The sequence below is a fragment of the Eschrichtius robustus genome, chromosome 3, assembly GCF_028021215.1.
Source record: "Eschrichtius robustus isolate mEscRob2 chromosome 3, mEscRob2.pri, whole genome shotgun sequence".
Lineage (NCBI taxonomy): Eukaryota > Metazoa > Chordata > Mammalia > Artiodactyla > Eschrichtiidae > Eschrichtius > Eschrichtius robustus.
Genome location: NC_090826.1, coordinates 116128788 through 116199922, shown reverse-complemented (window position 1 = coordinate 116199922; position 71135 = coordinate 116128788). Strand labels below are relative to the sequence as shown.

At 45.9% G+C, this 71135-nt stretch overlaps 2 protein-coding genes across 4 annotated transcripts; both read right to left on the bottom strand.

Annotated features, from left to right (window-relative positions):
- Positions 1–14696: 14696 nt before the first annotated feature.
- Positions 14697–16409, bottom strand: ACKR1 (atypical chemokine receptor 1 (Duffy blood group)). The gene is made up of 2 exons (XM_068538286.1): positions 16338–16409; positions 14697–15698 (listed from the first exon to the last, which is right to left on the bottom strand). The coding sequence occupies exons 1-2, from the start codon at positions 16356–16358 to the stop codon at positions 14727–14729; spliced, it is 993 nt and encodes a 330-aa protein (XP_068394387.1). The 5' UTR covers positions 16359–16409; the 3' UTR covers positions 14697–14726.
- A 3700-nt stretch (positions 16410–20109) lies between these two features.
- Positions 20110–49529, bottom strand: CADM3 (cell adhesion molecule 3). Of its 3 annotated transcripts, XM_068538285.1 has the most exons (10): positions 49323–49529; positions 31337–31438; positions 29142–29282; positions 28469–28621; positions 27646–27783; positions 27111–27281; positions 24755–24845; positions 24144–24313; positions 21364–21489; positions 20110–20450 (listed from the first exon to the last, which is right to left on the bottom strand). In XM_068538285.1, exons 1-10 carry the CDS (start codon positions 49402–49404, stop codon positions 20332–20334), a joined length of 1293 nt encoding a protein of 430 aa, XP_068394386.1. In that variant the 5' UTR covers positions 49405–49529; the 3' UTR covers positions 20110–20331. The 3 variants fall into 3 exon arrangements, with proteins under 3 accessions (XP_068394386.1, XP_068394383.1, XP_068394384.1); XM_068538282.1 differs by lacking the exon at positions 31337–31438; XM_068538283.1 differs by lacking the exon at positions 49323–49529 and having other exon boundaries at positions 31337–31384.
- Between the last annotated feature and the right edge of the window lie 21606 nt (positions 49530–71135).

Below are 71135 nucleotides of genomic sequence, written 5' to 3'. Positions count from 1 at the left end.
CTTCTTTCAAAGCAGCTCCATGTCGAGGAAAAATCCTAAAGTCTGGAGAAGAGCTGATGAAAAAAAAATAAATAAATCTAGCAGAGTCTTAGGAATGCATGAAGGGTGCTTAGAATAGGAAGTCTTCTGGGAACTTTCATTCTTACAGAGGAGATGAGGCAGGTCCTTGTGCAATTGGCATATAGATATCTTTCTAACCTCTTTTCTCCAAATTGCAAAAATTGGCAGAGAAGCAAGATCTAGTGGTGATGAGGGACTTCAGCTAGCAGGACATCTGCTGGAGGTCTCATGCAGAATAGCTGATGAATTCTTGCCTTGCCTTGCTGACAACTTAATCTCTCAGTAGGTAGAAAAAGCAATGAGGGGAAACTGCTACTCAGGACTTAATTATGACCAGTAAGAAAGACCTGGATCATGAGGTATATGTTGTAGGAAACTGGGGGAAAGTGACTATGGCATTTCTGAAAACTAATAATAAATGATAGGGTATCCTCTTATTATAATAAAATATGCAACCATCTCAATACCTTTTGGGCAGCATTATATGAACACATTAGTTAAAATATTCAGATCAGTGTACCCCAGACACCAGGAGAGCAGATTTCTGAAAGTTCAGAGCAAAGGATTATAATCTTGTGACCCATGATGCAAAATAATAATGGAGCTCCACTCTCTAATGGGATGGGCACTTCTAAGAAATGAAATTCAAGTAACATAACCATGAGTCATCCTGATAAAAAAAGGAGAAGGCAGCTAACAAAACCCATGGGGCTTCATAAAGAGTTCTTTGATGAGCTCAGATTGAATAAAGCCCTGCACAAAAGATATAAGGAGGAAAGTGTAACTCATAACAAATCCAAAAGTTCACATGGTCCTATAAAGACAGTAATAATATTAATGCCCAATATTTACTGAGGATTTGCTGTTGTGCCAGGTATTGTTCTCAGCACTTTACATATATTAACTCATGGATTCCTTGGAAGAACATTATGAAGTAGGTGTAAAATTTATCTTGCTTTTACAGAGGAAGGTTCTAAGAAAACAAAGTGATTAAATTACTGACCCAGGGTCAAAAGACCAAAAAGTTGGGATTTGAATCCAAGCAAGCTGGCTCCAGAGTCGGCACTCTTCACCACTATGCTCTACTTTTATCTACTTCACAACTCTTCTCAGGCCATTGTAGGCAGGTTAAAGAGCAGAATGCATAGGTCTTTGGCAAAATAATAATTTGATATGGCTTTTAAAGGGGATATTCTTGTAACAGGAAGAAGAAGGAAATACAGACTTAATGGAGGAGACAAAATGGGAACAGATGTCAAAGGAAAAGCAGTCCTATTAAACTCTTATTTTGTTGCCATTTTCTTTGAAGCGAGGATTTTTAAGTTGGAAAAGGTAGATTAAACATGGTTGTAATACGGAAGCCAAAAGAAAAAGGAAAATGTTTCTTGTTGCTTCAAAATAATAGCTGTCCTGGATTCTGGGGATTTTAGCTGGCCAGAAAGGAAACAAGACCCATTTGTGCTGTGATGGCATACAGGGTTCCCCTGTCAGGAGGGGTAAAGGGGTGATAGGCATGGAACCCGGGACCCTAAAGACCACCCAATTCAGCTCTTTGTCTCATTTCACTCCATATAGTTGACTAGATTTTGCTCAGTTCTGGGCAGACTATGTTGTGGGAAGCATTCATCAACCATTCCATCCATGTCCAGAGGAGGAAAAGCTGATGGTATAGAGTAGATGCTGTGCTGTACGAAGATCTCCCGATGGAAATGGGGCCCCCTGTGACTACAGATGTAACGTTTGCATGGTACATCACCACTCGGAGAGTGCTTTCAGGTACATCACCTTCCTTGATCCGCACAATATTCTTCAGCAGTAGATGCTCCTGGCCTATTTGATAAGAAGGTTAGAGGAGGAACCCAACACTCTTGCAGAACTGGAAATTAGTTTACACCAAAAACTCTGCCCACTATCCCAGGCTCCCTCGTGGTTGCTGTCTTCAATCATCTGAAGGGCAGTTGTGTAGTACAGGGGTTATATTTGTTCTCTTAGCTCTATCTGGGATCCAAAGGGAAAGGAATTTCCCAGCAGGGTGGCACCCTGATCCTGGAAGTGTTCAAGTGGAACCCAGAGATTAGCTTATAAGGTTATGCTACTGATTGGAGTTTGGTCTGATACCATAGTGGTCCTCAGACTTAAATTTCATGAACAAAACAGCGACAACAACAACAATAATGATAATAAATGGAGGACCGACGTAGGATTAACACTCTTACCATCTGCCTTTTATCAGCTCGTTAAAAAAAGGAAACTGAACACCGAGAGAATAGTCTACTGCTACATTGCTTTTTTTGTTTTCACATTTTGCTGTAGACTGGTAAAAAATTTGTCACAAACTGGCAACATTCCACAGCCCATTATTTGGGAAACGTTGGATTAGAGGGTTTTTAAGGTTCTTTCTAATTCCAAAAATTGTACTCCTCTAAATCATACATTTTGTTACCTAATTATGCCTTTCTTATATTTTAGCTAACATCCTGAAAGCATTCTCAGTGCCAAGCAATGTGTTAAGTTCTTTACATGTTAGGCAACTTAATCCTCTAAATAACCCTATGTCATTGGTAGTTGCTGGTCCACTTTCAATGGAGACAGACTCAGAGAAGTTCTATGACTTATCTCAGGCCACACAGCTGCGAATTCAAGTTTGGTCTCTGCCTTCAATGCCTCTGCTCTCAACGACAGTATCACATGTTTTATTATTAAATACAAACAAAGTATTTCAAATATCTTCCTAGACTCTGAGTTCCTAGATGGCAGGGTGTGTACATTTTAGCTTCCAAATCCCACGACTGATGTTAGCACAGTACCTCTACTGCATTCAACAAAATTAGAAGGTATTTATTAAATACCTACTCTAGTTCAGCTCAGGGCTTCCTGAGGCACACAGAAGATATTTGTTGATTAGCTGATCAACAAATTAGTATAGGAGAATGTTGAATCTATGAAATTGGTAAAACAGTTCTCTTATTTCACTTATATGCTGTCTGAGTATTCAATTTCACAGGAATCACCAGCAAGGAGAGTCTTTTCTCTGACTTACTAACTCAAAGGAGGAAAGTCCTGATGTTCTACTGTTTCTCAGACTCCCCTCCCATGCCAAGGAGAACAGCAAGGACCCTGTCCTTTATTTCCTGTGTTCTCCAAGCAGCACCAGCTACCTGCCTTGCAGCCTGAAAGACCAAATAGACTCCCCTCTGGGTCTTTTTGAGCCTCTGCACTGTTAAAAGGCTGTTGGGAAGAACCCACTGTGAGCCAAATAGCGGGAAAAACTGGTTCTCTGAGAAAAGGGGAGAGGACTTGGGATAATATGGTGAAGAGGAAAGATTCTAAAGGGACCAAGAGCCCGGTGGTTGACTTCACAGTTTATATTCATATAATGTTCATGATGTACCCACTGTCCTGTGTGCAGAAGGGGTTTTATTGTATTGCACTGCCACCAGAACAGTGAGAAACCATGTAACTTGCCAAGAACGTCCAATCAGCATAGTTGTTATCTTAGTCTGAGCACAGCAGATGTGACTGAGCAGCCTCCCCCAGCTTGTCCTGAGGACAGGGACTCAGACGAGGCTGCTGGAGCTGCCCTTGCTGCCCCCCCTCTCTGCCACCAAGCTGGAGCTGGGTGTTCCTGTCCCCCTGTCAGCACTGCCCTTCCCACAACACCTGTGCACAATCATCCAGTGTCAAGGCTCCGGGATTGTGGGCAGATGAGAAGGAAAGTGAGAAGAGCAAAATCTATCCATGACAACCTGAAGGTGGCAATAATCACATTTACTTGAAAATTGCCTAAGAATGAACTATGCACTCTTGGGTGGGTATGCAAATGTATGCAAATGAACCCAAATGAGAGACCCTTTTAACTAGTTTCTGCATCTGGATGTGGCCCTTGTGGTGAGGCCAGAAGGAAATGGGCTCTAAGTGATGGATTCTGCCCAGTTCTCCCTTTGGGCTGGGAGGTCAGGGGTGGCTGGATAAACATATTCTTTGTTCTCTAGGCCACCTTTTTCCCGTAGCTGGGATTTGGGATTTGAGATTTGGGCACGTAGCTCTTGATCAATCAATATATATTGCTTTGCTTCAGTGTGATCTGATCTGGAGAAGATGGGCTTTGTGTTCTCTGGCCCCTTCCTCATTCCCCAGCCGCTCTCATCAGAACCTGGCCCAGACCATGATGTGATAATATGACAACATTATCATGTTGCTCTCAGTACCACAATAAAAAGGGAACATTCTATACCCCTGAGCCTCAACCATTAGCTAGAAAACAAGAAGGCAGAAACTGATTCACTTTAAGGTCCCTCCCAGAAGGTCAGATCTGAATGTCTGGAATCGCTGATGGAAAATATAGCAACAGGGCTGTGCTGTGATGACTCTTCACCAGCTGGATGCAAGAGAGGAAGAAGCAAGGGCTTTAAAGTTGAAGTCTTTCTGGAACACAGACCCGGGTTCAAATCTTAGATTTTTCTGGTTCCTAACCATTTATGCTTGAACAAGTTGCATACTTTCTGATTAGATATTCCCTTTTGGTACTTAACCTCTGTCCTCCATACATGCGTTAATACACACAACAGACATTTAACATTTAGAATGCATACTTTGTGTCCGGTACTGGGCTGGGTTATAGACATTGAAAGATAAGGAAGCCATAGACTCTGTTCTTAAGACACCTAGTCTAGTGAGAGCAACACACAGGGACAGAGACTAAATGACACAGGGTAAAGTAACTATTGTGCCCAAGATGCTTTGGGAGCACAGAACAGGTGCACCTAATTCACCAACCCAGCCTATGAGGATACAGAGGATGGTTACGGGTTAGGCGACACTTGAGTCGAATCTTGAAAGACAAGTTTAGGCATTGATCAGACAAAGGGGAGGTGTAGAGAGCTTTTCAGTCCAATGGAGCGTCCCCATGCAAAGGCATGGGGCCCTGAGAGAAGGTGATTTGATTTTGGGGAGTTGTGCATCATGTCTGGAACTCAGGATGTTTGGCGAGGCTGGAGAGGTGGGTTAGGGGAAGCTTAGGGAGGACTGTAGGTGCCATGCTAAAGCTTGGCTTTCCTCTAGGATGATGGGCCCATCAGGAGGCTGGAAATGCTAGTTCCTCCACTTGCCCCAAGAAGCTGGATCTGTGTAATCCCAGCCCACATCCTACACTGTGGACCAGAGCTACTCCTTGGCACAATTGTGAGGCTGGGGGAGTCTATCTGGGCTCCCCTACCTCTGCTCCTCCTTCCATTTGGCTCTTTGTTCCTCCTCAGCTGCCTGATTTTCTCCTGTTGCCCTGGACCCTCCTTGCAGCAACATTTCTGATAAATTCACTTGCACTTAGTGTCTGTTTCTTAATTCATTTCCCCTCTTAAGGGAATATCTATAAGGAGGAACCCAGTTGAGGGCAATGTTTACCAATGAGAGAGAGCTTTCTAACAGCAGTCATTTCAGGAATCAGCAGAGTGGACATGGGTGGCAGGTATTGGACTATGGGGCCTTCCCCACCATCCCGTCTCCTCCCCTTCCCATCCCCGACACTCTCAGACCACACAGTAGATCCCAGACAGCCTGCTGGAGTTACGTCTGTGCCACCAAATGCAGACAAGCCCTGGCCCGTGAGGATGGGGCAGCACGGTCTTTGCCTAAAGGACACGGTGCCCAGACAGCATCTGGAAGGGGAATGTGATGTGTGGCTGTGCCCACAGGCAAGCGTGAGTGTGCCTGCCTGCCTCTGTGTATGGTGTGACCCTGTGCGGTCCCCTCGCTACCTAGAGGGAGTGATCCTTTTCCATTCTGTGGCTGGCAACCCCTCAACACCTGGTCACTTCTTATCCTCTCTTACCTCATATCTGACTTACTGACAATTTCCCACAGTTGCCCTCCCTAGAGATCCCGCTCACCCAGAGTAAGAGGAGAAAAGAAAGGTAGAAAGACTATATTCCCCATTGCTCCACAGCCCTCAAACCTGTGCCGTTTGGGGCAAGACTTGAGGAAGGTCTATCCTTCTGGGGCAGAGGGAGCCTGGGAAGGAACCTGGGTGTGGTTTTTATCTCACTTTGTCTAAAGCATGGAAACTGTGCAGGGCCTCCCCCCCTGCATGGTAATTCCTGAATTTTGAAGTGGAGTCTGGAAGGCAGGGAGACTGGAGAAGGGAAAGGTTCAGGGAACCAGGTCTCCTACCTGCTGGGGGTGGGGTGGTAGATGGGGGACGCTGGATGAAAACAGAGCCCAGGTTGAATATCCAGCAAAGTGTGCGGTGCTCCCCAAACTTCCATGAGCCAACAAATCACCTGGGATCTTGTTAAAGTGCAGATTCTGATTCAGCCGTGGGTCTGGGGTGGAGCCTGAGAGTCTGTATTTACTACAAGCTCCCAGGTCTTGCCAATATTGGGATCCATGACCCCCACTTTGAGTGGCAAGGGTGTAGAATATGTAGCATTAATCTTTCCCAAAGAGTTGGGGGAAGCTCACCGGCTGCTGAGCAGGCAAGTTCTCCCACAATAAGGAGCCTCCAAAAGATACCATATTCCAAGGGACAGAAACTCTAGGAGAGAACATGTGAGAAGAACTGGAATGTGGTCGTTTTAGGGTCCCTGGGGAAAGGTTAGGTATCATAAACAGCATTTAGGTGATATCACTTTTTGGCATTCCAGGAACACTTTGTGCTCTGCCCTAAATAATACTGTAATGCAGCAAAAGCCAGCCCAAATGCCAGCAAGATGCCTGCAACAGTCCCTATTATTACCACCACCATCACCCCCACTGGGTCAGCCTCTCTTTTAAAGGCACACTTCCTGGGAGCTTCCTATTAAACTGTCTCAGACAGATTCTGTTAGCCCTTTGGTCACAAGGTTAAGTGGAGACACAAGGACAGAGGTGAAGGTGAGTCTCAGCAGTCCAGCTCATTCTATGTACTATTGCCTTTGTAAAAACGTTTCAGTGGAATGGCCCAGAAGGTAATGGACAATTTTCCCAATTGCCTGCCCGGCAAATTTTAATACTAATTGCATTGTATTTCCTCCTAGCTGTAACTCATTTTACAGCTTCCACATCTGTGAGTTCATTTAATCTTTATGTCAGATCTGTAAGCTAGGCAGGCCAATGTCATTACCTGCTTTTTCTCAGGTGGGAAAACTAAACCTCAAAAAGCTTGTAAATGACACATTTCAGAATGCCATGATCCCTGTCTCCCAACTCAACCCAATGCTCTATCCAAATACCCATTGCTCATATATTTTGTATTTTCCCAGGGAATTGAAATGACCCGTGGAGTCCCTAATTGATGGTCTGGTGTCCTGGGGAGTTGTCAACTCTGGTTTTTAGAAGTTACCTAAATTGAGATCATCTAAGACATGGAAAGGGGCAGGAGGAATTTGGTAAGCAATTTCTTAGTTTTACCATTTCTATTTATTAACATTAATTCTAGTGAATAACTTCCTAAAATATGTATTTAGACTTCTCTGCTTTGTTTTCATAAGGCCCCTCATCTTCATAGAGCCTGTGTCAGAAAATAAGTCTGGCTAAACGGGGGTCTGGAGACGTGGAGCTGAAGTGATAATTTCTGACCACTAGAGGGACCCCAGGCACCAGCTACAATTTTTCTGCAGCAGCTGGTGCCTGGAATGGTACCCACCAGCCTGGAAAAATTCAGGTCAGGTGCATATCTGGCTAAGAATCCCTTTATTGTTCTACAAACCAGGTCTGGAAGAGACCAAAGCATCCCAGCTCTGAACCAGAGGACTTTAATTCGAGGATCCAAGCAAAGGGATTAAAATCGTCACAAGTGAGACCGAGACACCAGAATCAAAGAATATGCATTTTAGTCTAGCTCTTTCATTTAACATATCACCTTAGGGTTTTCAGAGTCTTCTAGTCCCAACTATTCGGGTTCAGAATATCCTGAACTGAGTCAAGGACTGTTGAAAAAATCTCTCCCCGGGAGATTCTGATGCACTGCCAATTTGGGAAAAAGCTGCTGGACTGGTCCTGGCTCTATCCCAAAGCATGGGATATCCCTCGACTATATTTTGATGATTTGTTAACTGTCCAGCCTCAGCTTGAGTCCTTTCTGTTACTGTGAAATCCTGACTCAAATCAGTTCTATCCTCTTATTCTTTTCCATGGCACCAGTTCTTTTCTCTTATAACAGCATTTGTAATTTATCTGTGTGTTTAGTCTCTAATCTCTGCCTCTCTTATTGTCTCTAAACTTGACAAAAGCAAGGCCCTCATTCGATATGCTCATTGCTGTGAAACAAGAACACAGAGCAGTATACAGCACGTAGTGTGTGTGTGTGTACGTGTATGTGCATGTGTGTGTGTATTATTGTTTTACATTATCAAGAATGCCACAGCCCATCCCTGTAATCTGCAATCCTGTTGAGGAAAGCCTTTCCTAACATTCAGTCAAAATCAATCTCTGTCATTTCTCCGCATCCCGTGTTTCTAGTTCTAAGGCTCCAGCTACATATATGTTTAATGCTTCTTTCAAGGACAACTCTTCAGTTATACAAAGATAGCTATGTATTTTTCTATTTTTCCAGTATCAATGCCCCACCCGCACTCAACCCTGCTCTTTCAGCCCCTGCTTATAGAAGAGGCATGGTCTCTGGAGTGGTATCATTTTGGCAACCCCCCTTGGAAGAGCTCTGATTTGTTAGTGTCCCTTTCAACATTTGGTACCCAGAGTTGAGCCGTTTATTCCCCAAATGACCTGTCCTGGGCAGGAGAGGATGGTGTAGGGATGGTGCCCTCTCTTGTCCCGTACACTGCATCTCTTAATGCAGCTGGAGTCTGCATTAGCTTTTTTGGCTACTACACACACTATTGAATCATCTTTAGCCTGTGCCCAAGCGAAACCTCTAAATTTTTTTTTTTTTTTTTCATAAGAACTTTTGTTGAGCCAGGCCTCTTCCATCCTGCTTTTGTGCAACTGATTTTTTAAAACACAGGTTTTGCATTAATCTCTCAAACTTTATTTAATTTCTGCAAAATTTTTTTCTATCTCAGTGACCTTCCCTCCAACTTACTCCTTTCACACTTCCAGAGCTTTCCATAGATCTCCCTCTGTCAATCAATCAAGAATGTGAAGTGAGCAGCCCTCTTCTGGGGGCTGAAGGAGTGGGTGTAGAGGAGGAGAAACATGGTCATATTTTTGGAAGCTTCCAGGCTGATAGTCAAGAGAGTCCACTTCTTCCTCACCTCTCTCTCAGGTCACAGACAGAAAAGGGCCAACTGATTTGCAAACAACTTTCTTTTCCAATGCTCCACACCCATCCCCTCTTTTCTGGGTAATTGGCCTTCATTGCACTGGCTTCCAGAATCCACCACATCTACCTTATAAGAGTGTGAAAGGAAAAATGTCCTTTATTCTTGTAACTTCTCTGTATCTGTATATAAAGAACATTCTGGATGTGACAGTGAGACCAGACTACCCATTGGCCGGGGGCTTTATGGTTTGCTAAGGGTCTGTAGCTGTGAAACAGAGGCCTGGACGTAGCGGTCTATGTGACGGAGGGCCTTGTGGATTTCCAGTGTGTCCTGGGATCCGGATATGTTCAGGGTTATTAGGGAGAGGGCTGGGAAAGCCTGCGAACCAAGGAAGGAAGGGGACAGGAGGGGACCAGATGAGTCCAGAGAGATGCTGATGTCCAGAACTGTGTCTGATTCACTTCTGTGTCTTCTGGGACCTCTCACAGTGTCTTGAACTTAGAAGGCACTCAATACATCCTTTAAATGAAATGAATTATACACCCCTAAGTGCCTTAAAGGGTTAACCCGACCAAGTACCTAGAACTGCAGAGAGATAAATGCCACATTCTGGCTACAGAGGCCAGAATGGGAAAGAAGGAACCAGAGTTCAGAGGTTGGGAAAGGCTAGGGGGCAGGGGCACTAACCTGGAACTAAAGAAGAGGAGGAGGGAGAACAGAGAAGAAAAAAATCAGCAAGGAGACGGAAATGACTTTTAGATCCAAGGAGGGTGTGGGCTCTCCCGCTGAGTGTGATGAAATGTGAGGAGGTGGCTAGGCTCCAAATTTGGTTCTGAGCCAATGGAAAACTGTCTCCCAGAACTCTGGTGAGTCTCCTGGGACTCACTTTTCCACAAGTAAAGACGAAGAATGACAGCGCTTCCCAGCTTTCCCCTGCTGTCCAAAGCTCGCAGCTTTGTCCCAAAGGAAAGCACGCATTATTCCTCCAACGTGGCTGGGGAACTGTGGTGAAGTGGTGAAGTCCCCCAGCTCCAGCCACCTGAAAGTTGATCCAGAAAACAGGTTCTCAGAAATTGTGTGCTGACAGCCCTCCAATCTCTTCAGCCACCAAATGCTTGCATGGTGTGGGAGAGATGGCCTATAGGACTTATGGAGAGGAGCTCTGTTTTCTGGCAGTTCTTCTGTGCTAATTATTTGCTTACTTGTTCCTCTTCCCCACGGGACCGTAAACCCTCCAGGGTGGGGACCATGCTTTCTTCATATAAAATTAATTAATTCCCATATTTAGCACATGTTTACTGAGCTCTGATTATGCTCCAGTCACAAAAGGGGAAAAGTTCTTGCACTCTTGGTGCTTGTTTTCTAGTGGTGGGAGGAAGGGTAGATTAGCAATAAGTTGGTAAGCAAACAAATGAAGAAAGAGACGATTTCAATGTGTGATACATGGTACACTGGAAACGTCCCAGGTGAATTGGTGGGGAATCAGTAGGTGCGTGAGGTGGCTGGGGGCTATAGCCCATTGGATGTCAGGGAAGGTCATTCTTGGAGGAGGCGAGATTTGCATTGAGATCTCAAGTATGGGAAGGTGTCAGTCATGGAAAAAGCACAGGAAAGAGCGTTCTGGGTAAAAGAGATGTCAAGGGCAGAGACTCTTATAGTGGAAACAGGACTTGCCCATTCAAAGAACAGAAAGTCCCCTAGGCCACTGGGCCTCTGGCTTACTGAGCAGGGAGGAGACTTATGGAAGTCCCAATAGGCAGTGGGAAAGCATGTGAGTTTAGCTCTGGGTACAGCAGGGGAGAACTAAATACCAAATTTGGGGTGTAATATTATATTTTCCTGAAAAGAGACTTCACAACTTTCATCAGATTTTCCAAGAGAGCTGTGATCTCCCCTCCCCCATACGCTAATGATACCTGATGTAGAGGGAGAAGAGAAGGCCCAGGCCCTTCAGAAACATCCAGTTTGGAGTCACATGCAGTGTATTCTTCCAGGATGCAGAGAATTACCCAGGAAGAAAAGTACAAAGAATGATCCTTGAGGAGGTCAAGGGTGGAACTTGGGACATTATCTGTGAAATCTTAGGGAGTAAACAACTTCTAAGTGTCCCCCAAATATGGTAGGAACATACCCAAAAATATGGGGAGAAATGGCAGGGTTGGGACTGTTGGGGATCTCATGGAAGACATCAAATTTGCAAGCAACTGGACAATGAATCAGAGATATTTGAGCATTACAAGGACCTCTTCCTCTTGTTTCTACAACTGTGTCTAAAAGGTTTCTAAAAGTCTAAGGGTGATGTAAAGATGCCTAAAATCCCCCTAATACTATGCCCCTAGATTTCCCTAAATCAGTTTTTTCAAGGACCCCTTTCTCCTGGAGATTCCCCCTTCCCTTCACCAGATAGTTATAGGGAAGATGAAAGCTGACACGCATTTTGGCTGAATGGACTTCTAACCTCCCCCCACACCCTGCGTGCCCCACGCCCCTCCTGCCCAAATCACGAGAAGATGTGCAGCGATGATCTGGAAGGGCTTGGACTTGTTTATTAACCTAAACAGTCACATTCGTCTGCAAGGTGCGTTATTGTTAATTAAAACTGCGATTCTCCTTGTGCCCAGAGAATAATTGGATAGCATACAATGGTTTTCATGCAAATCCCTGGCAATTAGAGTTGGCGATGAATTGGGTTTGAAACCCCAGTGAAGTTTTCAATCAGAATTCTCTGAGGGTGGTTTCTGGAGGAAGGTGATGATGGGGCTGGGGGTTTACACAAATAGGAGTAGATAAAAGGGTGTGAGGACCAGGTATTTGCTTCCTAAATCCTTTGGGAGGGGTTGCAGTTTGAAATCAATGAACTATGGGCGTCAATGTGATCTTCCATCTTCCCTTAGGGAATAAGTCTCTCTCCATAAAGAAGCAATGCAGACTGACCCCTCCCCAGGGTGTGGAGTGTTCCCAAGAGCTTGCTCCCTGGCTGTCATCTTTCTGAGAGGATTTTTTCTTTAGGCCCAATAACTCATACACAGCTAAAGTCTTTGCCTTCCCTGAGATTAAATTCTTAAGGGTTCAAAGGAAATAGGATTTGTATTCCTGAAGGGTTGCAGAAAAGATGCCAGAGTTAGACTAGTTTGGGAGTGGCTGGTGGCATTTAGTGGGTTAAATGGACTGGGGTGACAGGACCCCAGGAAAGCCTTAAAGAAATGACTGAGGCCAGGGTTAGACTTACAGAAGAACTATCCAAATTCAGTGTAGATAACACAGGGAAAGGCCAGCCCCCTAGGGGACTGGGGCAAAGCTGTAGAGGTGGAATGGGGAGGAGATAGCCATGGGGAGGCGTCTCCAACCCATCCTGACCTCTTATCAGCTGCAGGCTTCTGCCTCTGCCTTTCTTTTGTGAAAGATGTGAGAGCTGCAGAGCTATCTGAGGGTCTCTCTAACAGGACTGAGCAAAGAGGGATTTCTATCTGGAGGCATGGCTTGGGGTGTAGATAAGACAACCCCAGTGGTCTTAAATTAAGCCTCCCTTGCATCAGGTTGACACTGGAAGATTCAACAAGCAAGTCGAAAATGCCCTCTCCTCCCCCCTTAACTAGGTCAGCCTCTGAATCCAGTAGCTTGTAAGGGAGTTGGCCAATGTCTGAAGGATTGAGAGTGGTCAGGTGCTGCACGGGGGCAAACTATGAGACTAGGCGGGAAAGGGAGTAAGAAAAAAGAGAACACTGGGACACATGCATAAACTGTGGTTGGAGACCTTAGCATAATTTAGGTTTGTAAATTATGTCTTTTTTCATTTTCTCTGTCTTCCTTTCTGTTTCAGAATGTCTCCCACCTCTCAATAGGTCCCTAAATCCCACCTTTCAATTTAGGATACACCAATCGGCAGCTAATCTGGTGGTTGCTAGGAGACAGGAGGTGGGGGACTGAGAGGATTTGTCACTGCACCCACCAAGGAAAATTCCCCGAGCCTAGGATGCTCTAACTCATCTCTGCTCCTCTCCTGCACTCTCCTACTTATCTCCAAAGTCCAGAGTCAAGCAGAAACGGTTTAGGGGAGAAACCAGTTATAGCACATCTTTGAAAAATGAAAGACCATACCTAGATTCAGACAGATGTAAGGTACCTCTCAAGTCTCCCCAGCTTTTTAACTGGGTTGGAGGGAGAAACTCATTTGTGTGTGTGTGGTATCTTGGGTAGACGGTGAATTTGTTGGTGCCAGTAGAAGTTGTTCCCCTTATGAAGTGGGGCTTATTCATGGTCCTTACCATCATCACCCGAACTTGGCTGAGAAAAAGCCCTCAGGATCATGACTAAGCATCCCGAGAAAGGGGCGGTGGGGGGGGGGGGGCGCCCAGGGTGAAAGGGTACAGCGTGGAAAGCGGAAGGATATATTTGTGTGGCAAACAAAAAAGGTTTATTTTGAGAGCTGAAAGGTGTTTGAAAGGGAAATTTGGGGGATTCCAAGAAGATGACCCAGCCAGATCAGGCCCTTTCCCATTAAGTATCTCAGGCTTCACAACATCTTGGTTATTTTAGTTCCCTCTACACAGCCTTCCACGGAGAAGACTAGATACAGAAACCGGAGTAAGGAAAACTCATTTGGTAAGGAGTGAGTTACAAATCCTGATTCCATATCCTGAGAACAAGGAAGGAGAACAGAATGAGGTGGAGGGAGAGGCCTGAGAGAGATCAGAGCATACACAAATGCAAATCAGACACTGATGGAGAGGCAAGTATACACGTAGACATCTGTTATTACATGCATGCATCAAACGTGGATATGGGTTCTAACAGATTGAGGACAGACAGATGCACACATGCACACACACACACACACACACACACACACAGGCATTTGGATTATGCTGAGGAGTAAACCTCGGAGAGATGACTCCTGGGAAGTGGCTTTAGAATTATCTTGATATGCTCCCTGGACTAAGTAAGGTCCCCCAGGATGCTTCTCTCCACCTTCCCCACCACCACCCTGATCTCTAAGCAAAGCCAACAGGGAGACAGAAGGCAGGGAGGAAGGCTGGACAGGCTGAGCAGAGAGGAGGAGTCATGCTCTGGCCTCATCTTCAGTTTTCTCTGTTTTTCTCTCTCTGGCTTCTATTCCGATTTCATTTGCTTTCTGCAACAGCTTCTCTTCTTTCTTTACTAGCTAAGCCATCTCTTCTAGTTTAGGTTTAGCTGCTCTCCTCATATTCTGGTCCCCCTGCTCTCCCCCCTTGAGATGGCAGTAACCCCACACCTCAAGAGAACATCTGTGTGCCCCGAGGATGTTTGCACATCATTCATTTTCTCCCCAGGCCAGCCAGAGAAGCAGACGCTGCCAGGAAAGTCTGGTGTGAAATCTCTCTCTCTCTCTCTCCATTCTCCTCCCTCTCCTCTACATCCCCAGACAAAACAAGAAACCACCAGCTTCATAAAAACAGCATAGACTTTAATTCAGGTTGACAGGTGGGAAGAGAGCTAGGATTTGCATCCAAGGATGTCCAGATGAGAAGACTGTGCTGCCGAGAGAGGCAAGGAGGGCAGAGAAGTTTGAATGGCCTGGTAGCAGACCTGGGCAAGGAGCAGGGGTGTAGCCACACAGTGCAATATTGCCAGGGCTTCTGCCAGGTCCAGCAGCACGTCCAGGGTCTGCTGGGCCAGACATGTTGACACCACCATGGCCCTGGACCTCACCAGGGAGTCCAATCCCAGAACCATGCCCTGAGGCCACCAGAAAATGAACCAGACGCACAGGATATCAACCCAGGGACATGGCCCCCTGCCCAATGCCTTCTTCAGCCCCTTGGCTCCCAACAAACCCAGTGGCAACAAGATGAAGATGGCAAAACAGGCTGCAGCATGTATGTACCGCAGAATTTCCCATTCCCCGCTGAAGGTCACTGTGCAGAGTCCATGGGAAGTGTCACTGCCCAGCGTGATTGGCAGTGATAATAGGGCAGCCACTCCCCAAAGTCCCACACTGATCCCCAGCCTGAGGCCTGGGACGTGACCTATACCCAGTTTGGGGCCCAGGCAGGCATGGCACCCTATCAGCAGAGCTTGGGCAAAGGCTGAGCCATACGAGACCAAGTGAGCTAGGTGGCACAGGGAGGTGATGAGGGCCCCACTTAGCCCCCGTGCCAGGATGGGCACCATAATGCTGAAGAGAGCACTGCCCACAGCCAACTGCACCAGGATAGACCGGTTCTGGTAGACCCGACGGGGGAACAGAGGTCTGAGAAACGCGTAGAGGACGGCTCCACTCATCAGGATGCCCAGGACACTGGCGAGGATGAAGAAGGGCAGTGAGGAGTCGTCGAGCAGGATACAGGAGTGGCAGGGCGCAGCTGCTTCCACATCGGTGAAGTTATAGTCTGCGTCGTACAACTCAAGAAATTCACTCCAATTCTTGTCTTCAACGGCCAACTTAGTACAGTTGTCATCAGCCACCTGGAGGACATTCTCAGAAGGGGCAATCAGAGCATCTAGTTACCCCACTGAAGGGTATCCTGGGAACCGAGGGCAAGAGGTGGGGAGAGAAAGACAGTGGGGAAGTGGGGGCTGGAAGAGCTGGATGGAGTGGGGATGGTGGGAGAGGACAAGGCAGGGCGACTCAGGAGGAGCCAAGAGTCATAAGAAAGCAAAGGAAGGGACTTCCCTGGTGGTCCAGTGCTGGGGGATGCGGGTTTGATCCCTGGTCGGGGAGCTAAAATCCCACATGCCTCGCGGCCAAAAAACCAAAACATAAAACAGAAGCAATATTGTAACAAATTCAATAAAGACTTAAAAAAATGGTCCATGGCAAAAAAAAAAAATCTTAAAAAAAAAAAAAAAAGAAAAGAAAAACAAGGGAAGGGGAGTGGACAGGACTGGGAGAGCGGGGAGGGGGGAGGTCTGGATGGAACTGACAAAGATGAATGAGGAGGCAAATAATGGGGGACCTAGGACACTGAGGTAACAAGGGGAGAAGGAAAACGAGGGAAGGGACAAGAAATGAGAGAAGGAGAGAGGTATACAGACCCGAGGGGCAGACAGAAGGAGGGGTGGGGGGCAGAGAGGGAGGGGCTGTGGGCTCAGCCCCACACTCACCGGGTGCAGACAGTTCCCCATGACACTGCTGGGCTCAGGGCAGGCAGAGAGATGGGCTGGGATAGTTCTGTCAGTGGCTGTGGTTCCCAGATAAGTGCCAGGGACTAATGAAGGCCATTGGCTCTGGGCAGGGCTATGGGGCGGGCAGTGCAGGATGGGGATGCATTCAGGAAGTCTTTACCCCACGCCCACTGCCTGCCTGAGCCTCAGGACCACTTGAGGCCCTGGCCCGGGGCTTCCTGTTTTGAGGGTGGATTCCGCTGGTGGGGACCTGCACTCAGGAAAGGAAAAAGGTGGGGACCAGAAGGTGGGTATTTTCCCGAAGGTGGAAAGGGAGGCTTTCCAAAGGTGGAGAAGCCAGGGGGTTCCCAGCATAAAGGGATTCTTCAAGCACAAGGAAGGAAGAGGGGGCCAGAGGTGAAGTGTGAGACAGAGATAAGAGATGTGCTGGGAAGTTGGAGGGAAAGGGCAGCTGATGGCTCTCGCTGCTTCTCTGTCCCCTTGAACTTGATCCAAGGAAAGATAGTTCAAAAGGGACGTGTTTGTGGGAGGGGGTATTAGTGCTGCTTGTGGCTGGATCCATGTGATGTTGACAGCCTGAGCCACATGTGTGCGAGCAGGGGCTCTTTGTGTATCAGTCTGGGTGTAGGAATGTACTTACTTATCTGTACTTGTCTGTGTGTGTGGCTGTGTATTGTGTATCCTGTGTATCATATCTTAGTGCTAGGTTTTAGGCACGTGTCTTGGTGTGTGTACTGCTATCTCCAGGTCTGGGTGTTTCAGTGTGAGAGGAGGGAGGGCTTGGGGGCAGCTGTCAAGGTTGCATAATGAAGCTACTTCAGGGAGCGATTGGGCACTTGCCCAGCCACCTATGGGCACAGCGAATGCATCTTCTATACCAAGCAGAACACATGACGTGACAAGTTAAAGCAGGCTCCGGGGGACAATGGGACAGCATATTTTAAAATGGGACTGTTGCCTATGGGGTAATCTCTATTCATATTTCTGTTGGGGGACATAAAAGCTCTGGAAATGCTACACTGGCCTGGCACCTTAGCAAGATGTAAAGTTTCTTGTGGTGGGGGAGAGCTATTTCTCTCCAGTTGGCACAGGGAGAAAAGGCGTGTACCCTGAAGAAGGATGCCTCTAAACCGACACCTCTGCTCCTTGGTACCCCCTCTCCCCACCATCCCACTGCTTTCACGTGATCTCTGCTCTTTTGTTCCCTCCACCCCTACCCTGCATTTTATTTCCTCACTTGGGGACACTTAGCCTGGACATTGGGAAGGGTGAGTCATGGAGTGTCCGAGTTGGAACAATGAGATAAACAGAGTTGGTTAGGCGACACTGTTTCATTTGTCCAGGAAAGCGCGGGATGTGGTAGCGTCAGGTCTGACGAGTGGTCTTTCCCACTCACATAGCGCCGCCTGGAGGCGGAAGTCAAGGTGCAGAGGGATGGCCATCTTGCTAAGATGGTCCCCTTTCTCCCAGGACTCTAGCTTCAGTTTCAGGTTCAACATGAGGTGGGCTAGAAAGGGAGTTTGGTGAGGGGGGCTCTGTTGAAGTGGTCCTGGCATGGTGTTGGGGGGGGGGGTGTCTCCTCCTTCTCCAGCACAGCCTGGCAGAGGGCATGGGGAGCAGTCAGGTGCTGTGGAATGAAAGGACCTGGCCAAAGGGGATGAACGCACTTCTCTCCCTTGGAGAGTTATATCCATTCCATACAAGATGCCCTGGGGGGAGCAGCACGGCAAGGCACACACCACCCCTGGAGGCGCCACGTGCAGGGGGACCAGCAGAACAGCCCTTACACACACGCATCCCAACAGGAGCAAGAGCGGCAAGAAGGAGGCAGCCGAAGGACACGGATAATCCGGATATATTGAGGGTGGCCCCTCTGAGATTAGCACAGGAGAGTTAGAAAGATTATAAAGATACACGATGCCCTCGCTGCTCCCTGCCCCGCCCCCCCCCCCAAGACGGACACACACACAGCACAACGGCCCCTCTCCCCCTCCCCCCGCCCCCGTACAAATATGGCTTCTGTGTAATATGGACAGAGTGGTTCAGCTCAAAGAGGAAAAGTCATTTTCCCAAAAGCGGGTGCTGGGAGGCAGGGAGCCCACAGGCCTGGGGCCCTAGGCTGCCTTGCTGCTGTAAGAGGAGGGGACCCCGGGCTCTAACCAGCGGCTGGAAGATTCACAACGGTATTACCTGAACTGAAAAGGGTGGCAGATCTGCTGCCTGCAGCTGCCCCCACTTTGCACGCCCCTGGGTTGTCAGGGCAGGAGTACATGCTGGAGGAGGGGGAGAGCAGTGCCAAGGGGCACCCTGGGTCTGAGGCAGGGCGGCCGGCTGGCGGGGAGGGGCGAGCAGTCTCGTCTCCACGGCAACCGGCTCGGCCACAAGGAAGACAGAAAATCAAAAGCAGGGGTGGAGATGGGAAGGAGACAGGCAGCATCACTCCCAGCCCTCAACGCGCCGGGTACAGACTATGGGAACAAGAAGTGACAGTGGTCATTCCAGGGGTCAGCGCCAGGGAGAGGCCGAGGGATGCATAGCAAAGGCTGTGGCACTGACTCCGTGGCTCTGAGAGGGGAGATGGAGGCGGGGGTTGAATGCCCTGTGTTTTAGGGAGAGATGAGGCGGACGTGAGCAAAAACACACCCTGGGACTGTTTTCTCCATGACAGATGGGCGCTGGGGACGGCATGGAAAATACCAGGATGGGGCGACATCCCAGGTGAGGTACACAGCCTGCCTAGGGACCGTCAGCTCCCAAAGCCCTCCTTTACAGGAGCCCTCCTCCCACAGCCCGCCCACAAGCCCAGGAGCCCCTCTGCCTCTCACTCACACACATATATGTGCACAGACACACACAGACATGCACTCACATTATTCCCTTCGTTTGGGCAGGAAACAGCTCAGTGCAGTGAAGCTCCTTTTAGTATTTTTGTTGTTATGTCTGCCTGGCTGCTGAGGGAGGGAGGGAGGACTAAGGGACAGCTTCGGGAACAAGAAGGGGCACAGGGCAGCACAAGACAGGGAGGAGGAGTTGCCGAGCAATGCCATAAGATGAGTGGTTGCCACAGTCCAGGGCTCGGGTGAGAGTGAAGGGCCCCTCGGCGGGGAAGCGGATGCAGTTTAGGGCCCAGAGCAGTGTCTCTCCCACAGCTGCTGGAGCAAGGAGGGCAGCCTTGCTCTGCTATCATCCCCACCGAGGGCAGTTCCTGGGAAAAGGGCCTGGCTTCATTCATCGTGGGGGGCCATCTCTGCCATCCTTCCTCTCCAAGTCTGCCCCTCCTGCAAGGACCGGTGTCCTCCCCCACGGGGAAGCCCTGGGCCCCCGCGCACGTGGCTGCATGCCACCTGCAGGTCACATCCCCTCGGGGACCCCCATTCACTCCTTTCCTGTTGGGGTGGAGAAGGGGGTGTCAGATGGTACCTGCTCCTCTGTCCAGAGCTCAAGGTGTGCGACTAACAGAGGAAAAGCCACCTCCAGCTCCTGCTCACAACCTCCCCGTCCCTGGAGAAGTCCAGGAAGAGCTCCTGCTGTAGAAGATGGAGGGCTGGTGAGAGCCCCCCACCAAACTGACCCCGCTTCTTTCCTGCCCTTACCCTCTCCTCATTCTCCTCCTAACACTCTGGGTTTTTTAAATTTTGTTTCTGTTTTCTTTTTTGTTTTTTGCTTTCCTCACCCCAGGACCCCTGCCCCTCCAGCCTGGAGACGGATTTGATTTGGGATTGTTACAAAAATAATAATAACCCAAACGCAGAGAAGCCACGGAAAGGGCTGAGGGCAACCTTCCCTCCCCCCGCCCTCCTCCCTCCCCATTCCAAACCGAGTACAAAACCGCACCCAAAGCAGACATTCTGTACAGGGGGGTGGGGGGGGGGGGCTGGGGAGCAAGCGGGAGGGGTGGCCCTGGGGTCGCTCTGTACAAGTCCAGGTTGGTGATGGCCCCAGCAGTCCCCACGGGGTCCCTGGGGGGCTGCCCCTAGATGAAATATTCCTTCTTGTCGTCCCCGCCCGACTGCCCGCCTTCTGCGTTGATGATGGCTGTGTCCGCATCTGGGGCGTCATCAGAGCCTTTCGCCTCGTGTGTCAGGTAGGTTCCTGGGGAGAGAGAGAGGCTCCTTCTTTTAGGAGCAGTTTCCAAACCTCTGAAGCCCCTCTGTCCACTTTTCCACCACCCACCCACACCTTGCTTCTGTAATTTTTCTCCTGCCTAGAGCTTTCTTCCTCCCCGCCTGCCCTAATTTGCATCTTGCTGCCAACATCCATCACCTGACCACACCTCCAAGAATTAATGACTCCTGCCTTTAATTAGAGTCTGATCTATAATACAGGCCAAAAAAAAAAAAAAAATGGTGTGTGTATGTGTGTGTATATGTGTGTGTATGTGTGTATATATGCGTGTGTGCATGTAAGGTGGTGATAGGGAAACTGCTAGGTCAGCTCCATGACAACGAACCTGAGATCTGGCTAGCATTTGCGCAGTCCACCTAAGTCCAGCTGCTGGCTAGAAGGAATAACAGAGGGGGAGGTCTGAGAGGAAGGCGTGTGAGAAAAGGGGAGGGAGAGATGGCAGGGATACAGGAGAGGAGAGAAAAGTAAAGGGGTGGTGTGAGGACAAGGCACAGGGAGACCAAAGGACAAAAAACACGAGGCTAAACAGAAAGGAGGAAAGTGCAGGAAGGAATGGGAAGAAGATGCAGAGTTTTCGGCAGTCCTCTGTCTTAAAGGCAGGAGACCCTGGAGGCAGAGCAGCAGGGGGGAAGCAGCTGCTGACTGGGTGGGAAGGTTTGATTTTACTTGGCTGATCACCAAGTGATCACGCTCTGCTGTGGGGTTGGAGGTGCTCAGTTTATCACAGGGTTGGCTGTGTTCTTTCCTCCTCAAACTCTCCAAGGGGCCGACTGAGTCTCCAAAGGCCCTTCCTGCAGCCTGCTCCTACCGGCCTGCCCTTCACTCACTGATCTCCCTACCCACGCCCACGTCCTCCTGATGCTTCCCTCACGCCTCTGACCTTTGTGCCGGATCAAGTAGTGGCCAAGGAAGATGAGCAGGATGAGCAGCAGGAAGACGATGAAAGCTACAATCCCGCCAATGATGGCGTGGTAGGTGCTGGAGGATGAGGGCACCGGACTGGGATCTGGAGGGAGGTGGGATGCACAACAGTCAGGTCTGGGAGGAACCCTTTATCGTACAGCATTTCTGACCTGGCCATGAATCATCTTGCACGGCACAGAACATGGACTAACATCAGGAGAATGGAGTGGCATCATCCAGCAAAAAGGGATACGTCTTATTTTGTACCTAGTTTCTTACAGAGTATCTGGAACAGAGTAATTGTTTTAAAATAATGTAATCATGAATACATAGATACCTCTGCTCACACTGAACCTTTTGAGTTCGTGAACCTGAAGCTTGACCTTGGTCAAAGATCATCACTTTCATGTCTAAATCATCTCTTGTTCTCTCTCTCTCCTCTCTCTCTCTCTCTCTCTCTGTGTGTGTGTGTGTGTGTGTGTGTGTATGTGTGTGTGGTGTGCCTGTCTGTCTCTCTCTTTCTTTCAATTTCTGGTCATCAGAGTATTTCTTCCCTATCCCCCATGCCCTCTTATCCTCCCGTCTGCTTTATATTCTGAGCTGGCCTTTCTAGGGGGGGCTTCTCACCATATCCACCCATTGTCCTGATATCAGATAGGGAAGGAGAAGTGAAAAACTGATGGAGCCAGGAAGAGGCACTTTGAGAGCACCTTACAAAAGACGATGGAATGTGACTCCCTGCATAAAGAATAGTGTTCCTTCTTGGTAGGGGAGCTTAGAGTTCCAGCAACACCCAATCCTCCAGCAGGTCTCATTAGAGAGGTCTGGGACTCCATCTTCACTTCCCCACCAACCAAAGGTTTGTGGGAAGGACAAAGACTGAACTGCTTCCTCCCATGATGGCAAGGTCTCGGGCCACTGGATATAGAGAATCTGTCCTCCATAGCAGCATCTATAGAGGACAGATTCCCAAGCACAGGTTTGGCCAGGCATGCGAAGGAGAGCCACAGCCTTAGTCAGAGTTCCGCAGATCTGAGGAGACAGTGCACAGGCCCAGGACACAGTTCTGATGTGTCCCAAATTACATGAGCTGTAGTTGCGGCTCTCCCACCCATGGGAGAGCTACTGTTTTTTTTATAGACTCAGCTTGAGCCTTGATGCCTCATTGACTCCTCATACATTTTGTCTCTCCTGCCTTATGTCTCCTCAGGCTTGACTGGACCAGCTTTTTAGTTCCTTGCCTGTCTCTGCCTTATTTGGAAAAAAAAATCTTATGCTCTGGTTTTTATGCTCTGCTTGGGAGGGAGGGAGAAGAAGGTCCCTGGGGCTCTATGATAGGAGGGGTGGGTGTGATGGTGTAATCTGGAGGAAGCACAGTGAGGTTATCCACTGTTCTTCCTCTTCTCTCCCCTCTCCCCCCGCCCCTGGGAGAATGTGAGACACAATCCACATTAAAAATCAGTCCTGGATAATTATCCCAGAGGCTGTGGGAATGTAAATTCCCTAGAAGAGCATAGATCTGCACGACCAAAATGACCTCTGGGGTCATCAATTACATGTCACTGTCTCTAGGTAGAGCTCCATTTAATTTCACTCCAGGTAGTTGGGAGTCAACACGGTTTAGGATTATTTCTGGAAGGAGATGCAGTAACTCCTGCTACCACCAGGCGTCAGCACTGGCAGCAGATGCCGTCAAACAGGACCGCGCTTTCTAGCACAGGGTCGGGGGAGATCAGCAAGAGACCAACCACAAGGGCACAGGAATTTTCTCTCACTGCCAATCATCGTCAGAGATCTGGGGGCAGACACAGGACCTCAGTGCATTGTCCTTGCTCCTGGCACCCTACAATAGCTTTGTTTGTTGTGCTGAGGCAGCTCCCACATGCTGAGGTCTGCTCCTGGAGTTGGAATCACCCCATCTAGACACTTTGGTCCCAAGATCTCTGATCTCTTATCCCTGGGAGGCCTGGCTTCTATCCCTACACTGCTTTAATGGGCATTTCACATACGTGAGTCTCTCATGTTCCCCTGCCGATGCATTTCCCCTATTCTGAGGAAAGGCTTATTAAGGCTTTCTGGCAGGACCCCACTGCTGTTGGGGTCTTCAAAAAACCTCCTGCCACCTCTGCATAAAGAGGCCTCTGTCCTAGCCTATCACTTCTCCTGAAGCTGGATTGTGTGGTCACACCTTTGGGAAGAACTTCAGAGAAGGAGCATCATGTAGTCTCTCTAGAAAATATGGCATCTGAGAAAAGATTCTGACTGTCTCTCAGCATAGTACGAACTTATCTCTATCTTCCACCTGGATTCTATATAGTGTGTCCAAGGTCTGCGGAAAAAGGAGATGACAGCAGCAGCATGCATCCTGTACTAGTCACAGGAGAAGCAACTCTGAGGACAGCCTGTTGCAAAGGGAGATGCATCTGCACCCACACTTGAGCGGCTCTGGGGCCTCTACACACAGAATTCTTATTCTTGTTGCCAGGTGAGTGCAGGGGCTGGAGGATGGTGTTGCCTGGGTCACCACTGCTAAACAAAGGCAGATGAAAGTCCACCAATCCACTGATTTTTCCTTATTCCACATTCTAGAATGGACCTAGAGCCTAAGTCCTCAGGCCCTCTGGTGGTGGGCTGTTGCCCTACTAGCCCACTCCCAACTATGGTCTGGGGATGCTATCAGGAGACGGAAAGACCAGGGTACCAGATGGCAGAGGAGAGGAGAAGGGGTTTGCTGGAGGAGAGCTGCGGAGGGCTCACCGTTCACATTGAGAGTGTAGTAAGCCTTGTAGCTGCCCATGTTGCTGGTGGCTGTGCAGCCGTAGGTGCCGCTGTCACTCTTGTTGAGGAAGGGGAAGATCAGGGCGCTCTCCTGGGTCATCTTTAGCGGTGGCACACTGCCCTCCTTCTCCCATAGGTACTGCTGGGGGCTGTTGAGGCAGAGAAATCGAAGTGTTCAGAAAAGAATAGGGCAGGGAGCTAAAGAAGGACAAAACAAAACAACACAAAACTGGGAGCAAGGAAGTCAAGGACAGTTTGATGAAGGCTCGAGCAGTTATAGGGGCCAGAGACACTGAGCTGCTCAGAGGCAGGCGGAGAGTGACTCCTTGGGGTTCAGTCTGGGGACGAGGAAGATTGCCTAGCTTGTATCTAACTGTGACTTGGTTCCTTACAGGAACCTCAGGGGCTCAGCCAGGGGGCGGCCCCTCCCCACTTCTGCTGCTCTGCAGGAGAAGCAGTCAGAGGATGGGCGTTGTTGGACAGTGTCAGGGAAAATGAGAGGCTCAGACAGGACGAAGGAGATGGGAAGACTTTAGGCAAAGTCTTAGTCTGTAGAGGTGTATTACAATCCAGGAAATGGATCTCCTTACGCGGGATTGCCACGCCCCTCGCAGTGGAGCAACAGCTTCTGGCCCTCGCGGGGATGCGGAGGGTCTGGCCTAATCTTCGCTGTTGGTGTGTCTGTGGAGAAGGAAATGGGGTCAACGTGAAACTCAAGGTCACCTCGATCTCAGAATCATCCAGTTATGCGTTTCAGCCGCCACCCCTAAAGGCCCAGGAGCCCGAGAGGCTGTGAACAAAGACCACCCCCCAACCTCTGTGAGCAAAGACCACTACTGCTGTTGGATGTGTGAGGGAGTCATATGGCAACCTTGCAGAGGTAGGATTATGGAAGGTCTGTCCTTGCTGGGGACCCAAGGGATGTCTTAACAGCTGAGAAGGGGGAATCACTGGATCATCTGTGCCTAGCACATAAATGGGACTTAATACATGTTTCTGACGGAACAAATAAACTTGAATTTGATCACTGATTGAGTTCACAACCTCTCCGTCCTCTCTGCAAGGGAGCTTAAACGGGAAGCAATGCTTTAATGCAGAACATCATTTTTAGTGGCTGGTCCAAAAATGAAGTGAGAGCTTTGAAACAGCAAGAGATGGAGGTCATATTTTGGCTGCAAAAAGGCCCTGACACAATATAGATGGGTTCTGGGAAGGAATGATGGCATCTGCCACCGATGCCGAAGGGCTGCTTAGGAGGCTGGGTCCAGATGGCCGCATAGAACAATACAACCAGATGCCGGTTTAGAACAACAGATAAAGAGGCCGAGCTTCCCTTAAGGATAGAGCCAAACTTAACATCCGGTTAATGAACGTGTTTCAGTCCAATCAAACGGGACAAAGAGAATCAGGCCAGGTGAGAGAACAGGTGTTCCAGGGGCCCACAGCCAGAGAAGCCTCTAGTGCAGCACCTGGAGGATAGCATTTGTTGACTGACTGCTGATCACAGTTGGGCCAAAATGATCCCTGGAGAGTAACTGCCAGATGGTCCAGTACCCAACAGAGAAGTCTCTGGGGCTCAGACAGGGGATGGCCTTCTTTAGCCCTGGCCAGGGACCAGGCCCTGGACAAGGAACCCAAGGCCAGGGGCTTTACATTCAGAACTAGTAATCAGAGAAGCACCTTATAGCAATAGAGAACTTTGAAGTTTACAAAGTTCTTTCATTATATAGCGTTTCATTTATCCTCATGAAAATTCACTGAAGTAAGAAGGGGCCACTACGAGATTAAATGCTTTGGTGAAAGTGACCTAGCTAGTAAGCAGTGGCTCTGCGGCTAGAATCCAGGTTGTCTGTTTCCAGATTGAGAGTCTGCTAAACGGACAGTGACACCACCCCAAACCTACCTCATGGTCAAGTTTCAGCAATGGGTCTAGCAATTGATTTAAAGAGCACTGAAGTCAGGCCTGGATCGTCCATAAGGAAGAGATGAAAGGTTTGAGTTATTTTAGAAAAACACCCAGCCTTTAGATAAGTTAGGACGAGAAGTGCATTCTTTTATAACTCATTATCTTCTGCCTTTCTACTTCATTTTTTTTTCCCCTTGACTTTTCTACTCAGAAAAGTTCTTTTTGAAAATTTGTAAATTTCCTCAGGTGAGTGGGTCGTTTCCCACCCATATTCAAGGCAGATTCCACAGAGGGATGAGGATCCTTGGAAAGGTTGGGAGTAGTGGTTTTGACAGTGGCCATTTCAGGTCAGAATCCCAAGAAAAATCACAGACCTGGGGCAGACTAGTGGGGGTACTATAGGGAAAAATCTGGGAATCATGATGCCAGAGAGAGCATGTTTTCCTACCACCTCTTTCCTTGAACTCATAGTATGTTAGACCAAGAAGAAGGCTTTGTGATTCCATGTCCATCTTCTCATTTAGCAAATAAAGAATCAAGCTCAGTGGGGTAATTTCCTTAACATCACTCAGCTAGTAAGCGGTGGAGGGCAGACTAGAATCTGTCTTCTAATTCTTGATTTGCTACAGTTACTGCTACAATTTACAATCTAGATGCATAACACTGGCCTAGCCTAGGAGATGGTAAATTTACCTGTCGGGCCAAATCCTGCCAGCTACATGTTTCTGTAAATAAAGTCTTATTGGAACATAGCTACGTTCATTTGTTTACCTATGATCTATGGCTACATTCCTGCAGCAACAGCAGAGTTAAGCAGTTAAGACAGAGACCACATGGCCCTCAAAACCTAAAGTGTTGACTATTGGGCCATTCATAGAAAAAGTTTGCTGACCCTTGGCCTAACCCTGGCAACTCTTGTCTTATTTTTTTTTTAACCTATTTACTTATCTGTGCCTGGTGCTTCATATACAGTAACCCGCACGTTTCTTTTCCCCACTCCCTCATACCGGATACTCTTCACTCACGAGCCCATGACATACATAAAACTTCAATGCGTTGAGCGGTGGATCTGTCAGCTCCCTTTAGAGATTCATGGTTCACAGAGCATACAATGTCTGCCCCATCGTCCTCCCGGGTGACCTGGAAGGTGACTGAGCTGCTCACGGTGAAGGTTTTGCCATTGGGATCTTCCTGTATTCGGGTTGGTTCCCCTAGAGAGCAGAAACAGACACACACTCACACACACACATAGACACAGAGTGAGCCCTAACATGCAGAGATTGTGTGGGCCCCACTGTAGACATACAGATGGTGCGTCTCAACTTAGGCAGGCTTAGGAAGTTGTGAAATGGATATGTACACACAAGGAGGATGGAGTCCCCAACGCGCGCGCGCGCACACACACACACACACACACGACTGTACACAGAATATCTGTCATTCCCCTTTCTTCTTCTACACCATGCCTTATGTGCACATACACAGGCATATAGACATGTACCCCTCACTCCCTCTCTCCTCCCCGCTGTCCCAGCACCACCTCCTCCTGTCACCCCCAAGGCAGGAGGGACTTACCATGAAGCTCTTGGTCACCCTTCCTCCAGGTGAGCTGGGCTGCAGGTTTGCTCCCAGAAGACTGACAGTTTAGGGTAGTTGTATCCTTTTCCCGTAACGATGACTTGTAGCCAGTGATTATGGGCTTCTGTGGGATTCCTGCCATGGATAGGGAATGGCCAGGATAGGAAAGAAAAGCACCCTGAGGTCACACCTCATCTCTCCCTGCCGAGATAGACTCTCTGAGGGTTAGGATATCTGAGTTCTATTTTGGTTTATGATGGGTAGAAGGCTAGAGAAATTATCTTTCTCTTATCAAAGAGAAAGACCACCCCAGGGGGAGGAGATATGGTGGTGGGAGATTTACCATATCTGAGATGATACATGACCCAACAACCCAAAAGCACAACTGGGTGGCCACAGACATAGTGTGAGGCTCAGGGGAGCAAAGAAGGAAATTGAAAGGTAGGATCAAGATGAGAGCATGCAAACAACTGGGGTACTCATCTTGGAAATTATAATCATACACTGCACATACTTCTCATGTTTCCCTTACACAATCTTGGGAGGTAAGTGGAACAGACACTATCATCCTTTTGTTACAGGTTAGGAAAGTCAGGCTCAAAGAGAGTAAGAGATTTGTCCCAGAGCAAACAGTAAGTAAAGGAGAAAAGCTTAGACCCCACCACTCTTTGCATTTCATTCCATTGCAACGGAAACACGCGCTGAACTTTCCCAAAATGCTTGGAGACTTGCTTGGCTCTAGGCTGCTTCAGGGTCCCACCCAGGGAGATTTGTTTGCAAGGAAGCACGCTGTGGAGACACTGGGGTTTGGGAGCCTCACCGAGCACGGTGACGAGGGACTTGGCAGTTCTCACGGGCATAGTGAAGATGGAGCAAGTGTATTCACCCTCGTCTGCCAGGGCCACGTTGCTGATGCTGATGCTGAGCTCATGGGGCGTAGATCTAACCAGCTGAATCCGATTATCTCGAAGGGCTGGGGGAAATTGGGAGAATTGGAAGCAAGGCTTTTACTGGTGACTTTCATCTTTATCTTCCAATCCCAGGCCAGCTTTTTTTTCAAGAAAGGGTCTAGTGTGGTTTGGGGCAGGGGAAAAAAAAAAAAAAAAAAAAAAAAAAACTGCTCCTGAGTTTGAGTAGTCTTTAGTTTATTCAGTTACTTTCCTGGGCCATTGGGCTCAGTAGCCTCAGAGATACTCAGAAAAGTAGGTTGGATCTGTGGGCCACATTGGGGTAACACTGACATCAGCTGTCTCTTAGGGGTCCTTTGGGGTGAGTCACTCCAGGACCCTATAAGGCCATGCATGGCCTAGGTCAGAGTCATAATTATGAAGTTTCTCTGGAACCAGCTGAGGAGCCCATGGCCTGCTGCTTCCCCAAACAGCATCCCTTCATGTTTCTCAGCCTCTGGACTACAGGGACATTTCCTCTCAGCTCTGCAGCCCCCTTCTCCAGCCCAGGTTTCCCATGGAGGCAGATAACTCATGGGACAATACCTCTCTTCTCCCCAAAGTAGAGAGTCTGCTGCGCAGGGTTAGACCATTGCAGGGATGAATCCTCATGATCTTTGACTTGGCACTTGAGCACCACGGTGCCACCAGCCACCACTGTCTCATCAGATGTCCAGGGCTGACTGTCTGCAGGGGTAGAATTGGGTTAGTTTCCTAAGGCAGCACTAGCCCCTCCACCCATTTCTGGGCCACAGTCCGCCTCATCTAATTCAGACCATCCAAGGCCCACGTCTCTGTATTCTCTTAACGCATCATGGGGGAAGGAATAGAGGTGGTGGTGAGGCAGGGGAAGACAGACCTTACTTCCTCTTGCTTTGAATGCACAGAAAAACAGTCACTTGTTGAATATTTGCTGAATGAACTGACAGGGCCACAAACATTTATAGGGATAAAGGCACCCCAGATCTACACATACCACTCCCCATGTATCTTTTCTGATAGAGTTCTACCATTCACCTTTGAAAACACACATACGAGTCTGTCATTCTGTTTCACCTTCCTGCCACCACCTGCATATAAGAGCAAGAACAGAAATGGTTGTAATAATGCCCAAACTATAAAAGCGAAGAAAAGGCCAACCCCCAAGAATGTGGGTTGCACATTCATTTACACAAGAGGTAGCTAATAAAACTGCAAAATAAACAAAAAAGATTTTTAAAAAAACCTAAAACGTTTTGACACAGACTTTTCAATTCCTCCAACAATAACTTCCCTTCAATCATCAGCTCCCTTAACATATTCCTTTCAGTATCAGTACTACCCGCCTCCCAAATCAACACACAAACCCAAATCACTATCCTGACGTTATTTTAAAGAATAATGGATTAAAGTTTTCCCTTCGATGTGATAGAAATATGGTTTCTAATTCCTCTCTACTTAGTCAAGTTAAACAAAAGAAGGACTAGTAAGATATCGTGAGGATGAGTCATTTGAATCCCAAATATGCCTTCTAATCAGGCCTAGCTGTGAGCCCCTCCTCAGTCTGTGTGATACTTGCTTCCTCCACCCAGTATTCTCCCATGTTCCCCAAAGCATGGATTCTGATTCCTAATATTGATTCCCTCATCTTCAGGTCTGACTTCCTGTGACCCAATGGCACTGACCTCTGCAGAGCTAAAATAACACCTTCTAGCTCTGATTCCTGAAACATCCACACAATTTCTTCTATGGTACTAAATTACTTAACCAGCATTGTCGCCTCTGAATCAGAAACCAAGAAACGTACTTCCTACATTCCCTAATTGAGCAATTTAAAACAATCCCCATACTCCCTATGGCACCAACCTTACCCCTGCCCTATCTGCTTATTCCTGCCTTTCCTGGTCACCAGAGCTCCATTTCCAAGGAATATTCAATGAGCGTTCCTAGCAGAGAAGGGGCCCTGAAGAGTGAAGGTGGCACCTGCCGGAGCTGACACCAAACACCAACGCTTCTGAGTGGCTGTCTCCAAATTGGAGCCCAAAGCCTGGCTGCTAGCTTTAGCGTTTAGAATCATAAAAATTAGAACTGACAGGGATCTTAGGAATCATGGAATCCAATTCCCTCATTTTACAGATGTAGACAATGAGGCAATGGAGGCGAAGTGATTGCTTAAGATCATCCTACCGATCAGTGATTCTAGTTAGGACTAGAATCCTGAGTCTCAAGGCAGTGCTCTTTTCACTGGAATGCGCCTCAGGTAATCATCTAACTTGAGAATCAAAACTATGACTTTAATGTTAGCAAGCCAGAGACTGAGCTGGCTGAATAAAGGTGGAAGTGATATCTTCCTTAAATATCTCAATGAAAGGTTTGGGAAACCTATCATTTACTGCTAGCCATAAACCGATTTTTGACTGGTAATCCCATTGTCCCTGGTTCCTTTTGAAGAATTCTATCTTGATTGTGTCTTTCCAGAACCTCTTTATTCTGAGTAATACACTCCTCCTGGAATCATTTTATTTTTGGAAAAAGGTGTAAGGGATACAGGGGTCCCTGTACCGGGGTGAGGGAAGGAGGAGTAGGTGCCAGGGGAGTTGGTGGTGTAGAACTAAGTACTAAAATGTCAAATGGAGAGGGGGAAGAGTTGTGTGGTAATGAGGGGAGTGAGAACACAGGGTGGAGGCAACATGAGTGGGAGATGATGTGAGGATGGCGGAGGGAACTGAGGGACATTGAGATGAGGGGGCCTGGATTCTCACCTTGACTGGCCAGCATGTCAGGGCTGCTCCAGACTGTGGAGCTCATGGCCTCTTCGAGTGGAGCCAGAGTCCCCAGCTCCAAATTCTGCTCTTGCCAGTAGCCTGGGGAGAGAGTCTCCATGAAGGATGAGCCCTACATTTAGGCTGCTACCGTTTGGGATCTGTACTTTCATTGTTGGGGATGGGGGAGAGGACTGGTCCCTGTGAAAAGCAGCTTCACCAGGGTACCTAAGAGAAGGTGGCTTTCTCACAAAAGGGGGAGATTAACTCAAGTCCTGAAAAGGGAAGTGAAGTCTTCCTCCGAAGGGGTGAATTAAAGGAGGATGCTAAGCTTTAGCAGTCAATCACATAACGTTAGAGCCAACAGAGATCTTAGAGGTCATCTGGTCCAGTTCTCCCAGTTCACAGGTGAGGACACTGACGCCCACTAGGGTTAAAAGTGACTTGGCGAAGGTCATACAGAAATAGGAAAGATAACCAAAGACTTTTCATTCCTGATCCGGGATTCTTTCTGCTACACCAAATTATCTACTAAAATAATGACAGGTTTAATCATTAAAAAGTACGTTCCCATTTAATCCTTTTAATAAACCAGTTAAATAAGTACTGTTGGTATTATCACTTCTACCTTGAAGAGGGGAAACAGAATGAAGTGACTTGCCCAAGGTCCTACAAACAGAAGAACAAAGACTGGAAATTAAATGCCTGATTCCAAATCCAAAGCTCTGTTTCAAGGTGACACCCTTAGCACTGAAGACACAGACCACAGCTGGGGATGAAAGTTATCCCACGCCTTCCTAGATTGTTACCTTCTATCCGGTGCTCCGATTCTTAAGCTTTCCTCCTCCACTCTCAGTCCCACTCACCATTTTATATCACTGACTCTGCTCCCTCATCTGGCACAGCACACGCCCAAGGCTTGAGTCACCGGCTCTCTTCCTAGTTGGTAGGCCCTAAACCCTTTTGTGAAGTACTGTATAGTTTCCATGGCCTGTTTCCCCCAACTCAACCTGAGAGACGGAGGGACAAAGAAACCGGCCTTGAGAATCTTTTCAGGATCTCCCGTTGTAAAGCCAGTAGCCAATCACATGCGCACAATTCAGTAACGTCATCGGCTGCTGAGCAGAGTCCGGAACTGCTCCTTGTCCCGGGCCTGGAGTCCGGCAGAACTTCGCCAATTGTCCCAGCGCGCCCGCTCCAGAGGCAGCGGGGGAGGGCGGTGGGAGAGGAAAGAACGAGAAGGGGGCGATGGGACCGAGGAGGATGGGTAGGGGAGGTGGGGAGGGTACGGGGTGGCAGGGGTGTGAGACTAAAAAGATAAGTGGGACGTGATCTTAGGGTCCACGAGAAGAAAGGGGACGAGGAAGAGAGTTGCAGAATCAAAGGGAAAGAAGGGTGAGGGAGAGGAGAGAGTGGGGGAGGGAGGGAAGGGAGTACCGGGGAAGGGAGAGGGATGGGGGAAGGGAGAGGGTGTTAGAAAGAGTCCTAGCCTCGGGATAGGGCTCTAAGATAGCTTCAGAGGTTCACTGGCCTTCAAGGAGACGCCTCCCCTCTCCACTGTTCCTCAGACATCCTCCAGGAGGTTTGAGAAATGACTCTGTTCCCGAACAGGAGAAGCGCTAATGCCCAAATGCGGAGGGGGAGTAAAGCAGTGAAAAAAAAAAAAAAAAAAAAAAGAGTATCTGCAACAGGTAGAAGTAGGCAGGAAAGCGAACAAGGAAAGTGTTGGTGAAGAGAGGCAAGAAAGATGAGGATGGGAGAAGGAAAGGCGGCCAGGAAGAGGACCAGGGCGCTCAGATCCAACAGAGAGTCCCCCTGGGTGCCCTCGCCCTGCTGCCTTCTGTGGACATCAAGAATGGAGGCAACCGGAAGTTGGTGAGTGTTTCTCGGTGTTTTCCAGGTCGTCTGTTTGTGGGCGCTTCCACACACAGTGGGAAGCCAAACTGGTTGTGCGAAAGCTTGGAATGGTGGAGGGACAGGGAGAAGCCAGAGAGGGGTCAGTGCTCCACACCACAGTATTGGTACCTAGTGCACCAAGTAAGCACTAAATAGACCTTTGCTCAAATGGATAAAATAGCCATCTCCTACGCTGGCATAGGGCTTTCAGTTTGCAGAGTGGATTTTCAATCATGAATTCATGTCAAAACAACCTTGAGGGAGAGGCAGCCAGATACAATCTTTTTTTTTTTTTTTAATTTTAATTTATTTATTTTTTTGGCTGTGTTGGGTCTTCGTTTCTGTGGGAGGGCTTTCTCCAGTTGCAGCAAGCGGGGGCCACTCTTCATCGCGGTGCGCGGGCCTCTCACTATCGCCGTCTCTCTTGTTGCGGAACACAGGCTCCAGACGCGCAGGCTCAGTAGTTGTGGCTCACGGGCCTAGTTGCTCCGCGGCATGTGGGATCTTCCCAGACCAGGGCTCGAACCCGTGTCCCGTGCATTGGCAGGCAAATTCTCAACCACTGCGCCACCAGGGAAGCCCAGAATCACTTTTTAGAGATGAGGTTTAGAGGGGTTCAGTGACTTACCTAAAGGCACACAAGTAACACCCTCTCAAGGATCCTCTTTCTCCTGCTGGTGGTGCACTCAAAGCTTTTTCAACAGCTTCTGTTTCTTATAGCATTTCAGTCCATTGTATTGCAATTTACTTGTTTCGTTATCAGCCTCCTCATCTAAACTCAGAGTTGGTGAAGAGAAGGAGCCTTCCCCTATTCATCTTTGTATTTTCAGCACTTAGCCCATAGTGGGCTCTCAGTACATTTAACTGGCTCTGGTAATTCATTCAGTCACAATTGGCACTCTGCTGTGTCCATTCTTACTCAGGCAGAGCATGTCTTCTGTCCAGATAGCATAGGTTTAGTCTTCATTCTCTTGCTCCTTATTTCATTTGTGCTGTTTTCTGCCTTCTTCTCACAGTTGCTTTTCTCCTTGCTTATATTCCTTTCATCCCTCCCCTCCTCCTGCATTTTGCTGGCATTTTTTTTTTTTTCTGAATAGGATGAATAAGTGAAATGATGATGTCATTCAAACTAAACTGAATTGTTTAGATGAGGGGTCTGATAACTAAACAAATAATCTCCAATAAATGGCATATTAGGGATATGCTTGATATACAGTATTGTCCCTGTAGGTTTACAAGGAACTCACTCTGGTTTGTTGTGTTTTAAGAAACTGATTAAGAAGTAGCTGGGTTTTTTTTTTTTCCTCCTGGAGGTGATATTTTACCTTGTAATTCTCCAAAGTACTTATGATCTCATGTCTCCTCTTGAGAACTGTCTGTTAATATGCCTGAAAGTTTTCTTGCTGTTTTTATAAAATTGTACACCTGTAATGATAAATTCCGAATAGCCACTCCCCTGGGTGCAGATGAGTGATTATAATGTTATTCACAGAAACATGGATAAATGGCAGAAATTATAACCTGGAATGCGAAAGCCTTGTTCTTTGGATTTAGAGCTTGCCAACTGTTTATGACATCAGCATAAATTCCTTCAATGGATTCAGACTCAAAAGGAAAACTTAAGAGTGCTCTGAAAAGGTGGCATGCACTCTGAAGTGGAAATAATGACAGTTCTGCTCAGGCAGGGTCATTGGAAGGAAATGCAGACTTTGAGTCCACAAGACTGTTAGTAAGGGGAGGGCCCAGGTTAATCACATTGAAAAACAGATAAAGAGAGCTCCAGTCATATGGGTCATATTGTTTCCCTGCTTAGAAACCCTCACTGACTTCCCACTGTCTGCAGATGATATCCAGATTTGTTAGCCTGGCTTATAAGATCCTGCACGGTCTGATGCCATTATGCCTTTCAGCTTTGTCTTTTCTTTACTTCACTCACCCCATATCCCAGACATATGACGCTATTTGGAATTCTTTCTATAAACCCTTTCCTTTCCTGCATACATTCCCTTTCCCACAGTCACTCTGTTGATAATGCTCTTCACCCATCTTCACACATCTAACCCCTAAAAAGCCTATTTTCCGTGGCACTTCCTTCAAGAAGCCTCCCCTGATTCCCTGATTGCCTCAGATGGAAATAATTTCTGATTTTTTTTTTTTTGAGTCACAACACTTTATCTACTTTTCTTAAATTATGCATCACTCTTTACTTTGTACTGCAAGTTTCGCTTTCTTCCTAAATTTTAACGATTCTGCAGGTAGGGTTGATATCTGATTCATCTCTGTATCTGGTACTGGCCCTAATACAGCATATTGCACTTAGAAGGTGCTTAATGAGTAGTTATTTAATAAATGAATCCAAGATGCTTAACGTCTTCAACTGTGAGAGCTAGGTTCAAAATCTGCCAGTGAAGAGGAAATAGCAAACCAAAAAGGCTAGGAAGAAATGGGCCAAGGAAGAGGGTAGATCATCCAGAAGCTGAAGCTCTGTAAGTTTACAAGATGGGTGGAAATCTCTATTTATTGATTACCTTCTGTGTGTCATGATCCAAGCGAGGTGCTCTATATTCATTATTCCAGAATAACCCTTTATAGGTATTATTATGCACATGCTAAGGATGAGTTAACTAAGACTCAGAGACTAACTAAGACTCAGAAAAGTTAAGTAACTTATCCATATGATGCATCCAATAAGTGTTGGGATAAACTTAGATCTCTCTGACCACAGAGCCCAGACTTTCTGCATATCTTCAGTACACTGCCTCCCTTTGCAGGAGCATGTGCTTCGTGTATGTGTGTGTGTGTGTGTGTGTGTGTGTGTGTGTGGTGGGGGAGGGCAGAGGTTACAGGTGGAAAGATTCCTTCTTGCATTGCTGGCCTGGGGGTGCTCACCTAAACAAAATTCACAACGCTTACCTGCAATATGATAAAAATAACAGTGTAGCAAGTTGGAAATGAGTGCTTGTGGTGGTGGTGTGATTTGTATCCACTGAATTACATTTTCAATTGGATTTCTTGGTGTGTCTTCATCTATATCTTTGGGGGCTCACCCCAAAGGCCTTATAATTTGGGATCATTCTTCAGTTAACCAAGCAATAGACGTGTCTGTTTAAAACTAAGAGTGCCCTCACGTTTTCATAGCACTCTAGCACCTAGGCTACGAACTAAGATTATCTTCTTATTTGCTCTCAGTTGTCTGGGGGGTTTCTTAATTCTTGGTCAATTTACTCATGGGTTCCAGTAGCTTTAAGACTCCCAGCATTTTAAAGGACAAAGTAGCCCTTTCACCCACTGATTTCCTTCTGATTAATTGTTCATATTAAGAGTAGCAGAGGTGGGAACCAGGGACTTACTAATGTGCCTTTTAAAGCCTACATTGGCACCTCTGATTTCATTTTTCATCCATAGTACAGGACCTCACACATAGTAAGTGCTCAATATTTATTGAATAAATAAATAACTCAAATGAATAAAAATGTATTATGTTTCCAATTTAAGTGATGCTAGTAAAGAAGTTTATATGTCAGTATAACCCCTTATTGCTTGGTTTATGTATCTTCCCTGCCCTGTCTGTTTTGGGAATCTACATTGCATGGGCCTTAGGGCCATGTACAGGGTCACGGGTGCACATTTGGGATGGTGGGACAAGGGGACAGAGCTCCCCTGCATAACTGTTGCTGGCCTTGCCAGTGCTTGGGTCCAGAACTCCACTTCCCAGATTATAGAGAACACCAGCTCCCCGAGTAGGAGTTGATGATGATGGTGATGATGATGATGATGATGATGATGATTCAGCATTTCTCTAACTCCAGAGTTAAAAATACTCTTCATCCCTGCCTACTTGTTATTCCTCACGACTACCATGACAGGTGGGTGGAGGAGTGTTGTCTCCAAGGGAAAAACACATTGGGGGCTGTGGCCCAGAATGCCGGAGGGACCCACTTTTAGAATGGTTTACCCACCCCCATCACTGGGCTCCCTGGCCAGGTGATCTCACTCTGATTCTTCCCTAACACTAGCTACGCAGTGAATTCTTATATGTATTTCGATCACACACTGAAGAGAATGGCCATGAAATCAGAACTAGAACTCAGCGCCTTAATCTTCTCTTTATGCGCGGAGCCACATTTTTCTTTAGCAGTGAATGTCTGCTTCCGCATTTGGAGGAAAGTGGACCAATCTCACCTGAGGCCTGATTTAATCGATCACTCCAAGATTTGGGAGGGGAGTTACTTTGACCTGAGTAACTTTAGAGCACAACACCCTGATCACAAAGGACTCTCTTTAAACTCAATTTTCTCCATTTGCTCTTAGGTTGCCAGGAATTACGCTACTTCTGCAGAAGTTACTGTGTAGTTTCCTAGTCTAAGACACTGAGGGCAGGAGTGTCAAAATATTCTCTCACTACCTGCTCTACGTTCCTTTCTAACTTTGTCCTCTCCAAGCTCCCGATTCGCTTCCATTCCCAATGTTATAGTGCGGTCAGACGAAAGAAAGCTGGGGCCATAGAGGTAAGAGTTATTCTGTCATGGGGGCTTGTCTGTCTTTTCAGGTGTACTTCCTTCCCTTCCAGTTGCTCTTCAGGGCAGGCCCCTGTCCCCTCCCAGGCAGTAGGATCCCCTAAAGGATCTCCTTGCTCAGCTCAGATATGCTCCGGCTCACATCCACTTCAGAGCGCCACAGCTCAGTCACGCTTCAGCTGCCTGACTCCCTGATCTAGGTCTTCTCTCCAGCTCGCTGGCCTCTCCACCCTTTCTGGCTTGAGCTGCTGAGACCTTGCTCCTTTGTGTTCCCTCCCTCCATTATCTCTGTTGCTGTCTGGTTTTCCCTCCTGGAGTCTTGTTTATCTACTTTCTCTCTGGCTCCCAACAGCCTCTTGGGCCCGAAGTCACTACTCTCTGGGTGTAGCTTTACTCTCCCAGGAGGCGTACACGATATAAGTGAAACTGGAAGGTGAATAGGGTGGGGAAGAGAACCTTCCCTGTAAGAAGTCCCTACTATACTGATTAGCCTCATAGCTTGGTAAAGTGTGGCCAAGAGGTACAGATTTATTGAACCAGGAATCCTATTCTGTTAGATGATCCAAGAGATTTAGGTTTGGAAAGGACGGATCTGGGCTCAAACAGGTTTATTATTGCATGAAGGCAGATACCTTTTGCTTCCATCCTAAGCAGTTGTTGAAAATGAAAGGCTTTTGTTTCCTGGGATTGGAATGGTGTGGGGCTTAGCTTTTCTAGGCTGAATGGAGAGGAGGGAATCTTTAGGGTACTTGGCTAGTTGGCTAGCTTGCCTGTGGTGGGTGTGAGGGTGGGGTTAAAACAAAAAGCACATCTTGATGTTAACCCTCTTTTCACTGAAAAAAAAAAAAAACACTTATTCCAAATGTTTTCCTATATCCAAATGTTAAAAAAGTATACAAGTTTAAGTGCCGTGAGTAACTGTATTTGATACATTTGCTAAAACCCTGCAGTCAATTTGCATGTTCTAGTCATTTTCTACTGACCCCTAATGGCCAGAGGTGGTTATTCCTAAGATCTTTTTGAGTCTTCTAGACAGAGGATGGAACTGATGTCCTTTCTGACTCCCTGTTACCAAAGTTCAGTAATTCCTTGCCTTCTCTTTCTGTACCTCATTCTTCCTAAAATATTTTCCCGTCTATGATTCTTAGAAGCATAGACTTTTAGAGTTGATAAGAATCTTAAGTAGCAGCTAGTGCAAACTTCCCATTTAAAAGATGAAGAACCAAGGCTCAGAGAGGCTTAGAAACTTAAGCATGGTCACACAGGCAGCTAGTGGGAGCTGTGGTTATAACCCCAGTCTTTTGTTCTCGTTGCCATTTGACAGCAGTCCTGTGAACTAGCTAATTTGGAAGTTAAGTTGCCATTTAGTGTGATTTTACTTCCAGTGACATCCACTCTTCCTGCTTCCCATCTCCCTGTGCATTGTAGTGAGGAACCCCAGGACCCTAGATCTCAAGGGAAGGAACTCTACTAAATGCCAGGCAGGTTAGAGAAGTTGGGGTGAGATGAGGAAGGAGTCCCTGAAGGTGCGAAGAATGACATCGCCACAAATGTCGGGGACTTCATGGCAGATTCCAGTTCTCACAAAAGAGGAGGCCGTGGGGCAGAAGCTACTTCCATGCCCTTTAGGAGTTAGAAGGGTGATGAGGAGGACAGGCCGTGTGTACGTGTGCGTGTTGGCATCTGTGTGGTGGAGAGCTGGAGGCTGCTAACCTCATTGTGATGTGGGAGACAGAGACTAGAAGAGAGAAAAACGCAGAGGAGCTTTTCCTATTCTTGAGCTGGTGAGAGAAAAAATCTGGAGGCAGAAGTGGGCTTGCAGTAGGCTGAGGGGGGCCTCTCGGAGACTTAGTTAAGATTCTGAGGAGCAGAGACTGGGAAGTGGGTGGCAGAGAAGGAGGTGGGGACAGCTGTTGCTTTGATTTGCTATTGAGTCAGTGTTCTCGGTGCATTAGCACTGGGAGGGAGCCCTGGGCTGGCCCCCAACAAAAACAAGCCCCTCTGGAGCCAATACTTTGTCATAGTAAGAACTGCAGTTGGGAGACAGAAAGGAAGGGGATCTAATCCCAAAAGAGCCCCTTCCTCGCCTTAGCGCCTACCTTCTAGGACTGGGCTCTGTGCTCCAGACAAGTGTCTAGTGTTCTGTACTAAGAGGCTGGGGGGGAGGTGAGGAGACAGAGCAGAACGGATGGCTCAGTAAGGGCTGCTGGGAGCATGGGTTCTGTGCAGGGCTTTGACTTTCATCAGTTATTTCTCAAGCAAGTCCCTAAGGTCGGGCATGAAATCACTCCAGTTGATGACAGCCTTGAGCCATTTTAGAAGTGTCCTTTTACCCCTATCTCCTCATTCCCTTCCCACCATGCTCACATGCTCAGAAATCACAACAGGTATGACCTGGAGTCTGTATTCTAATGTAACAGAGAGTCAGGAGTCTAGACTTTGAACTCTCAGATGTCCCTTGAACCAAGTACAGGCACTTTTATACCCTTTCCCTAAATGTATCTAGCTGCTTTCACACGTATGTAATAGAACCGGGGAAAAAAATCACCCCATCTTAGGAAAGTACTTAGGAAAGGATACATAACAGAGTCAGTGTGGAGTAAATGAAAGCATAATTCAGTTTAACTTGTTGGAAAATATGTTTAGCTATGAGAAAATAGGGACTGGGAATGGGAGGGAAAGCCCAGGGACCCTGGGGAGAAGTAAAGAACAGATTCCCTGAGGAATCTCCAGCCAGGTGCCAAAGCCTTGCTCCTAACCCTCCAGAGCCTCAATACCTGTTTGAGTGCGTGGCTGCATTCCCTTCTCAACAAGCTCTATCTCATTCTTTGCTCTTTAATGTCGCACTTTAGATATTTCAGGTTGATGGCTTGGTGTGGCGGGATAACAATGCTGTGAAAAAGTTTAATTTGTTAGAAGTCAGGCAAGAAAGCACTCATCTCGGCTGGCTCTCATTTTACTGACTTGTTTTTACTGTTTCTCTTCACTGGGTCATCAGAATCAGGGTGTGGATGACAGGTGCAGGGCAGTGATTAGGAGGATCACATGGAGAAAAAGGTGGTCTGCTCTACACACCCACACTACTCCGGGTTCCCCTCTTCTGCCAATCCTAGCTGAGATGTAGTCTCTGCCCTTCACCTTTCTCACCTAAAAATGTATTTTTCAGCAGGTGGTTGTTCAATTAGCCTTACTTTGGGCCTTCCTGGGAATTTAACCCTTCTGTGAGATAGACACATTCTTCCAAGTCTGCAGACCTCACAGTTCCCGATATGGCCAATAATTCTGTTCTGACCCAGAGATCTCCTCCTCTCCTTAAATCTTCATTGAGAATCTCTTCTTCAATGTGGATATACATTCGATTTTGTTCCCCAAGATGCACATATATTCCAACCTGGTTACTCTCTTTTTCTCCTTCAGTATGTGTCCCTCACTACACACATGACAACTACCATTTTCACTCCTTGTATCTCTGTTTTCATTTTTTTTTTTTTTTTTTTTTGGTCATAAACATAGCTTTTTCTTATGACCCAGATACAGAGCCCTTTTCACCAGCCTGTTATTAATCAGAACCCCTAACGTCCAGCAAACCATATGGTTTAAACTCAGATTCTCCCCAAAGCAGAATTCAGGCTCTCTCTCCTGCTCAAACTCCCCAGGAGAGGGCCAGAATCCTCTTCTCCCCAGGGCTGAGGCTCAGTCCATCTGTCACTGACACTGGACTCCGGGGCTTGGAAGCCAGAAGAGAGTTGGCATTAAGCAGCAGTAGAGGATAAATGAGAATGTGTGAGGCCCATGGGCTTAGTGATGGTGGGTTTTATATTTGTTTGAGATTATAGGATGGAGATTAGAGGAGGGAATATGTAATATGTGTTTGGAAATTTCTTCCTTAAGAACTAGAGTAAGAACTAGTAAGAACAAGTGAGTATAATTGTCTCACTGTTAAGTTTGCATTTGCTGAGGGACAAATGATTAGGAGCAGACGGTAAAATGGGCCCATCATTTTATTATAATGAGAGAACTTGACTCCAGGCTCTTCAAAGACTGACCTAGGCTAGGCTAAGTCTTAAGTTACTTGCCATCGATGTATTTATTAGAGGTTTGCTGGGTTTCCAAGGAGCATTGGGTATTTAAGTCAGAGACTCAATAAACCAGTTCACCTTCTGGAGCTTTTTACTCTGTCTGAGGCTTTGGCTGGAATTCTAGAATCCAAATTGGAAGCAAAGAGCCAGGTCCCAGAAGAAAAATGAATACAAGAAACAAGGATCTGCATATTCCCAATGAAATCTGGTATTGGAAGTATAGTTCTCCATTCTATTTTGCTAACAGCTGGGACTATATGAAGGAAATGGAGAACTAAGTAATGGCTAGCTTAGAGATGAATGGCTGAGATATCAGCCTTCATTTCTTTTTCTTTTTTCCCTAGGGTGAGGTGATGCATCTGACCTTTCTGACCCTGAACTGGAAGTAAATGAGCCAAAGGTGCTTATAATTAGCAATCAATACACAATTAGTGTAGGTCTAGCTGGGGTAAGGAAAAATAAATCCTTAGAGAAAGCAACATTTTAGTTCTTTATATTATTTAGCTTTCTTATTCTCCTGGAGACGTCCAGGAGAAAGATGGAGAGAGATGAGAGGCCTAAAGAATCCCAGAGGTAAGAGCTCACACAGAAGAATGATACACATATTGAAAAAAATGTTGGAGTCTCTGCATGAGAATCCTTTCAGAAACATGTCTGCTCTTTATGAGAACGGGGTCTCAGGGAGATGAGTAGATGGGAGAAACTCCAGCTGTTACCATAACCCTAATTCTGTCTTCTTGAAGGCTCGCTCATGGAGATAAATCACTTCCATTACCTGTCCTTGAGGAATGAAGTTTCTCCTTGTATCAAATAAGGAAATGGAAGAGGGGTCCTGGAAATTAATTCTGGAAACCTGTGTCCCCCAGCCTCACTCTGGTGTAGGTCATTCATAAGTGTTAACTATTATATGAACTATTATGCAAAACTGACATGGGGAAATCAGCATTTAGGGGAAGAGAAGCTTGTGTAGCTTTGATGTGATGGGAGGAACAGGCTATCTAGTCTCAGACTGGCAGGGGCTGAACATTCTCATTGGGATCATTGGCAGTACCCCAAAAGAGTAGCAGAGTCCAGTTTAAAGATCCATCTCCTGAGATCTGGCCAAGGACTTGGACTCTGGGATAGGATGGTTCTATTTAAGGCCATGTAGTCTGTACTAGATGGTTATAATGATGAGGGACATGAGTCAGGGATTTGATATTTATCTTCTATGCCTCTCATATATTGAATTCCTCTATTATCTATTCTGATAACCTATTCTATATGTTGTCTTTACGTTTACTGCTAAGGCTGAGGGGACAGGAACAATGGGTACCATGACAGGACAATTAGAGTTGGTCGTCAGGCTCAGAGTGGTGTTAAGAGGTACATGCTCATAAACTGAGTAGGACTCATTTTGCATTCCACATTTATAGTGTATATGTGGTTATAGTATATGAGCAATGCTGTCTCAATCTAAACCACGACTATTTGTAGTTCTGTTTTAAATCTATGAGTCCAAATATGGCAAAACATTCAGTTCTTTTGAGGCCATCTGAGGTCACTCTATGTCCTAGTCTCCTGAACACTGCAAACAACACTTCTTTTCAACCTCAGTATTATTTGCTCTTTCTGTCCCCTTCCTACAGGGGATTAGGTGGTAATGAAGAATCTCCAGATCTATATCTACAGGTCTTGTTTACCTCTTTCTGGTGGAGCAGGTCAGGGATCATAACGAAGATCATGTGTGTGTTTGTGGTAGGGGGAGGGAAATTCCAGCCCCGTTCTGAGGGCTGCACTGTAGAGAGTAAAGAGATTAGGAGCTTGGATGGGGAGCAGGACCACGGAGAGCAGCAAGAAGAGCCTGGAGTGTCCCTGTCAGGGGCTAGCACCATGGAGAGCTCAAAGCACCTGTGGTTTGTTCCACAAAGAACAGGGCAACCAGGATCGTAGGTGAAGGCAGCCAGCTCTCAAACAAACCAAACAAACCAGACATCAGGGCTTCTGCTAGGATCATGCCACACACATCACTTGCTCTCAAAGGCCTCCTGAAGTACTCTGTTTGAACCTGCCACACATACAACCAAGAGATTGTGCTAAAAAGTGAGGGCCGCCACCAGACTGAGTTGGTCAACATGAGCCTCAGTAATTATGAAAATTACATTAGTATCAGTGGTGGTGGAAGAGGTTTTGACTTGCAATAACCAATTATGAATGAAATTAATAGTATCTTTCACTGTGGGAAAAAGAGCACCACAAAGCCTGTGTCCCCTCAGAGACACACTAGGCATGAGGAAACCAAAATCTGTATTACAGTCAGATAGGGTATGAGATGTATCAGAGTCCGAGTGCTCTAAGGCACCCCAAATTGCTGTGAACAGTCCAGTCTTGATCATACACAGAAAAATGGAATGGATTATGACTCTTAAAAAGGGTACTGTCCTCAGGACTTAGAGGCCTCTGTGTTAGTTGGGAAATTTGGCCACTCTCTTTAGACTTAGGGGAATTTCAGTAAAGGGACAGATAGTTCTCTCTTTCAGTACTTGTTGCTTCCGTGAAGAATAGGTAGCTTTAATGAGCTTATATTTTGTAAAAATCTCAGCAGCTTCATGTGTTCAAGACTCTTGACAACTTGACTTCTCAGTGCTAGAATGGATGGATCTCCTTGTTATAACAGGATTGGATTGGGTTTTTACTTGGGTTATAAAACCTCTGAGCATCAGCTGGTTCTGACTTTGGAAAGAATCATCTCTGCTGCTGGTCCTAGAGGAAGAAGCAGATCTTTGGCCCCAGAGACTTGTTCTTCTCTATTTTACAATTACGTGGAGTGTTTGTTCTTAATTTGACTGAGTTCTTAGTGACCCTGAATCTTTTTCTGATGGCTTGCTTTTCTGGTGGTTTGTTTCTCTCTATTTCTTATAAGCATTCCCATGAGGATTGCTATTCTCGGAATTTATGGATGGACCTCTAGGACATGACCTTATCCAGGAAACAAAATGTTCCAGTACGTGGACCTATAGCCAATGATTCAACAGGAAATACTAACTTTTAGCCTGAAAAATGAAAGGAGAAGATATAATTAACAAAACTATCTAATACCCTGGCTTTTTCATTCAGTAGTCAGTAAGGAGCTGGTCCAGTCCACAGCTTGCTTTCATGGAGAACCTGGAGCCTAGATTACCACCCTTCAGTGAAATTCCGTTACTGAGAAATAGATGACAAAAAAGGGATTGTTGAGCTGGTTCTATTGGAGTAGGAAACAACGAAGAATGTGACTAGCCACAGCCCCAGGGGTTTTATTATTTCTCTGATGATAACCGTGAGGATCTTTTCCTAGGTTATTTTTTTGTGACCTAAGGACAAGCAGCTTTTGATTCTATTGTATATATTATTTGGACTGCAAGAAAGTAGTAGTAATAACTAGGGGTACCAAAATCAGATCTAAGGATTTTCAGAGCAATGGCACAACTACTTAGTCTGCTGTTTCAAAGTGACCAGAGCACCAAAAAGATGCCATCTGTGGAATTTTATGGCTGCAGAACTATGAGTCATTCTTCAAGTGAATAGTGAATGTCTCCAACAAGGCGCTCTTGAAATTAGATTTGGCCCTCCTTTTCTCCTCAGTTGGAAGAAGAGAGAGAGAGAGAGAAGACACCTAAGGGTAGTGAGCTGTCTCATTTACTGTCAGTCTAGGGCAGAGGATTTCAAACTGTATGTGGCAGAACCTCTGTCTGTGCCTTAAGGATTAGGGGGAGTGTAGGGGAAGCCAAGAGGAAGAGTGAGAGGGCTCCAGGTCTTACTTATCTGTTTCAATAAGAGTAATTCTCCTTGGATCTGTTTTATTTATTTGATAAAGGAATTTCACATCTTTAAAGATAAAAGTGAGAAAACCACTGTACTAAAAGAAACTACTAAAACCAACAGTGCTGCCTAGCCCTAGGGAGAGCTTAGGACAGAATCTTTGGTGTAACTGCTGGATAGGCAGCTGATATGTCACAGCTTGGACCCCACATCAGACAGACTGGTTCTGCATAGTATCAACTCAACTCTATGACACCAGTGTCTCTCTGATGGTTTCAACTTCTTTGTGCCAGAAAATGCACATGTCTGAAGGAAGAGCATCTCCTTCCCAGGGGTTCCCAGCTGCAACTGGGAAGAGAACAGGAACAGAAACAGAACAGCTACAGCTGCAACTAGGAACACAAACTGGATGGAGTAGGTCTGCCAAGCAGATCTGTGGGCAGCTCTAGAGTGAATGCCTGCTGGGCTTCTCCGGCACACCGGGCATGATCTCTGCACTGGGCACCTGGCCAGGGGGCTGCAGAATGGATGGCAGTGGATGGAAGGTCATTGGGAAGGGAAAGATATTCATGTGTGAGGCAGTGCAGTCCAAAGTTAAACTGCTATATCCTGGTATAAAGCAAAGTGACGCTGCCCACTTGTCTTGTCTCTGCACTAGATCAACGCACAGAGTGCTGGAAATAACTTGAAAAGGAAGAATCCAAGGAAGTCTGGTTACAATGTTGAATGTTGAGCTGCTCACCAGAAAGACAACCACAGAATACATTAAGTTCACAGGCCTTGTATCCCCCAAAGCTGGAACTGCCAACTTCTGCCAATACTAGTGGACAAACGTGAGAAGGAAGGGGCAGGTGGCAAACTCTGAATATCTAAGCCATTCCTGAGTTTCTAGCCACAGCACTCATGGCCGGGTTCAGATAACAGTTGCTTGCCCTTCCCCAACCTCTCAATCCCTGTTCAGCCTTATGAAACCTAAAAAAAAAAAAAAAATGTATGCTGTACTTCAGGGAGCTGTATACCCCAGCAGCATATGAAGTTTGTTTTCCTCATTCTAAATGGAAATAGCCGCTCTGCCATACACCCTTGACCACTCCAGCATCTGTGTATTAGGATATCTTGTCCTTAAACTTTCACACCACATCTCTTCTTGGTTTGGTCAAATGTTACCAGGTAAGCAATCTACTGCCTAGCTCCCTGCCCAGGGTCCTCAGGCCAAGTCAGGGGTACTAGACACACCTTCTTCATGATCCTGGGCAGAATGGCCTTAGGATCACCACCCATGAGCATTAAATCTATGCACCTACCTCCCCCATCAGAGTGGGTCTTTTTTGATCCTGAAGATAAGAAGTAGAATTAATTTAGATAGAAGATCACATGTGGTTGTGCCTCTTGTACATCAGTACATCCTGAGACATTACAACCAGACATATGTCCACTGTCTGGACAGATGATGTTCTACAAGGAAAATGATGCTTGATTTGACTCTTTCTTGGGAACAGGTCTCCCTCCCCATCCCCAAATTCTCAACCCCTCCTCCGGACATTCTCCATTCAAAATTTACTGCCTTCCACTCTTCCCTCAAGCCACTGCTCTGAAATATATATATGGATAAAGCATTTCTCTTCCTCTAAACCTTAAAGCCTGAGTAGGGGCTGGAGCCCAAATTGAAGACCAAGAAAGAATAGTGCAGTAGGTGAAGAAAGACTTGGCTAGGATATGGATTTACTCTCTTCTCCAATGTTTACATCCTAGAATTGAGCTCACAGCTTTCTGGGATGACTTCATTCTGTTTAGGTCTCAGCCTGGCCCCATCAGTTCCCATTGCCGAACAGGGGCAGTTTGGGTCATGCTCGTCTCTCTTAAACCCAACTACCAGGATGGGAAGGCCAGGGGCTGCAGCTGAAAGTCAAGGCTTAGTAGAAACTCGTTATTGTGGTACATACACCCAGCAGCCTCTCCTTGCCTTGCACTTAGCCTGCACTCCCTCAGGACTCTCTTCACCTCCTCAGTGAGCAGGGTCATCAGTACAGTCCTCTGGGGAAGGGGGATTCCACACAGGGGAGAGGAGGGGCCGCTGTCTCTATGGTGACTTGGGCAGGAACTCCTCCCTTGGGGAGTGTTAATGGGTACAGAGTAGAAGGACTCAGCCAGCCAGCTGTAGGTAGGGGATCCCCAGTGTCCTCATACCAGCAGAAACTCCTTTATCATGATGGAGACAGGGCTGGGGGAGCAGGTCAGGAGAGATGGAGCAATTATTCCTCCAGCACCCTGGCTCTTCGCCTGTTTCCTTCAGATGAAATTCTCTACATCATCATCCCCAGTTTCAACCCCTCCCCTCTCCACCCCCGCCCCGCCCTGTGCCCATCCCTTCTGGCCACTGGGTCCATCACCCAGGAGCCGCCTCCCCTTTCTCCTCCCCTGCGGTTCTTTCTGTTTTTCGTTGGCATCTGGCCGGGCATAGCCACCATCCTCCCCTTCACTGTCCCCACATCCCTTGGCTCTGCAGAGGTCCCGGTCCCTCTTCCCCTCCCCCAGCCCAGCCTGCCTCAGATAGGGGCGGGGGAGACCGAAGGATGCATTCCTTTAGTCCCTTCACAGCCTGCCCTCCCTCCTCCAGGGACCTGAGGCTCGAAGCTGTGGCTCCCTTCCTGGTCTCCCTACAAACTGCCCCCTGCCACTCCATTAATCGTCAGCAGCCTTTAAGAAAGCTGAGGTGCCCCGACAGAGCTGACCTACATAGCCCGGTCCAGGGCAGGAGGGGGCCCCAAGTCCCCTCACCCCTGGCCCCGCCTCCTTCCCCCCCCCCCACCTCCTTCATCTTTCTACCGTGACAAACCCAAGAAGGTTTGAGTTCCTGACTGAAGCAAAGGGGGCTAGGCAAGACACCCCACCCCAAATTTGGCAAATCAATCCTTAGCCCAGGAAAGCTTTGGGTTTTCTATGCATTTCTCCTCCCCAAATATCTTCATCCTTCCCTTTGCCCAGCCTCTCCCCACTGCCCCCCCGCCCCCCTCCCCCGCTCTCGTCTGGGTTTCTTTTACCAGCTTCTGCCACCGCTAGGGATGTTGCCATCCCGGGGCCCTCTCCGCCCAGTGTTGTTGTTTTGCTCCAAGGAGAAGCCCCCCACTTCCTTGCCCACGCCCCCCTCAAGAGCCTCACCCAGGCTCCCTTCCCTGCCCACTCGGAGCTCCGCCGTGGGTGGGGGGGACAGGCTGGGGAGCAGAAATGTTTGCATACAGCAGTTTGGGGGATTGCACTGGCTACCCAACCCCTCCAGACCTACATACACAAACACCCGACACACGCCCTGACTGAAACAGCGACAAATCTCACTCCGCCCCCAACACACACTGACACAGACATACACACAGATACTGACACAGAAACGCAGAACCAGACACCAACACAGACGCGCACACCCAGACACACGGACATCAACATATCCATACCCCGGGATGCTCATAACAGACCCAAACCCCGACTGCACACGCAGACACACTCGACGGTGTACAAGGAGGGGGCATACCCGGCACACCCCACGATCCACAGAGACACGGACGCTCAGAGACAGACACAGGGGTATCAGCAGCGGCTGGCGACTTTAACCCCCGCTTCCAAACAAAGCCAACAGGCTCCCTCCGCCCCCGCAGCCGGTCGGAACCCCCGCCCCGGTCCCTCCCCACCTCCCCTGGCGCCGCCCCCTCCCTCACTCACCGTCCTGGGAGAGGTTGGCCCCGCCGGGCGCCCAGCAGCTGGCGAAAAGCAGGAGCAGGGGCAGGGCGGAAGGGGCCCCCATCGCGCTTCCCGGCCGGCTCCCTGGCTGGGCGCTGGCGAGCCTGGGTCCCCAGGGGCTGGGGCTGGGGAGGGGGTAGACGACGACACTGACCGAAAGGGCGCCCCCGAGCCGCTTCGGAGCCCGGGGCCGAGGCGGGGACCGGGAGGGAGCCGGCGCTGCTGCAGTCGCGGGGATTAAATAGGGCGCTCGGAGCAAACCATTCGGTTGGAGGTGGGGGGGGGGGTGACGGGGGCTGGGCTGGTCGCGGGGGGGACAGGTTGCCGCATTCCCCACTGCCCCCCGCCTCCTGCACCCCCTCCGTGCAGTCGTGGTGCCTTCCACCTTCTCCCTCGGGAGCTCCACCGGCCCGGCTCGGGCGTGGAGCAGAGGGAGAGAGCTGGCTCAGCAGTGGGACCTGGCGCCCACCCCTCTTAGGCTTGGGGTGGAGGGAGGCGGGGGGTCGGGCAGGGCCCTGGGCCAACTGGCGGGAGAGGCCACTGCAGGCCTGGGCAAGGGCGTGCCCACTAGCCCGAGATCCTCCAGCCCCGCCCTCCCTCCTTTGGCAACCGGGGATCCCCAGGAGCCTTGGGGTTCCCCTATCAACAGTATGCCCAGGGACATCTCTTCAATGGGTAACCAGTTACCCTGGTCATTCTCCAAAGCACTAACATCCCTAGTTCCTCTGACCAAACGAGCCCCTAGTTATACGCCCAGTAACAATTTGTGGCCCCAGGCAATTTCCTTTGAAAGGCATCTTCCAGCAAGCCCCCAGGCCATGGGAATCAACACTTCCCTCAATCCCTCCTCAAAGAAACTACTCCCCATCTAAAAACAGTGACTTCCCTTCAGACTCTGCCCAACCAAGCTACCTACAAAGCAACTCAGTTGTTTCCCACCTTAATCCTTCCTATTCCCCCACTTTACTCCCACCCCTTACCCCCAATATTTTTCTTCTTAATATTTCAAAGGAGTTTGTCCTTCCTTCTCAAATTTTAGTGAGTAAGATTCCTGGGTGAATGATCCGATCTACACACCCTCAGGAAGCTGCTCTCTTAAGGGCCAGTGCATCTGTGGCTAATGCAGTTCTTGCCCCTGAGGCCAGATATAAGATGAATGAGAGAGGCGGGGTGTCTGTACTTGCTCTTGGCTCATGAGTCCCATGCCCCTGGGATTTGCTTTTTTTTTGTGATTGAAGTTCTGTGGAAGAGTCTTGGTACATCTCAGAAAGAGATCCTTCTGAGTCAGTTTTGCTCAAACTTAGCTTTTGGGAATACATTCCTAAATTTTAGAATCTCTGAATCAAAGAATTTTATGTATATAAGGATTCTTAGAAAATATTTGGTCCAATCCCTTACTACACCGGTGCAACTGAGATCCAAAGGGTATGAATTGATCTACCCAAGGTTATACTGACAATAGTAGAAAACACAAGTGTTGCCTAGGACATGGAATCATATGATTTTTAAAGTGCCATCCAATCTTGGGAGGCCAATTTTGTCCCTAGATGAGGGATTTGGGCACCTGTCTTCTAAGCCCTGGACCAGTCCCCTCTCTGAACTGTCTGTACCTCACTGTGCTAATCTTCAACGTTTGGGTAATCTTTCCTCCTCTCAGATAGGCTTTCGCAGCTGTTTGTGATGGACTTAATGTCTCTGTCACCTAGTAACTCAAGGACAAGGATGTGGATAGTACTTTGTAATCAGTAAAGCTCTATATAAATGTTAGTCACTGGTGGAGAGGATGAGAGAGAATATTCTCCAGGAAGACCCTTGAGGATAGCCAGAAAGCTGCCCCTCTGTTTTTCTTCTCGCTGTTCGTGGAGTTTATCTATGGTTTCTGGGAGAAGAGCTCTGCCTACCTCTTGAACACTTCCTGAGTGTTTGGGTGTTTATTAAGAATTATTTGTAAGAGTTTTTGACCACCTTGGGTTGCCTGACTTGCCTACCTTGACACATCTTAGTGACTCCAAACCGTTCTGCTGCCCTGGGGTTCTCTGCCTCCCTGGGGGTTCTCTGACACCTTGAAATGTGTGAGAGGCAAAGCTAGAGGGAGGAGTGTGGTTGAGGGATACAGACACCTGAATGTAAGAGAGAGGTGAGACTGGGCTATGGGGTGGGGCAGGAAGGGAGATAAGGGGAAAATTGGACCTTCTGACAGAGGTGGGATTAGGTTGGCATGAGTTTAGTCCGGCAGAGAAAAGGAATGAGTGGGTGTGTTTTCAAAGAGAGAATACGGCTTCAGAGAAGAAGGATCAGTCTATCCTAGTTAAAGAGTCTTGATGGATAAAGAGTATTATCTTTGGAGCTAGAAGAAGTTTTAGAGATCATCTAAGTGAGATTAAGAGAGGACAGGTTAGTGTTGGGGGGAATGAGAGTGGGGATGGGTGGGATTGGGATGGCAGGATGTGGGATTAGGTCCCAAGCTCCTGTAACTAATCACCTTTTCCACCTGCTACTCTGCCGTGATCCCCTTCTGCCTGCCCTTTAATTCTCTAATGACCCTGCTGGTCTGTCCCCACCCTCTACTGTAGCTGCACGGGATGAGAACCAAGGGTGGGAGGAGAGTGGGAGAGCTTTTGTGGAGAGAGAGTATCAGAGCAAGCAAATGAGACTCTGGAATGCTCTTTTCGTACTGGCTCCTTCTCTTTTCTGCATCATTAGCATCAGTTTGGCAGCACTTTAGGCCCTGGGAATAGGAAGCAGTCATTGGCTTTTAGAATTATAGGATAAAAGAGTATTAGAATTGTAAGGGACCTTCAGGATTACCTAATTAATACCCCTTGTTGAACAGATGAGGAAAATGAAACTCAGAGAAGTTAGGTGACTTTCTGTGTTCACACCGGTATGTAGTAGAGGGGTTAAGGTATTGGATAAAGGAGGCAGATATACTCTTGGGGGCAGGAGGAATAAGGAGAATCATTACTCTCCAGCAGTGTCCTCTGAGGAATTTCCTCTTCTGCGTATCTCAGAGTGAAAGGGTAGTGTCTCCTACAGAGGCAGATGTCTCTATTTGGAATAACTCATTACCTATAATCACTCTAATGCCCTTTGTCCCTGTGTACCCAGCATCTTACAGGCACCCTTTTCACTAGGAATAGAATTTTACAAAGAAAGCCTGACCTACAAGGATTATCCTCATCCTGAAAACAGGTAAAATAAAAGTATCCATGCTGCATTGTGATCTCTATGGTTACTTTTCACCCTAAAATGCTATGACATACAATCTGTGTTTCCCAGAGACTTGCACAAAGTCTGGAGTAGGTTGTCTGTGGGATTAAAGAACTGGTCACCACATTGAAAACGGGGGGGGGGGGGGGGGGGATCAGTGAAGGGGAGTGGAGAGAAGGCGAGTTCTGGCTCCTGGGTGCCCCTATCCACTCAGCAGCAGCCTGGGTGGCTAAGGTTGAGGAATGTGGTGCTGGCACCGGTGCTGGGCTGGATACAGCTGTGTGGGCCCTGGGCATTCCTTTCCCCACGCGCCTCCTCTCAGGGAGGGGGGAGGGCAGGAACTCGGCCTGAGTAGGGTGAATACTACATATTCATCTAGGAGGGGGATGACAGCACCTGAAGGAAAAATCTCAGAAGCCTGGCTCAGTTCTGCTTTGCCCTCTAACCCTTCGCCTCCATATGACTTTTTCTTTATCAGTAAATTCTACACAGGTTTCCATATTTGCTTTCCCCTTTAATTTTCCATCCAACTAAACCAGGATTCCTCATACTGTTTCTTGTTTCTATTATACAGTTTTAATTAACCCTATCCTTAATAATAACCTTTGTACGTGTTCTAATTCTAACCTTAACTGAATTCTAATTTCAACCCTAACCCTAATCTATTACAGACTCTAACTACTAATCCTAATACCAACCCCAATTTAATTGTTAATTTTAAGCAACATCTTAATTCTAACCTGTTATAAGCCACCAATTTAGGACAGCAACTTGCATGTAATAAAAATGATCACAGGTACCATTTTTTGGGAATCCGTTGTATGCCAGACTTTACACTGGGTACTTTACAGGCACAGTATGTCATTCAGGTACCTGAAAGTACCCTAATGTGGTTGGAATTATTAGCTGCCTTACAGATGAGGAAATAAAGGTTTAATGAGATTATGTAATTTGTAAATAGTGGATCCAAATCCACTGTTGATGTTCATCTCTCTTTCTGCTAACACATACTTTCTGATCCATCTTTTCCTAAAATCCTAATTCTGACTAGAATAACTTCTAAAATACTGAGTTTCTTGAAAGTATATTAGTAGTTACGTTTAAAAAAAAAATAGTGGTACAAAATAGAAACCAAACAAACCAACAAAAAGGCCCAAATTCTCCCTGCCCAGAAACCCCACTGCCACTTTAAAACATTAATGTATTTATAGAGTTAAACTAATCAAACTATGGAAAGAAACAAACTAAAAGGAAAAGCCTCCTTCTCCTCCCCAGGCTTGCGCTGCCCCTGGGGGCATTGTTCCCATTGGAGTTTTACAGCACAGCTGCCCTGCCTCCCACTGTGTATCAGGAAAGCACTAAAAGTCAAAATAAATACCTACCAATGAAATCACCGTATATATGCACGACTTAGGCTTGAAGCCCTCTAGACAATTTGAATTTATGATTAACAATAACTGTTAAAGGCTAAGCGTGTGCCAGGTTCTATGCTAAGCTCTTTACATTTATTATCCCTTTTAATATTCACTAGCTCCTGGTGCAGAGTATGCCTTACCCCTATTTTACAGATGAGGACAGCAAGGCCTGGAGAAGCCAAATGACTGGCACAAAATCACAAAGACTGTGAATGAGAGACACAGGTTTCAAAGACAGATTTGTCTTACTACACAGCCTCAATTTTTAACCACTAGACTTAGCCAAGGAGGCTTGTTAGAGAAAGAGGTCATTTGAGCTTTGTTCTAAAGGAGAGAAGGGAAGTTGCTTGATATTAGAAAGGAGGATGACCTATGAGACTGTAGATAGACTCAGATCGATATGGGAGGAGACAATACAAGGGGAAAAGGAGCAAGATGGCTAGCAAATGGAGGGAAATGAGTAAAAGGTGAGAGCGTAACAGGGAAACAGAACAAATATGAGCAGAGACCCAGGGAATTTTTTGTGATGAATTCAGGCAAAAATAAAATCATGTTATAAATATGTGTGCCACTGTTGTTTCAGCTACAGGCTGATTGATGTATTTTGGAAAGACAGTAGGCACACATAATCATCTGCAAACAAAAATACACATTTCAGTTACATGGGTATCTGTAGCCTCTCCAACAAAATATCTCCGCATCCCTCCCCTTACATTCCATGCTCCATCGATATCAAATGGCTTGTAATTTCCCAAACACAGTATGTTGTTTCATGCCTCAGTGTCTTTGCACATACTATTTTCTATACCTGGATTGCCCATCTTATTAAGCCTGATGAAACTTGTGTTTGTGTTTATTCATCCAAACTTTGATTAGGTGTCGTTGCCTCTGTGAAGCCGTCTGCACAGAGTTAATCACTCCTTGCTAGGTGCTACCACGATATTGCATATATCCTTCCACTGTTACACTTTTTTCACTGTGTTATGATAGTTTGTCTACATGTTTTTCTCTTCTAACTGTGAGCTCCTCGAGGGCAGGAATAATATTTTATGAATCTTGTTATTCCCAGTGCTTAGTATAGAAACAGAAAAATAGTAGATTCTCAGTTAATTCTGCTGAATTAAACTGAAATGATATGTTTACAAACACATAGGCTTAATCAACCGATTTTTTTTTTTCAGAAGCATGGGCACACTGATTTCATTGGTATACTTCCTGTACGTTTGTATGTGTTCATATAGATACAATGTGTCCCAAATTAGGTGAATGAGTCTAATACACATGTACACATATTTTCATCCACTTATTCAAGATACATTTTGTAATTCTGGGAGTTGACTTAGAGCCTGCCACTTCGTTTTGCATATCTTCAATTGTGGAAAATTTTTATCCTTGGAGGTTAGCTTTTAATTTTGAAAATAGCCAAAGTCTTTGGGATCCAAGCCTTATAGATAAGTGGTGGTTCATGTTGGGTAATACAAAAACAAGATTTGGCTGTAAAGTAATAGTAAATGGCTTATAGGTTGACTAATATGTTGGTTCTTAAGGCAGTTTCTTTTCTTTTTTTTTTTAATTTTATTTATTTATTTATTTATTTATTTATTTATTTATGGCTGTGTTGGGTCTTCGTTTCTGTGCGAGGGCTTTCTCTAGTTGTGGCAAGCGGTGGCCACTCTTCATCGCAGTGCGCGGGCCTCTCACCATCGCGGCCTCTCTTGTTGCGGAGCACAGGCTCCAGACGCGCAGGCTCAGTAATTGTGGCTCACGGGCCCAGTTGCTCCGCAGCATGTGGGATCCTCCCAGACCAGGGCTCGAACCCGTGTCCCCTGCATTGGCAGGCGGACTCTCAACCGCTGCGCCACCAGAGAAGCCCTTAAGGCAGTTTTTGAAGAGGAGTGCTAGAAAATTTCTGAGCAGTGGCATTCTGATCAGTTTGTTAATACAAACAAAGTCAAACAGGAGTTTTGTCATTTTATAGTCACACTCGAGTATAAGAACACAAAAAATCATTTGTCCAGAATAGATCCCTGATCATTTATTCATTCATTCATTTATAGTTTATTGAGTTTTTATGTGCAATGCACAATGCTAGTTGAAAGTGGGTGTTTTGACACCGCTGTTTTGTTGCAATCTATAAAAAAATCTATAGACCCAGGTTTTATTTTTATAATGACAAAACAAAATGATCAGTGGATGCTCTTACCCCATCCCCAATTCCCACCCTGTTTTTTGAGCCTCACTTTATCTGCAAGGAATAATGCAAGGGTCAGGATAATATTCAGGGATGCAAAGTTCATGATGATGAAGACCAATCTGACAGTAATGGCTTACTTTTTAGAATCATAAAGTAGGAGTGAATGTTAAAAAATGTTATGTCTAGTGTTGGCCTCTAGAGAATACAAAGATAAGTCATGAAATTTACCTTCAAGGAACTCATAGTCCAGTAGGAAAGATAGGCAAACATATAATTACTACACCATGTGATAAATGCTACAGTACAATTATATATACGGCGTCATAGAATCAGGGAAGGGGCAGGGATTAAATTTATGGAAAACCTTAAGAAATGACTAGGAGTTGGTCACGTATAAAAAGGATGAAAGGTATTGCAAAAGGGAACAGCATATACAAAAGCAGGAAAGCAGGCAACAGTATAGTCTGTTGTGGCTAGATTGTGAAGGGAATTTATGCTAGAGATTGCTCTTTATTCTGCAGACAAGCAGTCATTGAAGGGTTTTAAGCAGGGAAATGTCAGTGCCACATTTGCATTTTAGAACGATAACTCTGGCAGTGGTGGATGGATGTACTGGAGGAGGCACATCATTTGATTCAGAAGGCTGACCCTTCTGGGGACCACAAATCCAGTTCCATGACATTGAATAGGACCCACTGGGTGTGGTCTTGTCTGATCCTATGGGTAGGGTGAAGATAACCCCAGGATACTGTTGTAGGACCCAGACATCAATATATAGTGTAGACAATGCTGTGGAGTGTACAGACCCAAACAGTGGTGCACAGCAATGTAAAGTTGTATAGAGAAAGGGGTTAGGTACCATGACCAACTCTCCCTGCTTGCCAGAGGCGCTTGCCAGGACTTTCAGTGCTAAAATTGGCAAAGTTCCAGACAAACTCAGATGAGGTTGGTCTCCTTAGGCAGTTCCTGGCAGAAACAGCCTGCATTCAGGGGCACCTGTTACTTAGACCATCTCCCTGGCAAGCTGGGGTCATCTCCAGGGCAGGCTGGAGTGGGAGGAAAGCTGAGCGTTCTCTTTTCTGTTTTAGGAGAGGGTAGCAGTGGGAAGGGGTAGAGGTGGCGATGAGTCAGAATAGCTAGGCCGGTTGAACAAGAGGGAAGAGGAAAGGCTAAGTAGGAGGCAGAGGGTGGAAGTTGGTTTCTGGTCCAGGATCTCACCTCCATTCTCTCTGAGATCCTGGGCTCTCTGCTGGTGGTAAGGAGCACTGCAGACTTGAAACAGAAAGGGTTGCAAAGAATGAATTGAGTGTATATATTTAGCTTTTCATTCATGCATGGGGTTCATATACAGTTGACCCTTGAACAACACGAGTTTGAACTGCACTGGTCCACTTACACGTGGATTTTTTTCAATACATGTAGTCAGCCCTCTCCGTTGGAGGATGTGGGACCTGACGATACAGAGCGCCAATTGTAAGGGACTCGAGCATCTGCAGATTTGGTATCCTGGGGGTAGGGGTGGGGGCCTGGAACCCATTCCTTGTGGTTACTGAAGGGTGACAAATATTCACACATATATTTATTCCTTCAGCATTCATGGAGTGCTTACTATGTGCCTGGCACTTTGCTCATGCTATATCATTCAGCCTTCACACACGGCCCTGTGTCTTGTCGGTATTATTATTCCCAGTTTACAGATGAAGAAAATGAGGCTCAGGAAATGTGATAACTTCCTACAAGTCACACATTAACTGGTGGAGTCCTTGGTCATCCAGAAACCCAGTGTATCCATCTGTGCCCGATCATAGGAATTACATGGGGGCACTGGTTAAAAATAATACAGGTACCCAGGAGATTCTTGTTCCATAGGGTAATAATAAAGATTCCTGACCTCACTGTTAATAAGTGCTTCCAAATGATGCCTAGGTTCTGACATTCCTGAGAAGCAACACACCACAGCTTGTGTCTCCTCATAAGGGGCTCACTGACTCCTGAGAGAACTGTGTCTGTAAATAGTCTTTTGTGTTGAGTTTTAAAACCAAAAAATATAACTGAGTCTTTCAACACATAATTTCCTTGACTCTTCCTCTCCAGCGATTGCTGACCTTGTTTATAAAACCCTATGCAATCTGGCCCTTGCCTATGCCTCTGACCTCATGTTACTTTTTGGCCACACTACTCCTCCCACACTGTTCTTCCTTTTGTATCTCTAACGCACCAAGCTCATGCCCACCCTGATCCTTTGCACTGGCTGGCCTTCCTGATCTGGAATCTTCCCTCTCTGCTCTATGCAAAGCTGGCCTTGCTTGCACATATCAGCTTAAAATGTCGCCACCTCAGAGAAGCCTTCTCATTGCCTTGTAATCAGTTAGCATTTTCTGCTATTTTGTTAATAATTTATCTTTGGTTTATTTGTTGTCTGTACTCCTTCTCCCAGTAGATGTAAACTTCATGAGGAAAGAAGCCCTGTCAATTTTTCTGTCAAGTTGTGTTGTCAGAAACAGAAAGGATATTGCACATTAGAATGCTTGGCACATAATCGGTGCTTATTAAATGTTGTTTGAATGAATGCATGAAAGAGAACTCTATCCATCACATTTGGAGAAGAGTGTCCACATTCTTTGATTCTACACGTTGATTTTACAATCAAGAACCTCCCACTGTCATTTAAGGCTTTTCCCTCTGGTTCATGAAAGAAGACATCTCTTTCTCTTTCCTAGCATCTGTGTAATGTCCCTCTAGAGGCTTCAAGACTGTTATTAAATTGCCCCTCAACCTCCTGTATATCAGGTGAAGTGTTCTAATTCTTAACCTTCTGCCATATCCTTTCTCATTTCAGAAACTTCCCTCTGATTTCTCTTAGATAGTTGAGTTCAGAACAGGTCCCAGTAGATGAGTAAGGCCATGGCTGATGGTTATGAGTTGAACATGAGATACTATTCCAGGCTCTCTTGTATATTTTTCTGCTATCCTTGATTTTAAATCTGTCTTCTTGACTAACTCATGATCACTTGTGGTCCATGTTGGTCCTAAGACCTTCTTAAGCCCTAAAATTCCAGAGCTTGCTACTACTCGAGTAGTATTCCCTTGCCAGGTGACACTTGATGAGATTCGCCATCAGAGATTCCAGTCCCAGGGCTTCCTTGTGGACTACTGTCCCCACTACCTCTCACCACCTGTCAGGCTGACCATTGCTGCTGCTCTTCTTGTGGCGAATGAAGCCAGACGCCGAGGCAGGTACATTAGGGTGTTCTTTCTACAGTCACATGGAGCCCTGGCTAGTGCTGGTGTGGACGAAGGAGGCCAGGAAAGGCTGTGTGTCCTGCTCTAAGGAAGTTAAACAGGCTCTGGGGTCCAGCTGCAAGGAGCTATTCCTGACTCCTTGTAGAAACAGTGCAAGACAAAGGATGGCTTTTGAAGCTGGACTTTCCTGGGCTTAAATACCAACCGTGCCACTTCTTTTATTTGAGATCAGTCTTTTCACTTGTTGAATATTCCACATTATTATTTTCCATCTTGTTGTGAAGATTAATTGAAGACATTTCTGAAAAACTCCTAGCTAAGAACTCAATCCATGTTAGTTACCTTTCTCTGTGCCCCTTCACCTTAGAGCAGATGTGTGAGGGATGTTTCTCTGTTCTGCCTGTGTGTACCATGCAATTTTGCTCTGTGCCCATTGTCTGAATAGAAAGTACTTCTTGGGTCTAGATGTTCGGTTCCAATAACTTGTTCACTCTTACCCAGAGCGTTTCTGTTTAGCCTGCTCTCTGCTACCCTCGTGTGGCCACCCTGACCCCTCACCATTCCTGGTCCTCTGCTCCCTCGCTGTGGTTGCTTTGCTGTAATGCAGCCTCTTCCCAGCTTCTCAGCTGAACTGGCTCCCAACTCCTCTGAGTTTTGAACACATACATACAGCATTTTTCAGGTTAACTTCAGTCTTCTCTCTTCAGGTAGTATTATCTCAGTTCTTCTAACCTCTCCTGATTGCTTTCTAATATTCATCTCATCAGTCAGAGATTCTGTAAGAAATGGATCCTGAATGTTGCGAGTTTGGATGCCAGTAAGGCTTCTTCAAGTTTCAGATCCCATTATCTGTTGCCTTGTTTAACACCAAGTTCTCTGGCCTAGGAATGCTGAAAGAGCGGTATGCTGCCATAGGTTATTTAATCATAGAAATCCCCTCCTTTTTGCCCTCAACGTCAGAGCTTTTTAATAAGAGAAAATACACCCATTCTTGCCTTGCCAAAGGGTAGTGGTGGACCTTGGATAGACCCACAATGCCAGTGCCTCAGACTAAAGATGTGTAGACAAAGAATGTATCTGCTTTCTTTCTCTCCTAATTGCAAAGCATGTCTAGCAAAGGTAATGAAGGATTATTTAGGATACAGTCAAGTACACTAGTTTGTTTGAAAAACTTTGTGGATAAGAATAAAGGGAAATAAATTTGGTGAGGTGGCTTTAAACCAAATTTGAGAAGGTAGGACGTGAAAACCAGACACTGAAAAGTTTTATCTTTAGCCCAATGTCAGTGGGAAAAATTTTGTGTATATATATATATATATATATTCTTTTTCAAATTCTTTTCCCATTTAGGTTATTACAGAATATTGAGGAGAGTTCCTTGTGCAATACAGTAGGTTACTGCAGGATTTTTAAAGATTGATATAATTGTAGACACTGTAGGCAAAATTTAAAAGTAAGTTACAGATTGGGATAATTTTATTTACAACATATATAACAAAGTATTAAATTGATAATATGTAGAATATTTAATAAATACACGTAAAAGACAAACAATTCAATAGAAAATTGGACAAAGGGCATGAGTAGGAATTTTCAGAAAAAGTATAGTTGTCAAATAAACATCTGAAAAGGTGATTTACTGCCTGTGAATTTTGAGAAATGCAAGTTAAAGTAACAAAGAGACCCTAGATTGTTAAAAATTAAAATGATGGATAATATCCAGGCTGCCAAGCATTTGGAAGAACGGGCACATTTATTTATTGTTAGTGAGAATGTAAATCGGTGCAGTTTTTTTGGAGATATTTTGGCAGAATGTATCAAAATTAAAAATGGAAATACCAGCAGTGCTATTTCCACCAATCTGTGCTATAAATCTATTCACATGAGTGCCGTGATTTATGTACATAGGAATCACGTCATTGTTTACAGCAGTGAAAAATGGAAAACAACCTGAATATCCATCAACAGTGAATTGGTCAAATAAATTATGCTATAGCCATACTTTGTAATAACATATAACAAAGAATGAGGTGAATTTATATGTACCAACATGGAAAGATAACCAAGCTGTATTGTTAAGAGCAAATACAAAGAAAATACACATACTGTTATCCCTTTTGTGTAAAATAAGAGAAAGGACTAAAACGATATTCTTGCATATGTTATATTTCACATATAACATATGTGAAAATGTGTTTAAGTAAATGAATAGCTACTTGCTGGCTGTGTGACCTTGGGCAAGATGCTTAACCTCTCAGTATTTTATTCTCCTTGAATGGAAAATAGAGATAATAAGAGTACATGTGTCCTAGGGTTGTGTGATGTGAGGCTTAAATAAATTAATCGATTTAAAGTGCTTTGAATAGTGCCTGGCACATAGGCCATACTTGATGAGTGCTCCTATTATTCAGACACATATTAAACTTGGAAAATTATTATTTTTGGGGTGGGAGTGAGATTTTCAGATTTAAGATAATTTTAAAAGCTTATTTTAAAGAGGTTGTCCAAAGATGATTATAGAAATCCAAGAACAAAGTCAAACAGTCCTGAGCTAGGGTGATGGCGCTGGGAACGGAAAGGAGGCTCTGTGTTTGGGGTTGGTGATGGAAAGGCCGAGAGAGGGAGAAGGCAGGGGCCGCTCTCAGTTTGCGGGTTTGAGTGATTGACTTGGAAAATGCTGAACCCTGGAAAGAAATAGTGGAGGCGGGAGAATCTTTCTGTGGGGTGTAGTATTTTGGGACGGAGGGAGGTTAGTTTTGTTTAAACTATGTTGTTTAAGCTTCTGGAAACCCATCTAATAAATATTCAGTAGACTGGATATAAAAACTGGAGCTCTGGAGAAAGTTCCAACTACCGCTTTGAGGTAGAACAGCAGAAAAAGTCTCCAGTTCTTAGGACTCATTTTAAGGGTTTCCATCTAATATTTCCATTATAAAAAAAATTATTGTAGTATTATGGAACAATTTCTGGGCGGCTGGGGGGTGGGACAGAGACCAGTTCTAGTTAGTTTGTTTGTCTATTCATTTTTTTTTTTTTTTTTTTTACCCAGCAAACATATGTTGAGCAACTCCCATGTGCCAGACACTGCTGGACTGATGAAGTAGAAGGAACTCAGTTGCTCACCATCTGGTCGGAGAGAGACCTGCACAAAATTGATTGCAGTACAGTGTGCTTGGTGCTCCAATAGCCATCTGCACAGGGTTGTGTGAAGATGGGTGTGATACAGTCTTCTTAGGGCTATGGGGGAGGTCGGGGAAGGTATGATAGAAAATGAGGTGACGGAGTTGAATCTTCAAGCAGGAGGAGCAGTTCTCCAGGCAGATGTGAGGGTGGGGAGAAGGGAAGGGCCTTCCAGAAAGAGGAAGCATTGCATCCCAAAGCATGTTAGCATGGGATTGGAACAGGTTTTTCATTCTGGTTTATTTTGTTTCTATTTTAGGGAACTGTAAGTACTTTGGCATGGCACAAATGGGGGGTAGGGGTGGGGAATATTAGTAAATGCATTGAAAAGGGGGGCAGAGATCAGATCATAAATGGCCTTTAGGCTCTTCTCTAGGCCATGCAGAAACATTGAGGGGTTTCGCCTTCCAGAAAAATCACAATTGCTCTTGTTGGTGGTATGGCAGATGGGTAGAAGGGGCACAGGGATGGTTGCAGGTAGACAGGAGATGGGTTATTAAAAATTTTAAATTTCCCTGGTTACAAAGGATGAACTAAAAGCGATGAGAATGGAAAGTGAGGGATAGATTTGAGAGCTAGAGAAGGAGCAGAATTGATAGAACTCAGTAGCTGATTAAATTTGGAGGATAAAGGTGAGGGAAGGAGCCTTGACAGTCTCCATGTTTCCAGCTTAAGTGAATGGATGACCAGTTCTTTCTCCTCAGTACTCTTTATGTCAAATCAGTCTTCTCCTGTCAATTTACTGTTGTGGAATCTCTTCTGTTACTGGGGTCCAGATCTCCATCATAACTTACCTTGATGACTGCCAAAGCCTCCTCACTGTGACCTCTTGAAATTATCCACCATGCCGCATCCCGAATGATCTATCTTAAATGCAAATCAAATCATAGTTCTCCCTCACTTAAAACTCATCTGTCACTGCCCCTGCATCTGCTGCAGGATGAAAATCGAAGGCCTTTAACATGACATATGAATGTCTCCAGGATGTGGTCTTTCTAGCCGCGTTCTTTGTAACTCCCTACCTGAGACTTTGGACTTAAGCAACCCCTCATTTCTTGTAGTATCTTACACAAAGCTATATCATTGCTTGTGCTGTCCCCTCTCCTTAGAATGCCTTTCTTTCTCTGTTTCCCCAACACACACATACGCACACACACACACACACACACACACACACGCACGCACGCATATACGCATGCACTCTCCCCGCTCTAACCTCTTTTGCTCAGATTCACAACTGTTCTTACTTTAAACCTCAGGTTAGGTCTGCAGCTCTAGAAAACTTTCTCAGGTTCTCCAGCCTGGATTAGTTTGCCCATATTCTTTGATATTGCAGGACGCTGGACCTATGTCTACAGTTGGACAACTTTTTTGTTTTATGATTCTGTTTATTTTGTTTCTGACTGTAACTCTATCCAGGGCAGATATGGTACCCTCATGATCTCTGTGTCTCAAATGCTTAGCACTTTCTTGGTATATAGTACATGTTTGTGGGTTTGCAAAATCAATAAATGAGTAAATGAGTAGGTGGATGACACTAACATTAGCTAGATTGGTGGATTATGAAGAGCAGGAGATTTACGGGGAACTATAAATTCAGATTTGTACATTTTACAGTTGAGATGCCTGTGAGTTACATAGGGATGGCTATTTCAAGGCAGCCAAATGCACCAATCTGGCTTTCAGGTGAGATGTCTGGCTTTAAGATATGGGTATGGGAATTTTTAGCTCGTAGTTGGTAGTATGTGGTTTGGTGCTATTTAAGATCATTCAGGGTGAAAATATAAAAAGAGAGCGAGGCACACTTTGGCACAGTACTTTTGACCACAACTCACAGAAAAAGTTAATTTTTATTGTGCCCCAGAACATACAAGTCCACACAAATCCATGTACATGTAACTAAAACAAAATTTTATGAACCAGTACATGGTCTTATTAGAAGGTGATGCCCTCTGATATTTTCTTTTTTATTTTGTCCTGTCTCATCCTATCTTATCATTTCTTTTCTCTTCTATTTAATAATATAAAAATGCTGCTAACATTCTGACTGGCAGTCTGATAAACGCTGCTCTGTGGAACACTGATATTTAAGAAGGAAGAGGAGGGGCTAGTGAAGGAGACTGAAAAGGGGTGGGGGCAAGAAGTAGGAGGCAAATTAGAAGAGAGTAGCGTGTGTCACAGAAACCAGAGGAGTGAACATTTTCGAGAACAGAGGTGTGGTCACTAGTGTGAAATGCTGCAGAAAGGTGAAGTGAGATTATTGAATTTGGCGATTAGGAAGCCATTAGTGACTCTAGTGAGAACATTTTCACATTAGCTAGGTTGAAGTCAATCGTGGCATGGGTCGGGGGTGAGGGAAAAAGCCTGGGTAAGCTCTTCTCTGTAAAAATGGAGACTACCTGGCACTAGTCTACTAAGGATTTTCTCATCCTTTATCTCATTTATTCCTTATAATGACCTTACATGGCATTATTTCTTGTGTGCATTTAAAAAATCAAATGAGTAATTCAAACCTCAGAGAGGTACATTTAGGTGCCCTTCAGTGCCCATCATCACATAGTAAGTTGCAGAACTGAGATTCAAACCTTGGTCAATCCTGACTTTAAAATCTGTAGTTTTCCAATTGGACCATTATGGTTAGTCTATTTTTGTAATTTTGGATAAGTAATTTAATTTCTATGGTCATGAGTTTACTAATCTATGTAATTACAGATGGAGAGGGTTGACAAAAATTACAGACTACAGAAATACAGAAAATAAAGAGCAAGCATGCACACACTTATCATTATTAATTTAATCTTCAAATCAGTTTTTTAAAATTTATTAGTGTCATAAGAGCATGTGGTAAAAATTCAACTGATGCATAAGGTTAAAAATTGAGACTTAATTATTTTAAACTCTTTTTCTATTTTGAGCCTTCAGTGATTCTAGGAAGAGTTTATTCAATACTTTTGATTTTTTAATTTATCAGTTAAGACGGAATACTAAGCATGTTGGTCTTCCCTCCCCTTTCCCACACACACTGCATAGGGACGATATTGAAGATTCAGGAGTGAATTGGTGACACGATAATAGAATAAAAAGGGCACTGAAGTTTATCACTGCTGTGTGTTATCTAGGAAAGTTGTTAAGAGAGCAAATCCTGAGAGTTCTCAGCACAAGGAAAAATATTAAAAAAAAATTGTATCTGTATGAGATGAATGAGCGCTGTATTTTATCTAAGGATTGAATCTGTTAAAATTTTTTTTTGCTTACCTGTTATTTGATGTATTTCATTAAAAGATGTTTGCTGTTTTCTGACTCCTACTTTTTTGCACTAAAGTAGGAGTCGGAAAACCTAGAATTGAGTGCCAGCTTTGTGAATGACTAGTTGACTGATCTTGAGTAAGTTATTTTATTTATCTGGATATCAGATAAATGTTTCCTGTGTTTTGACTTAAAGTAACTGAAAAAAGAGTGAGCCACTAAAGGGGAACCCATAGAGAGCTGCCTTACCCAATGCTGCTGTCTGTCTTCTAAGCACCATAGCCTCTTCCTCCCCCCTGTGGCTTTTTCCAGGCTTGCCTGGCCCTTCTGTCCTTCCCTGGGCCACCACCCTGTGTATGCAAAGGCGGGGAAAGGTCTCAGAATCTCACTTCCTGGGACAAGTCTTACGGGCAGCCCGTACCTATCAGCAGATCTCTTCTCTGGACAGCTGGCTGGAGTGGTGGCAGAAGTCAGAACACGGCACTGGTGGCTCTTCTGCCCCACCGCTTCTGAGCTGAGTAACTTTGGGCAAGCCACTTAATGTCTTTTTTTTTAAAAAGGTTGTGTTATTTATTTATTTATTTTATTCATTATTTACTTTTGGCTGCATTGGGTCTTTGTTGCTGTGCGTGGGGCTACGCTTCGTTGCGGTGCGTGGGCTTCTCATTGCGGTGGCTTCTCTTGTTACGGAGCACGGGCTCTAGGCACACTGGCTTCAATAGCTGTGGCACGCAGGCTCAGTAGTTGTGGTGCACGGGTATAGTTGCTCCATGGCATGTGGGACCTTCCTGAACCAGGGCTCAAGCCCATGTCCCCTGCATTGACAGGCGGATTCTTAACCACTGCACCACCAGGGAAGTCCCAAGCCACTTAATGTCTTTGATCAAAGTTTTTCTTTGTAAAAGGAGGATAATGATAATCACTTTTTACACAATCTAGGGTCGTTCTGATGATAAAATGAGATAAAGAATTCCAAAACCTTTTATCATCATTATGACTACTGTTAATAATGTTTCTTAGAATCGTAGACAGGTAGCATGAGGAAGGACCTTGAAAATTCAGCTACCACCTTTTAAAGGAGGAGAAGCTGAGCCTGAAGGAGATTAACTGGCTTACTCAAGGTAAAATGCTTTCCCTTGACCCTGTTTTCATTGTGGGAACTGAACACTCTTTAGGACAGACTTTAGAAGGCCCAATCCTCTGTAAGCAGTGATGAACTGTTGTGTAAGGATAAACTGTATATAGATGTTGCTATGGTTTGTCAAACAGAAGGTCCTTATGTAAGGACAAGTTTAGTTCCTGGGATTGAAACTTTCATGGTTGTACTTTTTTGTTTAATTAAACTGATGCATTGTAAATGATGAATACCTTTCTTGTCTGGCCATTGTGGAGCCTGCTTTATTGTGTTCACCTCAAGGTTCCTTCCAGGCTGAAAGGGAAGTGGAGCTGAGGTAGGCGAAAGAGAAAGAAAGCTCAGTTTACTCCTAGTATTAGGCAAAACCAAGGTTCTTGAATCCCTTGGCCAATGACTACAGAATAATTGGCCTTTTGAGGATCCATCTTCTTATTCTTTGGCCTCTGTCCTAGAGCATCTGCCCCTTTAAGGACCAAGGGCCCCATGGTCACTGTGAAGATTAAGGATCCTGGTTGCCAGCCCATCCCTGTGGTAACTCAATGCCGTGGGGATTAGCAGGGCCCTATTCAGGGTCTCCCAGTTTTAAAGCCAGTGGTGCACGGAGTCCCAGGCAAAGAAGTAAAAGAGACACAGGTGTGTTGTAGAGACTGGAAGATTCCAGGATGTCTGGAGGTGAACATGGTGAAGAAGGGAAGGACCAGCAAGTCATTCTGGACAACCCTCAGAAATCTGGCACCGTATGGACTGGGTAGGAGGAGATTCAGAACAGGTACTATAGACTGAAGATTTAAGAAGGAGAAGAGATCTGGGCTGAAAAGATGGGAGGAAAATAAAGAGATCTGGGGATTGAAATCTAGAGGAAGGAAAAAGCCTGAGGATGAAGGAAAGACAATACCAAGACTCTGGAGCCAAGTGACAGAGTATAATGATTGAGGGTGAGGGTCGAGGAGCTTGGGGGCCTGCGAAACTCAGAAAGTCTTCAGGATGGTGGCTACAGGGACAGAGACAGAGAGAAACCGTGGGCTGAATCCGGGAAAGACCAGGCACAGTGAGTTTGGGCAATAGTCCTTAGAATAGATGAATCCAAGGGCAGATGAGAACAGGTAGGAACATGGCCAAGAAATTGAGCCTTGCAGGGGATAGGGACTGGGTGGGAAAAGATGAGGGAATGTCAGCTACAGAATGTGGGAAGAAGTGAAATGAACACGAGTGAGGAGTGGTGTGGGCAGAGGGGGAAGGGACATTTTAAATCAGGAAATGACTAAGTTTGATGTACCCTGAGGAAGAAGGAGAAATTGATGGAGATGATGAGAAGAAACTGTAAGAAAACACGATGGGGGAGTTAGTACTGAACACACAGGAAGGGGATGGCTTGGGGTTAGCAATGGAGGCATAGAGACCCTGAATTTTATTATTATTATTTTTTTTATTAAAAAAAAAATTTTTAACGTCTTTATTGGAGTATAATTGCTTTACAGTGGTGTGTTAGTTTCTGCTCTATAGCAAAGTGAATCAGCCATACATATACATATATCCCCATATCTCCTCCCTCTTGTGTCTCCCTCCCACCCTCCCTATCCTCTAGGTGGTCACAAAACACCGAGCTGATCTCCCTGTCCTATGTGGCTGCTTCCCACTAGCTATCTATTTTACATTTGGTAGTGTATATATGTCCATACCACTCTCCCACTTCGTCCCAGCTTACCCTTCCAACTCCCCGTGTCCTCAAGTCCCTTCTCTATGTCTGCAAGACCCTGGATTTTAAAAAGAAGAAAAGGCATTGAACTAGAGAGGAAATCCCAGAAATTAATTCATTTTGGGGGGAACATTTTCCAGCAAATTCCCAGAAAGATCTGGTGGGACATATCGACTCACTTCCTCTTCTTTTGTTAGACACTGCTAGCTGCCTCATCTTTCTTGACCAAACAGAGAATTCATATCCTTGGAGACATGCCCTCTTGAACTTTGTAGACAGTTTCCTAGAGAAGGTTGAGAAAGATGGGAGATAGAGGCAACCAGGATAGGGAGATTCTATCTCCAGATTCTTTGGCATTATTTAGACTCCCGTAGGAGGTTGACCCTGGGTGGACTCCATTGTGACCTTGACTAGTCACTGGAAGTCCAACCCGTTGTCAAGATAGATTGGTTCTAGGTCTACCTTTGGGGAAGCTTGAGAGGGCTGGGTAACCCAATGGGACTGGGCTAGACCTGGAATGGTTTCTGAAAGTTGGATGTGATGATTAAAGCAAAATTTGCTCAGTATTTGTTCTCCTTTGGCTTGATCTCAGGCTCAATTATTACCTGCATTAACTCACTTCTTTCTGCTTAGAGAACAGGAAAAAGATGAGGATGGAACAAGCAATCTTCAGTCAAGCTCCTTGACTGAAGAAGCAAGGAAATAGAAGGCTTTAGGAACATAAATGCTTTATTATCATGGGTTAGAAAAATGCATGAGAGGAATAGACAAATGACATGGAGCAAGGCCCCAAAAGGATGCAATATCTGGAAAAGAACTCAAGGCCTTTTGCCAGCCTTATGGATATGTCTCTGCTGCCCTTCTTTAAGGGGTAGGGAGTTAGGAGCTGAGCATCTGTCTGTAACTTCTGCAGAATGGGCCTAGCCCCACAGGCCTGACCTTGCAAAACACGTTTCTCAACCTCCCTGGGAGGTGCTGACAGGAGGAATGAGGTGGGCTGACTTGTAGGGGTGAAAAAGTAAGAGGGAGTTTTTAGTCATTAGGGACACTAGAAAATGGTATATGGAAACCACTTCTGGAGGATGTGCCCACATACATGTGAATGAATAAGGTTTGGAACATTGTAGGGACTGAAAGATGAAAGTATAGTGTTTAAAGGCTGTGATATCCAAATGACTCTTACACTGTCTTACCCCATCTAATATCCCTTAGTATTTAAAACATGGACTAGTTGGTATAAGTACCTTTAGGGAAGCTGTCAGCAGGACCACAGTAGGATGTGGGATTTAATTGTATTTGTTTCTGGTCCAATGGGAGAATTTATTTTGGCATTTATCATATGTATCCCAGCAACACTTTGTGAATGAAATAATGTATGAGCATCACCAGTGTGTCTGTGGGGTCAAAGGGTGGTATTCAATTAGAGGCATGAGTAATGCTTGAGTCACAGATCTTTGGAGAATTCAATCAGTACAAAATTTCTTTTGGAAGGAGAATGTACTCATCTTCTTAAGGGTTTACGTAAACACAAATGACATACCTAGTTTAAAAGAAGAAAAAAGATGTACTCTCTTTAATCATTTTGAATGGCTTAACCCTATCTTTCCTGTCCCTTTAAAAACTATCACTTTCTTTGATTGTTTCCCTTCTTATTTTTAAATTAAAAACTTAGTTGAGAGACAGTATTCACACTTATCAAGAAGCTTTATCTGATTTATGGATGTAAAATGAAATAACAGATGTCAGAGGGACATTCCTTATTTGATAAAAACCCTTGGACAAAGTCCAAGGGTATTTTTATTGATATAGATTGTAAGTATAAGGGGTCCTGGAAAGACTCTTGTTGAGGAGGGGTGTTTTTTTTGCTAGAATGGAGAAGTTGCTGTGGGAGTGAAGGAAAGATAAAGAAAGGGTATTTGAGAGGAAGGAGGCAATCCAGGCAAGATAGTCAAGAATTATAACTCATGGGACAGGGGAAGGAAGGGGACAACGGCGTGTACCATGAAGTCTCAGATCATCTTTCTCAACAGCATTTTTTTTATTGCCCTCAGTTTATAAGGAGGAAATGGAAGATAGAGAAGATAAGTCATTTTCCCAGGGTTTTGAAGCAAGTAAGCTGCACAGCTTGCTACTGAAGCTGGATCTTTCTGTTTCCAGAGTTACGGTCTTAGTGTGAACTTGGAAAATTGACACCTTATTTGGTGGGTAATAAGACTGATTCCATCTTTTCCTGTAAGTCTTTCAGAGTAGTTCCTAGATTAGAATTTGCCTACAGGATCCTTGAGGGTGGGACCATGTCATTATTATCTCTCATCATTGTATCCACAGCCCCAAGTGAGAACATTACGAACAGCGAATGAAGGTCCTGGAGGGAGTTGGAGAGCTGGGGCTCTTCATTCAGGTTGTGGAGAACACATGATCTCTTAAGGTAGTGAAGCTTTGGGCAAAACTTGGGACTGATAGATTTCTTGGGTGT

Bases quoted from the DNA above. Each gene is read 5' to 3' on its own strand.
- ACKR1 (XM_068538286.1), bottom strand. From the start codon at position 16,358: ATGGGGAACTGTCTGCACCCG. The intron at 15,699-16,337 runs GTGAGTGTGGGG...AATGTCCTCCAG, and splicing joins TGGGGAACTGTCTGCACCCG to GTGGCTGATGACAACTGTAC.
- CADM3 (XM_068538285.1), bottom strand. From the start codon at position 49,404: ATGGGGGCCCCTTCCGCCCTGCCCCTGCTCCTGCTTTTCGCCAGCTGC. The intron at 24,846-27,110 runs GTATGTCATGGG...CCTTCTCCACAG, and splicing joins TCAACGCATTGAAGTTTTAT to ACACACCAACAGCGAAGATT. The intron at 20,451-21,363 runs GTCAGAGGCGTG...CTCTCTCCCCAG, and splicing joins CTACTTGATCCGGCACAAAG to GAACCTACCTGACACACGAG.